General features: G+C 38.2%; 1 pseudogene; it reads left to right on the top strand.

The window, feature by feature from the left end:
* The first annotated feature begins 23,857 nt into the window (after positions 1 to 23,857).
* On the top strand, positions 23,858 to 25,995 carry LOC138144325 (ubiquilin-4 pseudogene; annotated as a pseudogene).
* Positions 25,996 to 63,408: the final 37,413 nt, after the last annotated feature.

The raw sequence follows: 63,408 nt of genomic DNA, 5'->3' as shown, positions 1-63,408 counted from the left end.
AGAAGAAGAAGAAGAAGAAGAAGAAGAAGAAGAAGAAGAAGAAGAAGGAAAGTATCTCAGAGGACTTTTTAAAAGAACAGATGAATGGTAGGTAGAAAAAGAAAAAGTTTGAGAAATGAATATAAATAAAATTATAGAGCTCCTAATGGCAAAGATGTTTCAGAAGTCACTAGAGGAGAGGGAGAATTCAAGAAGGAAAAATAATAAATTATAAAAACCAGAGTATTTGTGTTAGAAGACATCCTCTAATCCAACCTGCTTCATTTGACAACAAGGAAATTGAGTTCCCCAGAGGTTGAGATTTGTTCAAAGTCATATAGCTAGCTTATGATAGACCCCAAGTTAAGAACCCTGCCTCCACATTCAGTATTCCTTCTGCTAACATTGACTAACACAGGCATAACCCAAATACATAAATTTAATAATTAGGTCAAACACTTCAGGAATTATTCTGAATATACCTAACATCTAAAACTGCTTCATAATACCCTTCCTCTTAGGGCAAATACTTGTATTTATATGAAGATGGTTCATTACTAAATCTACACATTCTTTATAAAGCATAATTCAATCCAATTCAACATTTATAAAGAGGCTACTATATCTTTTTTCATTTTCACTTTATTTAGATCTAAACATACATCAAAAAATAGTGGAGGTGACTCAAGCACACACCTGGGTGTGAGTGCTTTGAAAGAAACTATGGATAACCTCAATGCATTTGTGAATTTTGTGAAATGAAGTCAGATTGCTGTGTTCTCAGACTATTTTACAATTATGGAATTGTAGCATTTACTTAGCCCATTGAAACAAAAATGCTACCATTCTGTGAACTGGGTCATTTGAGTATTATTTAATACTACTGATAAACAAGTCAATTTTTCAAGTAGAATCTGACCAACATCCCCAGGACTCAAAGACAATGTGCTCCAGACTCAGTCCTTGCTTCTACCTCTATTAGAAAACCATATTGAGATTTCTGGAACTCATAGCAATCAATCTGCTTGATTAATGAAGAAAGGGAAGGGGGGGGAGCTTTTATTTTCCTGGCACCGACTCTCAAAAAATTAGACACACAACACTCTGGGTGACATTAATTCCCTTCATCATTTGTGGTTGCTAGGAAAAAGAGAGATTTGGTGATAAATATTTATTATCTTCCAATTCTAGCCTCCCTTATGGTGGGGTTATTGCTTTATTCAGTTCCAGGGCTGAGGAAAAGGTCTGCTGTGTCACTGATGATAAACAAAGCAGTAGGGTGTGGGCAGCCATAAATCAGAGTTGTCCCCATCCATCTGGTAAGCCAACCAAAGTCATCTTATCAAGGGAAGGTCCTATAGAAAACACAGGGTATGAGTCTTCTCATTACAAAGATAATTTTTAGTGTTTTTAATGCAAAAAAATTTATGTAAAGTGAGCAATTGCTTTTTAAAGAAGGTCTCTCTTGATGAAAGCTGTGCTATTGCCACAGTAAAGGCTCATTGGAACTTGCCTGGAGTTAGAAAACATATAATCAAGGGTAAAAACAAACACCAAATAACTCCAGACCTCTCCTGATCTCACATGTTTTCCCCAAATGCCTTGTTGCATCATTGAATATCCCCCCAGTGGAATTTAGACATCTGGAGAGGGATGAACCCTCAATAAGTTTTATTTACTTTTCCCATTACCCTGACAAATTCAGAACCATTCCCCAAAATATGTCAGTCTGCCTTTTCCAGCTGTCATTTAAAAGATTTCAGTAATTCTTTGCCTCACTTCTGTGATCATTCTCCATCAAGCACAGTCAGGACATGTGATGGTTTCTGAGTAGAGAGAAGCCTCAGAGCCAGGAAGACCTTGGTTCAATTTCAGCCTCTGACAAATACTGGTTGTGTGACTATGGACAAATCACTTAAACTCTCACTAACCAATGAAAAGATAAATCCAGTCTCTATCCCCCAAATAATGCTGAAAGGAGCTGTTTTTTATGGCAATGAGACTAGGCCCCTATCTAGGCAATTCATTACCAGTTTCCTGGACATTCAGTGGATGTCCAAAACATTTTCACTCCTATCTTGATGCTTTGAGTTGAAATTCTGCCTCAGCTATTTACCATCTGTGTAACCCTGGGCTTAACCGTTAACACTTAACCATTCTCAATCTCATTTTCAATGGAAATAATAATAGTACCTTCCTCATAAGAATTTTGTCAGGATCAGATGATACTGATATGAAGCACTTTGTAAACATTTATTAAAGAGCTATGGACACATTAAATCCTAGTAATTCAGATGATCAAGTAAAAAAATCAGAACGAAAGGAATATAAATAGAAGAGATGGTCTTATTTGGGAATATAAGTACAACTGATCGTATCCCTACAGCTATCGTCCTATGTGTTATTTCTGTCTGAGTTGGAATATGTTCCCCAGTCTCTATGTCCCAGAAATGGAGATCCATAAAATGAAGAGACAAAGACAGTGTTACGTAGACACATCACTATGCAAATGTATTCTCTTATTTTGTCCACCTATTCATTTCCCCAAGTCAAGTGTTTAGCCCTTAAAACACAGATTACATCTTATCTTTCTTTTGATTCCTCTAGCATGGGGTCCAGGGCTGTGCACATAGCAGATAGTCAATAAATGAATGCTGCCTAATTAAACACTGCCTATGAAAATCTTCCCTGAATCACTTAAATACAGTAGGGTAGGGTTCATATCAAGCAATGGATAAAAAAGATAAACTGCTCTTCATAGACAGAAAGCTCAACAATTCTATCTACCAAATTTAGTATTTCATATCCATACCTTATATCACCACATCTATATGCATATAACTTCTTCCAATTCCTCCAAAATCATCTGTAGATTAATTTAAACAATTAATTCAATACTTGTGATGCTTTGTGTGTTCCAAATGCTTCAGATGGCAATGACACACTGCATAACACCTAATAAAATGCTGAAGATGGAGGTGGAAGGAACAGCATTTACACAGAAGAAAAGAGGTGTGGGAATGACTGGGTGCTTTCAGTATATGGTGAGCCTCCATAGTTCAAACATTCATGAATGAGAATTTCAAAAAAATCTCACAAATAAAATCTGTTTTGTTCTACCCATTACTTACCAGACCCCTCTCCAGGTTCAGATTTCATTTCCATATTCCTTATCTAATGTGAATGATCATTAAGGCTCCTCTCTAACCTCAATGGTAAGAAGAGAAGCAGATGTGCAAACATCTGCCCTGCTTCTGAACCAAGAACAGTATCTCAGTAATAGGACATATGGCTTTGAGAAAAACCTAATAGGTCTCCAACCTCAACATGAATACATGTTACTGGATTTTGCAATTATGAGAACAGACAATGATGTGGACTAAATATTTTAATTACCTGCCTGTAGGTCTATCTATTGGACTTCTCAGTTTCTTCTCTCAGTATTATAAATTGTCATCTCCAAATTAAGTTTCTGCATGCCTTTGGGGGGGGACAGAAAAATGCTAGATTACTTCACATTTTGGTGCAGCAACAGTGACATCCAGTGGGTAGCAAGATTAACCCCAAGATACTGTCTAAACTCAGTGAGTCTTTGGATATCCCAAAATATTCCAGCTCTTCTCAGCTCTTTGGTCTAAGAAGCATTTATTTTAAACTTCCAGAGGAATCCTTAACAATTTGATGACCACTAATGTATCAAAGGTAAGTCATACCATATCTGACTGACAACCTGAGTGTAAAAGATCCTTTAAAAGCCACTGCCACTGCTACTCCAGAAGTTATCAAGAAACAGAATCTAGTTGACTGACAGCTACACAATAATCCCCCTTCCCAAAACATCTTCATAGATCTTTAGGAGAAAATGTAAGAAGCATTGCCAACCAGATTATTTTTTCCCTAAACCAAAAACTTATTTCCTGAAATGCTGTAGGAAAACTTTCTTAGCATAGTCTTTTTTAAATGTAGGTCAATTAACTTGCAGAAAAGACAGAGATTGGTGGGGGGGGAGGTATTTATATATATATATACATATATATATGAAATAGATGGTTAAAATATATGAAATAGATGGTTAAAATATAATGTAGTGTTATTGGGATTCATAGATACCAGAATAAATCTCAAAATTCTTTTATGACAGGGATTCTTAAACTGTTTGTGTCATGGACCTTTTTGATAGTCTGGTAGAGTCTATGGATGCTTTCTCAAAACAAAATTTTTTAATGTACAAAAAGCACAAAATTACAAAGGAAACCAATTGTACTGAAAAATGCCGTTATCAATGGGATATCAATAGGATCCAAATAAATCTCCAAATAAAGGACTCTGTTGAGGTCAGGGACTATCATTTGTCCCTTTTTGTATATCCAGTGCTTAGCATAGTGTCTGATGCATAGTAGGTACTTAAAAATGTTTATTGAATTGTTTTATAGCAGATAAGACCCTCTTCAATCTGCTACTACTTTACCTTTCCAACCCAACCTTATATTACTCCTTTCCATGCATACTATCTCTCACCAAATTGAACTATTCTCAATCCCTTGAGCATACTCTGTTTTCTCACCCCTTTGACTTTGCTAATACAGTATCTATTCATACAAAGTTCTTACTCACTCTTTAAAATTCAACAAAAATGTTACCTCTTCCATTAAACCTTTACCTTATCACATCCCCCACCTCTATTGCTATACCTATGGTGCTCAGTAGCCTTTGTTTTTTTCCTTCTCTAATGTGCTTATTGTGTGTTATCATATATTATCACCAACTGGGTTTGGGGATGGTAAAAGAGACTGTCTCCCTCAACCTGTATCCCTCAACCAGTCCAAGTCATCAGATTCGATGAGCTATAACCCAGGGTACTGAAAGAACTGGCAAAATCACAAAGACTCAGAGAGGTTTCACAGGACTGGAACAGGGCAAATGTTGCCATGATTTAATTTTTTTTTAAATAATTGACAAGCACAATATGAGTCAACAGTATGACATGACAGTCAAAAAATGCTAACGCTCTCTTAAGTCACATTTATAAAAATCAATGTCCATAACAGAGGAGGTGAATACTCTGCTATATGCTGACCTGGTCAGACACCATTTAGAATATTGGCTCTATCCTGGGCACATATTTTAAGTAAGACTTTGGCACATCCAAAAGAAGGTCACCAGGATGGTAAAAGGTCTCAAAACATGTCATACAAGGATTGGGCGATGGTGCTAAAGATGAGTCTGAAGAAGAAATGATTGAAAGGGATATAACTGATGTCATCAGGCTTCATAGGGCTCTCAGAAGAAAGAGGGATCAGATTCATTTTGCTTGACCCCAGAGGTCAGAAGTAGGAGCAATGGGTAGAAATTGGAGAGAGTCAGCTTTAGCCTGGATAGAAGGGGAAACTTTCCAACCATTACAACTGTGCAAAAGTAAAAGCATCTGCTTCAAAGGTGGAGAGTTCTGCATCTTAGAGATCTTCAAATAGAACTAGATGACCACCTGTCAGGTAAGCTGGGAGAGGGGAGAAATTCTTCCTGAGCAAAAAGTTGGAATGCATGACCTTCCAACTCTGAAAGTCTGTGACTCTGTGAGACTAAATTGTAAAACCAGTGAGAAGTAAGAACTTCAGTACCTAGCACAAGGTTTTGCACAGAATAGACACTTAAATATTTATTGATTTGAATTCAATCAAATAGTATGCACTATAGTTGTCAAATAGTTCTATAGAAGTGAACTCTTCTTAGACCTGTTAATGGATGGGGAAGATCTTAAATCTCATTAACATTACAAAGTCTTCACAAACTGACCCCAACATATCTTTCCATCCTTCTTACACATTCCACCACTATACACACACTGCAGTCTTGTAGAACTGACTTATTTCCTGTCCCTTATATACTGTATAGTATTCCTTTTCCCTCTTCCATACCTCTGTAATGACTTTGCTTCTGCAGCCTCTCTTCCTTTACTCTATTCACCCTCATGACCCTATCCAATGTTGATTTGGAGTTATAGCCATTTCATGGCCTGGTATGTCAGAATAGACCCAAATGGACCAAGTCAGATACTTTAATTTGCAGGAATGGTTGTGTTTTCAGTCTTTAGGGTTACTGTAATATACTCTCCATTTATAGGACTCATTTTGATAGATTTGGATTGTGCTGAGTGAGAAATTCCCCCAAAGATCCATATGTTTGGTAGTCTGCATTAAATAACCGCTCTTCTCAATTCAATAAATGTCAAATTTTATTAAGTACCTCAAGAAAAATTACCTGTTTATTCACTAGGGTTCAGCCCAGCCAGCATGTTATTATCAACTGATTTAAAAGATTTGATGCTAAAAAACAAAAAAAAAGGAGTGTTGGCCTCTAACCAATTTGCTGGAAGAATTCAGCAGTAGAATTTTCAAGAGAAAAAGATCCTTTTATAAATTTGATAAAGAACATGAACAATGTCTATGACACTCCTAGCAACCAGACTACCATTGCTCCCTTGTTAACTCTCTCCATTCACCCTCCTTACATGACCAAATGATGTAGTAAATGTGAACATTCTTTGCAAAGTATAAAGCACTATACAAAATAAAAATCCAGATGATCAATTTTCTGCACTAAAGTAAAAAAATGAAATTTGGCGATCTAAATAGAAACATCTTAGAACTTCAGAGGGGAAAAATCACTTTAGGACTATGTAGAAGCATAGAAAATTTCAGCTCCCCAAAAACATGTTTTAAAATTTTGGATATCATGAAAACAATTATGCTAAAATCCTAAATTATAACTCAGTTCTTCTCCCTTCCTAGTATACCCTTTTTCCCCTCATACCAATCAGCTCCTAAAATACACACACATACACACACACATGTGCACACTCATGCACATTCACATGCATTCAGTTGATTTCAACCAAAGCCAAAAGACACAACTTTCATAAATGACAACGATATGGTCATATATGTGTATCAGCAATGCCATATTCACAATGCCTATGGAAATTACAGATATGCTGATATAATTATCCATCACAAAATACATCAGGCTTGCCATATGGGAGAATAAGCTAGAAAATTTATTAAAATACCAAAAGACTGAGTCCCAAAACCAGAAAGTGAAAGCCATCAGGGTAGTTATGAAATTGGCACTGGTAGATAAAGTAGAAAGCACCCACATTCTCAAGCCTTTAAAACAGAACAGGCTACCTCAGGCAAAGGTCCTCCTCTCCCCACTCACAGCAACCACCCAGCATCCAGGAAGCGTGCTCCCAGCAGCTCCGGCCCCTGGCAGTCCTCAGCAAGAGTCCTTAGCAGAAATTCTGGCTGACTCAAAAAGGGCTTTGTGCTGCCGCCGCCGCTGCCTCTGCTGCTGCTGTTGCTGCCGTCGCCGCCACTGCTAGCCACCGCAGGAACTCTAGTTTGGCTTCCGCTTCCTCTTGCTCCGCCCCTTCCTGCTACGTCAGCAAGTCCAATGGGGCATGGAAGATCTTTAAATCCCATAACCCTTACAATATGTTCTAATATATCATTTCTGTTTTCAGGTTCTCTTCTTACTTCACTGTGAAGTCCCTGGTCTTAAAAATGAGAGTAATAGAGGCTGTAAAAGGAAACTGAAAACCTTCTTTTTAAGGTTCATGTCCCCTTGCCATCTGATTCTGCAATGTCTCACAAGATGCAGTGTCCAGCTTTATAAAGGGCCGGGTTAAAAAAGAACTAGTTGAATCCAATCTAGTCCAAGTTTTACTGAATAAATCCTTTTATTAAGAGGATTTGTTCTGTGAAGTCTGGATTCAGTCAAATAGCTATTTTTGAGGATCTAGAGGGCCACATATGGCCTCAAGGTTGCTGATTCCCCACCCCTGATAGACTATTGTAATAGCTTCCTCATCATCTTTATCAAGACCTTCCCCCTACTATCATTTCTCTCCAACCCATCTTTGCAAAAATGCCAGGCCAGTCTGTCAAATGTACTTGTCTGAACCAGACAGTTCTACAGAGAATGCAAAAAATCTCACTCTCTGGTGAGTGGTCAAAGGGTAGCTGACACAGCTCATGCTTAACTCACTCATTCAGGAGGGTCAATCATGAAGTAAAGATGCAGGAACTCTTCTTACACCAGGGGGCATGGATTCAAGACCTGGGGCAAATGGGAAGTCTTGATAGGCAACACTTTTCCATTCAATGTCACTAGTCAGAAACCTCCCATTGCTTCTCCTTATGATTCCTTCATTCTCATCAAGCAGAGTCTCAATAAGAATAAGCCAAAGAGAGACAAACTTTCCCCATGACACTCCCCTTTTTTAATTCCATTGCCTCCCCTCTGTTAACTATTTCCAATTTACCCTGCAAATAAATTATTTGCATGTAATCATTTGTATGTTGTCTCCTCCATTCAATTGTGAGTTCCATGAGAGCAAGGACTGTCTTTTACCTTACCCAGAGCTTAGCACAGTGCCTGGAATGTAGTAGGTGCTTAATAAATGTTTATTGACTGACTGACTATCTTGTCTCTTTTTTTTGTCCCTGTCTCTGACCTTGACCATGGCCCTTCCTTCTGCAATTCTGTCTGGATAGTTTCTGTTGGATTCTTCCTTTGTCTATCCCAACTAGCTTTTCAACTTTATGGACAAGGTTGACTTAAAGCACAAAGTGAGGTCATCAGAAGAACATAGAAATTTAGCTTCGCAGTTACATACCTAAAGAATATTATGAAAGATGTTAATGACCAGAAAAAAATGATGAGCCGTCTATGTAGCTGATGTGCTCCATTGGTATCCAGGCGATGTTAAAGACACCTAGAAGAACAGCATGCTGGGACAAGCTGTCCCCCAACCCCAGCAGGACTTACAAGTGGAGATGACCAAGAATCTTTCAGGATAACCAGACATGGATGGCTTAAGGAAGAGGATGAAGAAGGAAGAGGAGGAGTAGCAGGAGAAGGAGAGTTAGCATTTATACAGCACCTACTCTGTGCCAGGAAGTGCACTAAGCATTTTAAAATATCTTTATTTGATCCTCCCAACAACCCTTGGAGGTAGATCCTATTATCATCCCATTTCAAAGTTGAGGAAACTGAGGGAAACAGATATAAAGTGACTTGCCCAGGACCACACAACTATTATATATCTAAGAACTGATATTAATTCAGGGCTTCCTGACTCCAGGCCCAGTGCTCTGTCAACTGTGCCACTTAAATGCCTCACTATGATATGCATTTTGAGAAGCAGGAATCACATCAAGAGATTACAGACTCTTATAAAAAAGTAACACATTGGCAGGGGGGGTGAGGGGCGGGGTTAGTGGGGTAGAAGCCAAGATGGCAGAGTAAAAGCAGGAACTTGCTTGAGCTCATCCCCCAATCACCTCCAACACCTGTAAAAAATGACTATAAACAAATTTTAGAGCTACAGAATACATAAAATGACAGAGTGAAATACATCTCCAGCTGAAGACAGCTTGGCAAGCCAAAAGGAAGAGTCTATCACACCAGGCTGGGAGGGGAACATAGTCCCATATGGGTCATGCCAGCACAGACCACTTTCACAGACCGTGTTGGAGCAGACCTCAGGGGATTGAATCACTGGCAGTGGTGGCAGTTTCCAGACTTTTCAACCCACAAACACCAAAAAGAAAGTAAAAGGTCAGTAGGAAAATTCCACTGGACCTGGGTGAAAAAAGACCGTGGTCCAACCCCTGCTCCCCCCCAGTGGCAGAGGTGGTGGTGGCTGTGGTGGCAGCAATATCAACAGCAGCATCAGCAGAATCAGCAGTAGGTGCTTCTGGAGTTCCTGGCCCACAGATGGGGGGAGGGGGAGTGGATGATCAGAGGGCAATTGCAGGAATCTCTTGGCTGGTGCCGAGGCAGGATTCTCTTGCTTTGCCCTATTTGGATCTGGGTCACAGTCTGAGGTGGCGGTCCTGAGGTAAGGAGGAATGCTGGTGTGGTAAGCTTTTTGAGGCTGTGGAGAGGCAGTCATCCTCACAATTCTGATACAGGTGTCTAGAAGTAACTCTGACAACAGCTGCATAAAACCCCAGAAATTTGGGACACAGCACTCTCCACTCTGGAAGCAGAGTTCTACTTTGGCAAAGAGCTCAAATGTCAAGCAATTGACTGGGAAAATAAGCAAACAGGAAAAGAAATCAGACTATAGAATCTTTCTTTGGTAACAAAGAAGATCAAAACATAGAACCAGAAGAAAGCAACAAAGTCAAAACTCCTGCATCAAAAACCTCCAAAAAAAATATGAATTGGTCACAGGCCATGGAGGAACTCAAAAAGGATTTTGAAAATCAAGTAAGTGAAGTAGAGGAAAAACTGGGAAGAGAAATGAGAGTGATGCAAGAAAATCATTTAAAATGAGGCAATGGTTTGCTAAAGGAGACCCCCCAAAAAAATACTGAAGAAAATAACACCTTAAAAATAGACTAACTCAAATGGTAAAAGAGATCCAAAAAGCCAATGAGGAGAAGAATGCCTTAAAAAGTAGAATTGGTCAAATGGAAAAGGAAGTCCAAAAACTCACTGAAGAAAATAATTCCTTCAAAATTAGAATGGAGCAAATATAAGTTAATGGTTTTGGGAAAATCAAGATATTATAAAACAAATTTGAAATTTTGAAAATAGAAGACAGTGTAAAATATCTCATTGGAAAAACCACTAACCTGGAGAATAGATTTAGTAGAGATAATTTTAAAATTATTGGACTACTTGAAAGCCATGATTAAAAAAAAGAGCCTAGACATCATCTTTCAAGAAATTATCACAGAAAACTGTCCTGATATTCTAGAACAAGAGGGTAAAATAGAAATGGAAAGAATCCACTGATTGCCTTTTGAAAATGACCCCCAAAAGAAAACTCCTAGGAATATTATAGTCAAATTCCAGAGTTCTTAGGTCAAGGAGAAAATATTACAAACAGTCAGGAATAAACAAATTCAAGTATTGTGGAAACACAATCAGGATAACACAAGAGCTAGAAGCTTCTACATTAAGGGATAGAAGGACTTGGAATACAACATTCCAGAGGTCAAAAGAGCTAGGATTAAAACAAAGGATCACCTACCGAGCAAAACTGAGTATAATACTTCAGGGGAAAATATAGATATGCAATGAAATTGAGGAGTTTCAAGCATTCTTGATGAAAAGACCAGAGAGGAACAGAAAATTTGACTTTTAAATACAAGAAACAAGAGAAACATGAAAAGGTAAACAGGAAAGAGAAATCATAAGGAACTTATTAAAGCTGAACTGTTTACATTCCTACATGGAAAGATGATATTTGTAACTCATAAGACTTTTCTCAGTATTAGGATATTTGAAGGGAATAGATATTATATGTGTGTGTAGGAATATGTGTGTATATATGTATATGTGTGTGTATATATATATATATATATATATATATGTTTGTATGTATGTGTGTATATGAATACATAAACAGAGGGCACAGGGTGAGTTGAATATGAAGGAATGATATCTAAAAAATAAAATTAAGAGGTGAGAGAGGAAGCTATTAAGAGAAGGAGAAAGAGAGAGACAGAATACAGTAAATTATCTCACATAAAAGAGGCAAGAGAAAGCTGTTACAATTGAGGTAAAGAGCAGGGAGGTAAAAGGGAATGAGTCAACCTTACTCTCATTGGATTTGGCTTAAGGAGGGAATAACATACACACTCCATTGGGTATCTCACCCTACAGGAAAGTAGGGGGGAAGGGGAAAAGAGGGGGGATGATAGAAAGGAGGGCAGATTGAGGGAGGGTGTAGTCAGAGGCAAACACTTTTGAAAAGGGACAAGTACAAAGGAGAAAATAGAATAAATAGGGGATGGGATAGGATAGAGGGAAATATAATTAGTCTTTCACAATAGTCTACTATGGAAATGCTTTGCAAAACTACACGTGCATAACCTATATTGAATTGCTTGTCCTCTCAAAGGGGGTGGGTGAGGAGGGAAGAAAGGAGAGAATCTGGAACTCAAAGTTTTAAAAACAAATGTTTAAAAAATTGTTTTTAACATGCAACCAGGAAATAAGATATATAGGAGGGGCGGCTAGGTGGTACAATGAGTAAAGCACCAGCCCCGGAGTCAGGAGGACCCAAGTTCGGTTCCGGCCTCAGACACTTAACCCCTAAGCACTTACACCTAGCTAAGTACTGAGCTAAATGTTGGGTATACAAAAAGAGGCAAAAGACAGTCCCTGCATTAAACATGGTAGGGGCTTAATAAATGTTTGTTGAATACAAAACAAGATTTTATGATATTTTTGGTTGCTTTTGCAGTTTCATGCATTCAATTGAATTTATGAACTTTGTGCCTGCACCCTAAGGCACTCATCAAAAAGGGTACAATTTTTTAGTCTAAACACTGAACAAACAAGGTGAGTCATTCGCCTGAGTATTTTCAGGATAAATTCACTCCTGCTAGGGAAACTATGTATTTGGCATTTTTAATAGCTCCAGGAAGATGCCATGCTTTTCAAAAATTGAAAAAGCAAAAGTAACTGTGGCATCACTTAAATGTACATGAACTTGGTATTCTACCATTTAGGAGTTGTGCATGCTATAGACTAATTTAGGGAATGTACTTAATGAAACGTAGTTGAAAGCATGGATGGTTATGAACCATTTCAGATATCACTAGTGACCCATGGGAAAACAGGGGATGGTCACTCAATCACTTTGGGAGTACTGATCATTTTTTTTCACATTGTAGCCTCTTGTTTCTTTGTACCAGATAGAACATATATAAACTCCATAGGGGAACATACCATTTTGTTTTTGTATCTCCAGTGCCTGGTACAATAAACGTTTGTTGAATTGAATTAATAAAATTTTTCTCTCTTGGATCAGACTTGGAATTTGTTGTTCAAGATGCATTATGGAAACATGATGGGGCAGAATTTGGTGATTGCTTTTTTCCCCCTTCTTTTATTTCATAGCTCTATTCAGAAGCAGTTCCTTGCAGAGGGAAAATGGAGAGGTATAACCCTCAAGTAATCAAGATGAGCTCTTGAGAGGCAAAAGCTGTGGAAGTCTGAGAAAGGGTGGCTCTTTGAGCAATCTTTCCAAAAAGCAATCTGATGATGATAACTGGCCTCCCTCCCCCAAAATGTGAAACCTCTCTTGAAGGGATACCATTCAAAAATATATAAAAATGAGGAGGCAAAATGTATTATTTCAGAAGACAAGGCTACCTACCATTCACTTCCTTGAAAGATATAGAAGATCATTTTCCTGAGAACAGTTATTTCACACAACTGAACATATTACTTGTAGGCCAGGTCTTCTCTAATGGAGCTTCTTGAGAGCATTGAATTACATTTGATTGAGAAATAGAATCACAAGGCTATGATCTTATGTTTGAGAAACTTAGACACTTCTTCAGTACAGTATACAATATATACATCTTTCAACGGGTCAGGGTAGTGTAGATATGGCCTTTAAGAGGGTCTCATTTACTTGGCTTACCATGGGAATAAACCCTTTGCAAATATACTTCTCCTTAACTGAGACTCAAGTTGGCCATTTCTCCTAAGATTGCTTACAATATAGCATCCAATATGCTGCTCCTTTGAATCACCCCAGGTCAGTGTGAACTTTTTGTTCTCCCATCTTCAAAAGAAAGTAGGGAGGATGTGCCAAAGAGCATATCTGGTATTTACATACTGCAGTGGATAGAGAGCTGGACTTGGAATCAGGAACTTGGAGTTCAAATCCAATCTCAGACACTTACTAGCTGTGTGACCCTGGGTAAAGTCACTTAACCTATTTCTCCCTCAGTTTCCTCATCTGCAAAATGAGCATAATAGTAGCACCTATATTACAGGGTTGCTTTAAGGATCGAATTAGATAATATAGATAAATCACTTTGAAAACATAAAGCACTATCTAAGGGCTACCTATATAGCCTTAGTCCTCCCCTGTTCCAAACCTTGGAATCAGACAAAAGCAATGTAAAGAAGTTCCACAATAAGCATCATCCACACAAACTCCACTCTTGACCTTTGTCATTAGCACCAAAGGACACACATCCTCTAAAACAATAAATAGGCACATATTTAGCTTTGTTAGTTAAAGATAGGAAAACAGATCCATAAGAACAGTGAGATATCAGTTCCCAAGAAGTGTATGTTAACAATTGGAGTTTGTTTTTATGTTTGCCACTTAATTAGTTACAGTATTTTCAATACTTAACACTTCAAGAATGCAGGCTGGTAAACAGCAGGTAATTTTCACATTTTCTGCCACCAAATCTTCCTAACCATCTGTTAGCAATAACAGGTTGTCCTTTTCAGAGCACAGGGCTTCCTTCAACAGGAGAAGAAAGGAACTTTCAAAGTGATCCTAGAGTTCAAGTGAAAATTCAGGAAGAAGCACGATTCCAAAAATAGTTCTCCTAAGTGCCAACATGTAGCAAATTTACGCAGACACTAGGGCAGTGATGATAGTGTCTATCCACCCAAATTTCACAGCAGTTTCCAGACTAATGAGGCATGGATAATCCATATAATTATCCATCCTCCATACATTATCTGTTTCCAATACTAATAAAAATATGACTTAGACTTCTATATTTCCAGGGTCTATAATTTTGTCCAGGTAGGCACTCCCTCTGCCAAAAGATTACAACTTCTCTGTAACTAAGTACATGGTTTTCAAGAGTTGCTGTTCCTGAGAATCCCTCAGCCTGTAGCCAGCTTCTGATGAGCCCCTGCAAAGCTGGTAGCCTTTGACAATGAAGCATGCTACCCACATCCTAACAGATGTCTGCTTTCATCTTAAATCTTTTCCTTTCCTATACCTACCATCAATCAATAAAAATTTATTAAGCTCCTACTATGTGCCAGGCACTGAGCTAAGCAGTAGGGTTAAAAAAAAGAGGCAAAAGACAGTCCTTGACCTCACCATCTTCTGGGTCTCACCAAGACCTGGCTTCCTCCAGATTACACAGCCACCTGGCCTCCCTTTCAAGTCCTAGCTTCATTTTCTCTCATTCCCCCTCCCCAACTCACTGGTTGAGGGAGGAATTTGGAATACTCCTTGTTCCCCATTGCCACTCCAGGATCCTCCAACTACTGTCACTCAGTAATCTCTCCTTCTTTGAGGTTCATTCAATCCATATAAACCACATAGAGAAAATCTTGTTAGCTATTGTCCTACCAATCTTCATACCAATCCCCTTCTTTCTTGAGTGAGGTCAGTGCTTGGCTCACAATCTTTCTCTTCTCAACTCCTGCCCTCATACTAGGGGACTTCAACATATATTTTGATACTCCTTCAAACACTCTAAGCTTACAGTTCCTCACTTTACTCATTAACTGTGACATTTGCCTCTACCCCACCTCAGCCACACACAAAGATGGTCACACTCTTGATCTTGCCATCACCCACAAAGGCACCATTTCCATGTTCATTAACTCTGAAATTCTCTTATTTGTTCAAGAATTATTGAGATTCAATACCTTTTTTTCTTGCAACCTCAAACCCTATTCTTCATCCACACTATAATATCCAACTCCCCAACTCTTCAGGTCTCTCCCAGGCCATCCCATCATCTCCCCATATAGCCATATGCACTAGCTATATTCTCTTTCCCCATTTTGTTGAACCAATTCAACTCTATACTGTCCTCTTTGCTTGACTCCCTTGTTCCCTTAACATTGCCAAATTTGCCCTGCAAAGGCTAAACTTTGGATCACTCCCACTGCCTGCTGACTTTGCTCTTACACACATGCTTGTGAACAGAATTGGGGAAAACCATGAAACTGTGCTGACTGGATCCACTACAACTTTGTGTTATGTAACCTCAACTGACCTTTCTCTGCTGCAAGGCACAAGAACCTCCCTAACTGCTTTTTTAAAAAAAAAACTTCTACATAAGAAGAAATTAAGGCATTTAAAAAGTTCAGTGGCTTGCCCAGTATCACATGACTAAATATAATAAGCAGCATCATAAATTTAGAGCTAGAAGGGACCTTAGCAGCCATCTAGTGTAGGTTAACCTATGTAGCAGATAAGAAAACTGAGACCCTAAGAGGTTAATAGTTTTCCAGAGTCACAGAGGTAGTAAGTGGTAGAGAAGGTATTTTAACTAAGGTCTTCTGACTCCAAATCCAGCATTTGTTCCACTGTTCCACCCTCCCAGAACTTGAACATGGGTCTTGTGACTGCTTTTTTTATGCCAAGTTGTATCAGATACATGTCAATATTTTGGAAATCTGTGATTTTATCAATGTGGATGCTTCTGCCACCAAAGAAATCAGTTTTATTAGTTAATGTGAATAGAAAAAAGCCATCACCTGGTAGCCACCCTTTTGGTCATAGCTGAGTTAGTCTACAGGTGATGGACAGCCACAAAGTTCATTTCTGGGTGTGTACTCAAGGTCTTTCCAGCTTAGTAGCACCTGCTGGAGCTGATACTTTAAATATGCATTAGACATAACTTGAAAAATATGTAACTGTAATTTTCTCAACATATTAAGCAGAAGGGCAAAATGACATGTACAGTGGGTAAAGGCAAGATTTGACAGGTTATGGTTGAGAGACAGAAGAATGAGAAACACAAAACCAAGTTTCCAGGCTGATGGCCTTGTGTTTTTGTGATGCTGACTCTGGGAGTAGCAAAAGCATGCCATCCCATTCCCTCCATACCTACTCAAATGCTGCTGACTTCACTGAAAATCCACCCTATGAAATCATATCTTAGTATTCACAGCTGAGGGATGTTTGCTTCGAAATTATGGGCCAGATTCATTTCCCCCCAGTCTCTACAGCTTGCATGGTATCTTAGCTGAATGTTAAATGGTAGTATTAGCTGAAACGGCATTTAGCAGTTCAACACATGGCTGAGTAAAGCCAAGGGGAGAATTCGATGATAACATTTCAAGGAGAAATTGCCAATGGACAAAAATAGCAAGGAGGCAGGGGAGCACAGTGTTTAGCAGTAGAATTTTAAAAAGAAATGCTATGCTGTTGTGTTCTTTTCGGAATGCATCCTCCTTTGAGGCCTTGCTAAAAGAAGCTGCTCTTTACTGCCAATCAGAGACATAACCATTAAGGTACTTGCTTGGCCTCTGAAAGCAAAGACACTTGCGAGGGGACAGACCTAAGCTTACTAACTTTTTATTAAACTTTTGCCGTTTCATTTCCCCAGACTTTGTAAGACAAACACCATCAAATGCCAGAATCAAGGCTTACACCCAGGCTATTTCTGTAGTTATAATGTTCATAACCACAAGAGATGCCACAAAACACAAAAACATCCATACCTTGGATGAGATTTCAAGAATAAGATGTAACTAATAAGTCCAATTAAGATTCTAATCACTGGAGACGTTCCCTAAAATCTTAGCCCACTGGTGATGATCTGCCACATTAGGAGAAATGGGGGAGAAAGCATGCAACAAAGAATTGTGTAACACCAGATGTTATATGGGAGCAGCCAAGTTTTCTGGTGGTATTGCTTCAGAGAACTCTATTAAAAATCAGGAAAAGCTAAAGTGAAAACATCGGGCTGTCACAAATTCAAGCTGATTTCACACAATACAAATTTAATTCATCTGGATCCTTGTTCTCCACAAGGTGAGAAGACACCAAGCCACAATCAGCTATTGCCCAGAGCCAGTTGCAAACTGTGAGTAATCAGACTAGGTGAGATTCATTACTTTTCCCACCCTCTGTCCCAACATCTTCCTTTATGACTGATGAACAGCATAAGACTCCTCCAAATTCTATGAGCCATAGAATTAGTGAGGAATTTCTAATCACAGAAGAGTAAGCAGGAAAAAATGGTAAAAATAGCTAGATTAATGGGAATAGGAAAGTGAAATTGTCTTTCACTTTAATGTATAGTAGAATTTTAGAGATCTTTGTCTTAATCACTTGAGCACAGAGGTGAAAGAATAGAGAATGAATTGTGTCCATAGTGGGGGTAGAGCCAAGATACTTGTATCAAATACTATTTTAAATATTTTTATTCTCTACATTAGAACATAGGAAGCAGTAGTACACAAAGGAGATAAATGCCACTTGAGGCAAAGGTGGGGTTTGGGAAGGGGGACATTTGGCTACATTAAAATGTTCTTATAGAACTCCACATGGAGGCTGACTTGAAAACATACTCTGAGTTACTTCAAACCCCTTGATTAGATTTTAATCCATGCAACAGCTATCTCTCTGTGTTTAAAGGGAATAATGTAAGCTAAACTAAAAAAAATTAATGGGGACATAGGCAAAAAAAAAGCAGTCAAAGTTGTGCTCAAAAAATCGATATCATATGTGTGACAGAGAGAAATGACTAGATGGCGGCAGCAAAATAGGTGTCAGTTCACCTCAAAAAGATTTGGGAGCCACAGTGAGCAAAATGCTTATTGGGTGTAAGTCAAGAATCTGTTATTAAACAGCATGTTCAGGTACTGTACTATGGGAATACAAATGCCAGCAAAAAGAAAGAGTCCCTGCTCTCAAGGAGCTTATATTTTAATGAGAAGGGAGTGGTAGTTAATGTCAGAGCAATGGTGAGAAATGAAGAGATGACTGGTCTGGATACTCCTTAAATGAAGGTTCTGGGAAAACCATCTAGTTGAGGGAAGAGACCCAAGGGCAAAGGGTACTTCAGAGATGTGCATTCTAGGTCTGAAATGATCTTCCAAAATGAAGAGGTTTCTACAGGCTCGGTGACGAATTCCAGAGTATAGCCTGATGAGAAATGAAGGGAGTGACATGATATAACCTAAAAAGGACAAGTGTCATGTTGGATTGCATTACACTCTAACCCTTGGTGTCCCTTAAGGTTCCATCCTGGGTCTTCTTCTCCCTCTATTCTGCTTTACTCGGTGATCTTATCAGCTCCCATGGATTTAATTACTATCTAGGCTGATGATTCTCAAATCTATCTATTCTTCCCCAGCCTCTCTGCTGACATCCAATCTCACATCTCCAACTGCCTTTCAGATATCTCAAACTGGGTGTCCAATAGATATCTTAAACTAAACATGTCTAAAACAAAGCTCATTTTCTGCCCCTTCAAATTCTCTCCCATTCTATGTTCCCTACTATTGTAGAAGGCAACACCATCCTCCCCTCCCTCAGGCTCACAACCTAGGGGTCATCCTTGACTCCTCACTACCTCTTACCATCCACCATATCTATCTGCTGCAAAGGCCTGTAGATCTCACTCTTTGCAACATCTCCAACAAACCCCCTTCTTTCCTCTGATAGGCCTAAAACAGGCCCTCATCACTTCACTCTTGGATTATTGCAATAGCCTGCTAGTAGATCTGCCTGTCTCAAATCTCTCTCCACTCTAATCCATCCTCAATTAAGCCACCAAAGTGATTTCCTAAAGTGGAGGTCTGACTATGTCACACATACCACCCCCTGCCTCCACTCAATAAATTCCAGTGGCTACCTATTACCTGCAGGAACATCAAGTACAAAATGTTCTGTTTGGCTTTCAAAGCCCTTCCTAACCCAGCTCCCTCCTAGCTTCCCACTTTTCTTATTCCTTACTCCCTGCCATCTACTTTTTGTTCTAGTGACATTGGCTTCCTGGTGTTCCACAAACAAGATACTCCATGTCTTAGCTCCAGGTATTTTCTCTGTCTACCCACCATGCCTGAACCACTCTCCCTCCTCAATTCTCCTACAGACTTTTCTGGTTTCTTTTAAGTCTGAATTAAAATCCCATCTTATATAGGAAGCCTTTAATCTGCTAATTAATTCCTATTTAGCCTGCACATAGTTCATTTGTTTGTTGTCTCCCCCATTAGAGTATAAACAACTCAAGAGCAGGGACTATCTTTTGCCCCTTTTTGCAACCCCAGGGCATAGCACAGAGTCTGGTGCAAAATATTGATTGATTGGGAAAAGAACGGTGTCCTACATGCAGTGGCTATGATAGGATCATAAATCTAGAGCTAGTACTGCTGTACTCTTCCCTGGGGCAATTGACTAGAGATATGGAATTTTAAGAAATGACCAGTTGTTGTTTTGTTTTGCTTAATTAGTTTTTGTTACATGGGAGAGGTTTATGTAAAAATTTGGAGTTTCTAGAAAGTGTTAGTGATGGGTGTTTTTAAGCAACAACACAATATTTATTTCTAAAAAAAAATGTCCCAGAAGTTACTAAACTATGTATACTCTTTAACCCAGAGATACTACTACTAGATCTATATTCCTAAATAATAGTTAGCATCAAAGTTAACATAGTGGAGGCCTTCCAAAGTCTCATTCTCCTGACACTGTGTCAATATCAATGAAACATGCCAATTGTTCATCTATTATCCTTCACTCTCACTGTGATCATCCCCTCATCTTTTGCAGACATACATTCCTTTAATGACAAACTTTATTACCCACACAATTCCTAGTCTGTAAGGTTTCTCCATTACCTTTGGCTGATCCTCAACACCAATTCTTTAGAGACAACAGTATTCCATGACTCAAAGCTATAAAACCCTGATGGAAGAATATTGATTTTTAAAATGGATCTTTATTTCAGGGAGAAGGCTTAAGCCATTAAAAGAATTACATGATATCCCAGCCTGCTCTCCTCCTGCCATTCAGTTCTACACCCAGCTCATATGCCAAATGTCTATCCAAGATGTAGGTACTCAAGGTTGAGGTGCAAGGGTTGCTCATACAATTGCTGTAGTCTGGGCAACAGATATTCTTCATTCACTCAGTATTCCCTGTATGGAGAATTTAGCCAAACTCTTTTGAGTTAAAATATTTTATATATTAAATATATGTAACATATGATATTATATATTAAATATATATTATAATATATAACATATATATAATTTATTCATTTCTGTAGTGTTCAAAGATTCAGAAAAGTCTGTATGATATCGTCCAAAAATTCGAGTATCTAGAGGATATCATCCTCCATAGGAACTGTCTTTTTGATTTGGACTCATTGTCAAACTTCCTGCATAATGATAGGAAATACCTTTAATTAGTTTTTAGCACTCTGCTTTATGACTTGATTGATACTAATAATAAGAAGGTAATTAACAAAATATGTTGTTACATCTTTCAAGGAATTTTGTATGATTTTTCCGCATGAATAGAAGACACCACATTGGAGAAGAAACTTTAAGGCAATGTTTTACCTTACTTAAGAAAATGTTTTAGGGGCAGCTAGGTGGCTCAGTGAGTAAGAGCACCGGCTCCAGTGTCGGGATGACCTGGGGATCAAATCTGGGCTGATACTTAGCACTACACCCAGAAATAACTGGCCGTGTAACCTAGAGCAAGTTACTTAACTCCGATTGCTTTAAAAAAAGAAAAAAAAGTTTTTAAAACCCCAACAAAAAATAAGCAGAGTGTGAGTCTTATTTGCTTTGTCTTTCAGTCAGTTGTGTGATGATAAAGATGAAATTGACTATTGAGTCTTTTTTTTCAAGCTTTATTTTTATTTTCAATCACAAATTCTGTCCCTTCTTTACCCCCTCCCCACTCATTCAGATGGCAATAAATATAATACCCATTATACACACAAAAGTCATGAAAAGCATATTTCTGCATTAGCTGTGTTCTGAAAAAAAAAGCAAAAAAAAAAATAAAGGTAAAAATGCTTTGATTTGCACTCTGAGTCTGTCAATTCTCTATCAGCATGCAGATAGCATTTTTCATCATGAGTCCTTTATAGTTGTGATGGATCATTTTATTGATCAGCTACTAAGTCTTTCACAGTTGATCATCATTATAATATTGCTATTATCATGTACATTGTTCTCTTGGTTCTGTTCATTTCACTTTTCATCAACTCATGTAAGTCCTACCAAGTTTTTTGGAACCATCCCCTTCATCAATTCTTTTTTTTTTTTGTCTTTATTAATTTGTTTGTTTACTTTTAGTTTACAATATTCAGTTCAATGATCCCTTGAGTTTCAAATTTTCTTCCCCTCTCTCTCCTTTCCCCCTCCCCCATGGCAGCATGCAATGGAGTACAGGATCTGCAAATACTTTCACATTAGACACTAGACAGGTTGTAAAGAAGGATTATAACCAACGGAATGAACAACGGGAAAGAGGAAACAAAACCAAATAAGAAAAGAAAGACAGAAGGTAGTTTGCTTCAATCTGCATTCAAACTCTGTAGTTCTGTCTCTGAATGTAGACATCTCTTTCCATCATGAGTCTTTTGGAGTTGTCTTATAATCTTACATTGCTGAGAAGAGCCCAGTCTATCAAAGTTGGTCATCACACATATGTTGTGTCTGTAATTGTGTACAAATTTTTCCTGGTTCTGCTCTTCTCACTCAACATCAGTTTGTATAAGACTCTCTAGGTAAATACCCTTCATCAATTCTTATAGTACAATGACATTTCATCACATTCTTATATCATAACTTATTCATCCATTTCCCAATTAATAGATACCCCCTTAGTTTTCAGTTCTTTGCCACACAAAAAGAGATGCTTATTAATATTTTATGTATATATGGATCCTTTTCTTTTTCCTTTGATCTTCTTGGAAAAATAGACCAAATACTAGTATTGCTTGTTCAAAGGATATGCAAAGTTTTATAGCCCTTTTGGCATACTTCCAAATTGTTCTTCACATTTGTTGGACTAGTCCACAACTCCATCAATAATGCATTAGTCTATCTACTTCCCCACATTCCCATCAGCATTTGTTATTGTCTTTTTCTATTACCTCAGCCAGCCTCATGGGTATGAATGAGGTAGTACCTTGGAGTCATTTTCATTTGCATTTCTCTAATTATTAGTGATTAAGACCACTTTTTCATATGACTATTAATAACTTGGATTTCCTCTTCTGAAAAATGCTTGTTGGTATTCTTTGACCCATTTATCAGCTTGGGAATATATACATTTGGCTCAAATTTCTACATATTTGAGAAATAAGATCTGCATCTAAGAAAGTTTACTAAAATAATTTTTTTCTTAGTTTGCTAATGTTCTCCTAAATTTGGCTGCATTTGGTTTTGTTTATAGAAAAGCTTTTAAATTTTTATGTGATCAAAATTACCCATTTTATCTCCTGTGAATCTCCATCTCTTGTTTGGTCATGGGTTCTTCCTCCCTCCATATATCTAACAGGTTATTCCTTCCAAGGTCCGCTAATTGCTTATGATTATCACTGGTTATCTAAATCACCTACCATTTAAAGCTTTTCTTTGTATACAGCATAAAGATGTTGGTCAATGCCCATTTCTGCCAGACTACTTTCCAGCTTTTTTTTTTTTTTTGCTTTCTGGCAGGCAATTGGGGTTAAGTGACTTGCCCAAGGTCACACGGCTAGTTTTTGTGTCTGAGGCCAGATTTGAACTCAGGTCCTTCTGACTCCAGGACCAGTGTTCTACTCACTTTGCCACCAAGCCACCCCGACTTTCCAGCTTTCTAAATAGTTTTCATCAAATACTGGGTTCTTTCCCCAATAGCTGAGATCTTTGGGTTTATCAAACACTGTTAGTGTGCTCTCTTGCTTCTATATAATGTGCACTTGATTTATTCCATTGATCAACCTTTTTTTTCTTATCTAGTACCAAATTGTTTTGATAATTATGACTCTGTAGTATAATTTGAGTTACTAGTACTGCTAGGCCTCTTACCTTCATTTTTTTTAAGTCCCTCCTTCTTTTTGTTGATCTTTTGTTCCTCCAGATGAATTTTATTTTTCTAGCTCCAAAAATTCATTGGTAGTTTGGTTAGTATAGCACTAAGTAAATTAATTTAGATTGTATCATCATTTTTATTAAACTGACCCAGGCTACCCATGAGCAATCAATATTTCTTCAATTCTTGAGATCTGTCTTTATTTGTGTGAAGATTGTTTTGTGATTGTGTTCATGGAGTTCCTGTGTTTTTCTTAGCAGATAGACTCCCAAGTATTTTATACTGTCTGCAGTTATTTTAAATGGAATGACTGCAGATCTTTTAAGTAGCCTCTACTCTTCTAATATCTTCTTTATGAAGACCCTCAGTGGTCGGGGGGGGGGGGGCGCGGGTTGGGCTGGCGACGCAGTGGTCAGGCCAGCCTGGAAGGAGGAGCCGGGGCCCTGCTGGAGGGCGGGCCGCGGCAGCGGCGGCAGCGGCGGCGTGGCGGTGCCCAGCGGGGCCGGAGCCGGGGCCAGGGCCAGCCGGGGCCAGGGCCCCTGATCTGGGTCACCGTCAAGACCCCCAAGGCCAAGGAGGAGATCGTGATCTGCGATCGCGCCTCGGTTAAAGAGTTAAAAGAGAATATCTCCCGGAGGTTTAAGGTCCAGCAAGACCAGCTTGTCCTGATCTTCGCTGGCAAGATTCTCAAAGATGGAGACACGTTAAATCAGCATGGGATCAAGGATGGGCTCACTGTCCATTTAGTGATCAAGACCCCACAGAAGGCTCAAGATCCTGCCGCTGCTGCTGCCACCACTGCTATTGCTGCTTCCTCTGCCCCAGATGCTGCTTCTGCTCCAGCCCCCACGACAGCTTCACCTGCTGCCCCTGCTCAGCCATCCACCTCAAGCAGCTCTGTCCCTGATGCTGCTAGTGGAAACCAGAGGAACAGTGGAGGTGGCCCAAGCCCAGGAGGTGGGGATGGGCCTTCTAGTGGGCCTGCATCCATACTCTCTGGCTTTGGGGGCATCCTAGGGCTGGGCAACCTAGGCCTTGGCTCAGCTAATTTCATGGAGCTACAACAGCAGATGCAGAGACAGCTGATGTCCAACCCTGAGATGCTGTCCCAGATCATGGAGAACCCCCTCGTCCAAGATATGATGTCCAACCCTGACCTGATGTGCCATATGATCATGGCCAACCCACAGAAGCAGCAACTCATGGAGAGGAATCCGGAGATCAGCAATATGCTCAATAACCCAGAGTTAATGAGGCAGACCATGGAACTGGCTCAAAACCCTGCCATGATGCAAGAGATGATGCGCAACCAGGACGGGGCCCTGAGCAACCTAGAGAGTATCCCTGGGGGATAATATGCCTTGAGATGCATGTACACAGACATCCAGGAGCCCATGTTCAGTGCTGCTCAGGAACAGTTTGTCCACAATCCCTTCTCCTCAATGGCAGGGAATTCTGACAGCTCCTCCTCTCAACCTCTCTGGACTGAGAGCCAGGAGCCCCTCCCTAACCCCTGGAGCCCCTCAGGCCCCACCTCCCAGGCCACAGGGCCCGCTGGGGAAGGCACCAGAAGTTCAGGGACCAGCCAGGTGCACCCAACAGTCTCCAACCCCTTTGGGATCAATGTAGCTAGCCTGGGGTCAGGGATGTTTAACAGCCCTGAGATACAAGATCTTCTCCAGCAAACTTCAGAGAATCCTCAGCTAATACAAAACATGGTCTCTGCCCCATACATGCAAAGTATGATGCAGATGCTTGCCCAGAACCCCGACTTCGCTGCTCAGATGATGGTGAATGTCCCATTGTTTGCTGGAAACCCCCAGCTGCAGGAGCAGCTCAGGCTCCAGCTCCCTGTCTTTCTACAGCAGATGCAGAACCCAGACTTGCTGTCCATTCTCACCAATCCCTGGGCCATGCAGGCCCTGCTGCAGATTCAACAGGGGCTGCAGACACTGCAGACGGAGGCCCCAGGGCTGGTGCCCAGCCTTGGCAACTTTGGGGCACCCTGGATCCCACCTCCCCCTGCAGGAAGTATCAGTGGCCCACAGCCCCCCATCACTTCCCCATCCATGCCATCTAGTGCCTCTCCTGGAGGGGGCACCACCAGCCCCCAGCAGCAGCTGATGCAACAAATGATTCAGCTTTTGGCTGGAGGAGGGAATTCCCAGGTTCAGATACCAGAGATTCGATTTCAGCAACAGCTGGAGCAACTCAATGCCATGGGCTTCATCGACCATGGAACTTCATCATGGGCTAACCTGCAGGCCCTGATTGCTACGGGTGGGGATGTTAATGCAGCCATTGAGAGACTGCTGGGCTCTCAGTCCTCCTAATCCCTGAGTCCATCCCTTCCACCCTACCCCTCACCCACATCTGCACACCTAAACACTGACCTTCCCTACATCATTTGGTTCCTTTGACAGCTCCCCAAACTTTCCAAATCCATAGCCTCATCTCCTATGACTCTTCACCCCATCTCTCAGTCTTCAAGCCTCTTCAGACAGTAAGGGGAGAGGCATTTGGGGCATGGCAACCTAACCCTATAGCCCTGTCTTGAGTCTCTTGGTTCTAATTGAACATCTTTCCTCCATTCTGCCCCTGCCTGACTTTTGGCAAGAGATATTTAAGCAATTTTTACTTTTTGGGGGGATTTCCCAACTACATCCCTGACTGCCCCCCATATTCTCCATAATTTATTATTAATGGAACTGAGTCATAGGATGTCCTGATTGATCGGCTTAGTCTTTTAGGGGATATTGGGCTGTCCCTCCTAGTTGATTATGGAATCTTTTTGTGTCTAATTCTGGCCATACCCCAGCTTTCTTATTAAAGCCTTCCCACAATTCTTCCCACCAGTCCTATCTCCAACCTCAACCGTGCCCCCCCCTCCAATGAAGGGTTGTGAGTTTTGCTTCCAAATGGGAAAGGGCAGGTAGAGCAGGCAGTTAATTTAAGACACACCCCCTTTCCATTCCCCCACTATATATTCCTATTCTGAACACCATTTATGTACACAGCTCTTTTGTGGGTTCTTCTGTGAAAGAGGAAAGGAGAAATTGTTTCCCTATTGGGGAAGGAGATGGATCACTCTTTCAGGATATAGAAACAAGGTGGGAAGATCCTGCCGGCTAGGGATCTTGACATCAGTGCTGCAGATATGGAGTGGGGTGCAACAAAGCTTCCTGGAGGAAAGAGTGGATGTCCCAGTTGTTGGAGTAGGTCAGAATGGGTAGAGAGTCAGAAACTAGAAAAAGCCAGCAACCCTAAGGGAAAATTGTGGTTTGCTAGACTGGGGGTGGAGAATGAATCTAGGAGAAGGGATTTATAAATCCTAATTAGGGACTGGAATTAGAAGGGAGAGGGGGGTGATTCTCAATACCCACAATGGTCCCTGTTGACTACATAACCCCCAAGCACAGAATGTTGTTCAACCCTTCCCTTTCACCTTCCCCCCCCAACACAGACACAAACACATTCTCCATGTGCTCAAGACCACCAGGGTCTTGTCCAGGTCTGAAGTGACCAGTGCTTTTGGCGCTCCCCTGGGAAATAGGGTTTGTCACAGAAGAGGCTGAGATTTTTTTCCCTGCCCCTCAGGGATGTTGCAGGAGGAAGGGTCCTATGTTCTAGTTTTAGAACCATCTCCCCCAAAGAGAAATGGGGTTTGCCAGTCTGGGGGTGGGATGGGAATAGCTGGTATGCAGAAGTCTTGATGCTGAATAAAGGATGAGCATGCCCCTTTGAAAAGGGGTAGGGATATCACCCAACCATCCCCTCCCCCTCCACACACACACACACACACACATGCACATATGCACATATACACACACATGTACATAGTCACCCCAACCTCTGAATACTGGTAAGTGCTTTAAGATCATAGGATAGAAGAGGGATGGGGGCCCTCAAGTCTCTGTATCCTGAGCCTATGCCTTTCTTACCTCTGTGTTCATTCCCCCCTCCAAGTCCTTCCTTTAGTCTTCTATTCAGGAAAACCCTATTTGAAGGAGGAAGTGGTGATGAAGTCATTTTTTTTTTGATCTAGGGTTGGAGATCAAGATAGTAGAGAATAGATACCTCATCCCTACCCTGTTCTCCCAATCCCGTGTAAATAAATGGCGTGATCTTTGTTGTGAAAAAAAAGACCCTTAATGAATGTATAGATTATTCTTATAAAGTATTTTATATGTGTGTAATTATAACAATGAAAATGATAATAGCTAATACTTATATAGTACTTACTAAATGGCAGAGACTGTGCTAAGAGCTTTGTGATTATTATCTCCTCTGAGCTACAACCCTGGAAGGTAGAAGCTTTTATTATCTTCTTTTTATAGATGAAGCAACTAAAGCAAATAAAGGTTAAATGATTTCCTTGAGGTCACAGAGCTAGTAAGTGTCTAACGCAGGATTTAAACTCAGGTCTTCCTGACTCTAGGCCTAGCACTCTATCCACTGTGCTACGTAGTTATAGATGTTCTTGATCACCTTCTCTTGGTAATAAGGTTCAAAAAAGCTTTCCCCATACCTTTAGTATCTATCCCTTAATGCTGTCAGAACTGTGTTAAATCAGCAGGCCACCAAGTATTTATTAAGCTCTTACTTCTAGTATAAGGTCCTGTGTTAGTCACCAGAAATACAAAGAAAGGCAAAAACAAAGAGCTCACAATCTGTTGAAGGAAACAACATGCAAGCAAATATGTAAAAAAAGACATACTCAAAATAAATTGGAGGTAATTTCAAAGGGAAAGTACTATCAGTAAGTAGGCCCAGGAAGGGCTCCAACATGAGTTTCTGTGAATACTTGGTTTAGCCCAGGTAATTTGTTTATCTTTGTTTTCTTCAATGCCATTTATACTTCCTCAGGCATCATGTCAATAACCAGAATGTAAAAGTATAAATGTTTGGGCCAAAATGTCCTCAATGATGAAAGGAATTTATCATAAGAATATTTACAAATATTTTCCTCCACCTATTGTCTACCTCTAAATTCATCTTTACATATCCTTCATGTGATTTTGCTTAGGTGCATATCTCACTAACCTTTCTTTAAATTTGATTTTCTAATTCTCACTGTTTTATCATCCTTCTTTGAAAGATTTTACAAATGAATTTTCATTGTAAACCTGTATTGCCAGTGGCTTCCATGTCACATTACTTTTGGCAGGATATCAATCTTTATATCAAGTAGTTTCTAAGCTCTTTTTTTTTTAAGCAATCAGGGTTAAGTAACTTGCTCAAGGTTACACGGCCAATTATTTCTGGGTGTGGTGCTGAGTATCTGAGCCTGGATTTGATCCAGGTCATCCCGACACTGGAGCCAGTGCTCTTACTCGCTGAGCCACCTGGCTGCCCCTAAGCAATTGGGGTTAAGTAACTTGCTCAAGGTTACACGGCCAGGTGTTTCTGGGTGGGTGCTAAGTGTCTGAGCCCAGGATTCGATCTCCAGGTCATCCCAACACTGGAGCCGGTGCTCCCACTCGTTGTGCTACCCGGCCACCCCTTCTAAGCTCTTCTTATCTCATTATGACAGTCAATTCATATCAGTAAAGCTTCTGTAGGAAATGGTAACAGTCTGTGTCCCATGTTCATTTCTCCATCCATTTCCAAATTTTCAGATCAATTGCTCATTTAAATAGGTCAGGCTACAGGTTTTTTTATTGAATGCTATATGCTTTTTCCTCATTTTTAGTCTCCTAGTTTGGTATCTGTAAAAGCAAGGCACCCTAGTATACCCAGGATAGCTGTTAGCACAGGTTCTTTGATCTGCTTTTCTAAAGGAAAGCAACTCAAAAGGGGTTAGCAATCTTAGTTTAATCAAACATATATCATTTACCAAGTTCAGTGGGAAAAGTCATCACCCTGAACTTCTGAGAAAATATAAACAGAAGTTACAAGCAAACAAAAAAATACAGACAGAGAAAATAGCACAATTCAACAGACCAACAGACAGGGCTTCTAGTTGTCTGACTATCTCATACTTACATAGTTACCAGAGAGACAAGCACCAACATTTGGGTTTTCAAAGCCAAGGTGCTCAACGGCTGCCCAGAGTCTCATCTGATCAAATCATACAACCCTTCCCATAAGTGAGCCCCAAAGCAAAATCTTATCTCAGAAGTATATATAACCTTCTCCAAGGTCATAGAACATCACAACCTTCATGACCCACTGCCTAATTAAAAAGTAACAAAAGGTGGGCCTTCTTGAAAAACAAGCCTCCCCTAAGCAAGCTTCTCTTGTACTCCAAGTGAGGCTTATTAAGGATCAGGAAAGATCTTCAAATTCCCTTAACATTACAATAGCATTTTTTACCTTTGCTATAATAAACCAATGGTCTCAGTATACATAAAAAGCTGATTCAGAAGTGATTCCCACAATAGTAATGAAACATTGCCTAGTTGTTGAATTACTATAAGCTTTATTTTTAATATTATAATTTGCCATGTCCAGGGCTTCCTATTTCTTTTCTCAAAGATATTATCCATGATGTACAATTGTAAGACTTCTGTGTGATCTTTAAGTCTTTGACTCCCATTTTTTACACCTGAGCCATATTTACTATCATATTTCCTTGTCTTCCTTTATGTCCACTTTTGCATTGAGCTCTATTAATATCAGAATTCACATTAATTTATTTTAGAGTATATTATTGAGTTCTTTCTAGAACTTTTCTACCTCTTCATCCTCTGCAACTGAAGTTGATGCACAAGCTGCATTGATTTTCATGGTGATCTTTTTGCAAAAACTTATCATGACCACTGCACTACAAAATGACAAAATGACCCATGAAATGATATCTCTTACTGCCTTTGGAAGCACTATAAACTCAGCCAACTCCTCTATTTTCCTCTCCAAGTAAGAACCTGTGAGCCATTCTTTCATTTAACTGCAATTTGTTTTTATCTTCTGGCTTCATTTATAGCAAGAATGTCAAAGTTGATATGCGACCCTATTCACTTTCTTGAGTAGATTGTATATTTTTCAGTCGTTGGACAAAGATCTCACATTTAAAGTACCATGGACTAAATTAATGTTTACACGTTGCCTAAAAACTGTGATTCTTAACACCTTCTACCTCCTTTTCCACCACTCTGCCACCATCATTGCAGAAGCAAAAAAAAAAAAAAAAGATGTTGCACAGGACCAAAGGTCAATTTGTATTTTGGGTTGCCATAGACAAGTAATTCATTATCAAGTGTCCAGCCTACTGGTGATGAACCTATCTGGAAGTCAGGGAAATCCAGTTTGACTAGTTCAGCCTCAGCTCCCAGGACAATTCATACACATGTATCTAAGACTTAACCAGCTGAGAGTCTGCTGCTGCCCCCATCTGTTTCCTGCTGTGATACAACTTTATCTTATTTTATCATTCTGTGTCCTGTAGCTCAGTTAGAAATAAGCTTCTTGATTCCTTGCTTCTCATTCTTTATCATGCATTTCAGAGAATATCCTCAATGTATTGATCTAAGTCATACCATTGCCTCCACCCCACTGATGACAATGAAATCAGTTCTTTCTCTCAGACTTCTAGATGTTTGCGCCATGAGGGACTCTGGGCCCTCAATCAAAGTATACATCCCTCTACCCACATGAGTCACCACCTGTGTGCTGCCTGTATGTCTGTGGAGCAAGATGGGCCTCACATCCATATTATTCCCCAACATCTGTCCCATCATCTTTCCGTGAGTTGCAACAAAGCTTTGTTAACCATTTGGTGGCTGCTTAACATTTATGGGAACTAGTCCTTTGCATTGCTTTACACTGTCTGTACTTAGGAAGGTCCTTAAAAAGCAGACATAATCTATTGCCAGGGCTATACTTGAAGCCTTTCCAGCATGGTAGAATCTCCCAAGTTTGCGCTTTGATAATATAACCTTCAAGAAATGAAGATCACTTCCATGCCCTGACAAAGGTGCAGAATAAGAGTTTTGTGAAAGAATGAATTTTCCACACATATGCCAAAAACAGTTTTCCTACATCAAAGTTTGATTGTATCACTCCCCTTCCCCCAAGTCTTCATTGGCTCCCCATAGCATCTCAGATAAAATATAAACCCTTTAACATAACATTCAAGGCCTTCATGATCTGGATACAACCCACCTTTTCAGCCTTATTTCACACTGATTTCTTTTACAGATTCTACAATTCATCCAAACTGAACTACAACTATTCCCTAAACTCAACATTCCATCAGCCTCTCCAATGCACTGGCTCAAGCTAGTTCCTGACTTCACTTGTGATATATTTATCTTCTCTTATTGGCCAGAATGCTATATAGACCTAACACAGTTTGAATTACCTCCTTTCGTCAGAACAATTGACCTGAAACCCAGATGTAAGCTTTAGGGGTGAAACATACATAAAGACCACCTATCCCTTGGCCTAACACAGTAGCTTTTAATAGCACATTTATTAAGTACCTACTACGTGCCAGGCATTATACTTAGCACTGAGGCTACATGAAAAAGATAGTTCCTGTCCTCAAGAAATTAATAATCTGATGGAAAAAGACAGCACAAAGGGAAACTTAAAAGTGGCATGGAAGCCAGAGAAGGCACCTGACTCAGGGGCATGATGGGGAAACCCAGGTGGGTTTCCCCAAAGGAAGCACTGGGTGGGAAATGAGGAGATGGCTAGCCTGGGTGTCCTCTTATATGGAGGTTTTGGAAGGAGTTCTTCACTCTGCCTTACAGTCAGAGGGGCAGAGGGTACTTATAAGTACCAAAGTTGATGCAATCTTGCAGGATGATAAAGTTGCTGATAATGAAGTTCTTAGGGCATGATAGAGAAGAACAAGGAGCACAACTGGGCAAGAAAATTAACAACTCTTTATAGAATTTAATTATTATTTCATATTGGGCATTATTGGTATCTCATCCCTCTATTAGATTGTTTGGTGCTTCAGAGCAAGAACCCTGGTCAATTGAAATTTTCTGTCACTCTTAGTGCCTAGCATAATTCTTTGCCCACAAAAGGATCATAAAATGAGAACTGGGAATTGAAAGGGATCTGAGAAGTCATGTAGACTAGAGTGTCAAACACCCAACCCAAGTGCCAATTAACCAAATTAAAATGTAGTTGGTAAATATTTAATAAAAATGAAAACACACTAAAAAACAGGTGACATATTTAAAAACTAAGGCAATGTATAGTTGCAGGGATACTTATGCATAGATTGCATATGGATTAGTGGCTTCATTTTTATTTGTTTGATACCCCCAATCTAAGCCATCTCCCTTATTTTGCAGATGGTAAAACTAAAGGTTAAAAAAAAAGCCATTTGTCCAAGGTCACACAGGTAGTAAATGGTAGAGATGGGATTTGAACCATGTTTTCTGACACAAGTCCAGGGCTCTTTGCAGGACCACTGAAATGTTCTATGAATGAGTAAATGAAATTTAAAAAAAAAATACCTTTCTCAAAGAAATATTAGTTTGCATAAACTGTACTTGTTTGTATAATATTCATTTATAAAAGGTTTAAGAACCTATTTTGGATTTATCCATAATGCATAAAGATGGAAATACCAGATACAGAATTTCTTCCAACTTACTGAAGTTTTTTCAAAATGAATCTGCATTAAAAAGCATGAGTCTAAGGTACAATCCATAAGAAACATTTTAGTCAAAGCACTATGGTAAAATGCCATTAACTCATGTCTAACATATTAGAACAAAATGCTCATGACTTAAGAGGACTCTGGAGAATATGCAACTTCCTTAATATATTGGAGAAGGGGGGCTCATCTTGAACAGTTCTATTATACTCTACCTCCAACAAAGAATTCTTATTTAAATAAAGCCATTATGAAATTATCAACTATTCCATTATCTCAGGTTCCACAATCTTTGGAGAATGTTTGCTGTTTCCCAACATGATTTTGAAATACACAAACTTATTCCTGGTTTGCTTCTGGCTTTTGAAACCAGCAAAGGAATCAAGAATATCAAGGTATCAAGATGAAAAGTTAAAAAAAAAGATTGGTAAGCATATAGAATTTAGGAGAGCAGAAAACCCAGGAGATGTGAGCTAAAGGAAATATAACCTGAAAGGCAAGTCTTGAACTGGTATTATAAAATAAAAAAAACAAGATTTTCATCCACTGGAGACATTATTAACTGTATGAATCATTCTTGATTGGTGATGATTCACTGTATTAGGCAAGTTTTGGAGGGATGATCATATGAGACTGTAGGAAGAATTTAGAAAACATCATTAAAGTCTAGGACTGAGATGAAAAGAATAGAAAAGCTGGAGGAGGGAAAACTTCTTACTCCTACCTCCACTTATTCAATATTGAAGCTCCTCCCTCTCCTCCCTGGGGAGGAGATAATCCAATCAACACCATTATACATTGGAGCCAGGACATTGGCTCTGGTAGGTAGAGGGAGAGGGAATCTACTTCCTTTTTGCTATCAAATGAAGATGATCCAGGCCCTAGGTGCGGAGACTTGATGCTGTTCCTCCTCAGTCCTAATCTGGAGAGACAATCAAACCAACATCCTAAGATTTGTGGCATAGCTACTTTTGCATATGAAGAGTGTGTAGCTTCTCTTCCCCTTCCTCCTCCTCCTCTTTCTCCTCCTTCTCCACTTTTTTCTCCTTCTCGCAGAATCAGTGTGCTTCAAGAATCCAAGACTGCCTAAAGAAATATACCCTTGCCCTTCTATCACTCTTTCCTTATTTTATTCCCATCCAATTTCATACTACTCCTTACTGTGTCCCTATTCCATCCTGCTGCTACACAATCTATAGATTACTAGGCTTGATGTTAGGGAGACCTGAGTTCAAATCTTGCTTCAGACGCTTATTAGCTTTGTGACCCTGGACAAACCACTTGTCCTCTCCTTCCTTATCTCAGTTTCCTCATCTGAAAATAGTGTTGGATTCAACAACTTCTAAGGTCTCTTTCCAACTCTAAATCTGTGACCTTCTGTCCTCTGGTACTCAACTGTTAACATTAAAGCTAGCCCTCATTTAGACCTCTTCTTCTTACATTCCTTCTATGTTCTTGCAATCATGGAAACTCCTAAATCTAGTTAACCCTCATCTCTTTCCTGAACTTATTGCCAAGTGCCAATTGGATATATAGGCACTTCAAATTCAACATGTCCAAAACAAAGCTCATTTTCTTTCAGCCCAAATCTCACTATTTTTTTTTTTACTTTTTGGAGGGCAGAGCAATTGGGGTAAGTGACTTGCCCAAGGTCACATGGCTAGTAAATTAAGCGTCTGAGCCCAGATTTGAACTCAGGTCCTCTTGACTCCAGGGCCGGTGCTCTTTTCACTGCACCACCTAGCTGCCCCAAAATCTCAATATTTTCCTAACTTCCTTATTTTAAAGGGCATCATCATCCACCCTTTCAGTCGTTCTAATTTGCATTCACTCTTCACCCTCTCCCATCCCACCCCATCCAAGAACTTGTCATATCTTGTCATTTCTATAGTACTTTCAAAACAACTTTAATCTTTACCCTTTTCCCCCACAGCACAATCACACAGCACAAACTAATTGTCCTCCCTGCCTAAGAGCTTTCTCCTCTCCAATCCATCGTTTACAAAACTAGCAAATGATATTCCTAAAGCAGAGGGTATGATCATGTCACGCCCCTGATCAAGAATTTTCAGTGGTACCCTATTGTCTCTAGGACTAAATGCAAACTCCATCATCTGACATCTAAAACCTTTCATAATCTGGATCCAATCTTTCTTTCCAGAAGAAATTAATTACTCCCCATCATGTACTCTACATTCCAGGCAAACTGGACTATTTATTTGATGTTCCCCACCCATGATGTTTCCACTGTGCCTTTGCAAAGGCTGTCCCCCATGCCTATCATTTTCTCTCTTTCACCTCTGGCTTAGAGACCCCCTAGATTCCATCAAGCCCTAGCTCATATATTACTTCCTATAAGAGGCTTTTTCTAATCCTGTCCAATTAGTACTTTTTCCATACACCCACCCCCAAAATTACTTTGTATTTACTCCATATTTATTTCATATATACTATGATAATGTATACATGTTGTTTTCCCCCAGGAGAATGTAAACTCATTGAGGGCAAGAACCATTCCATTTTTATCTTTGTAATTCAATTACTAGCATATAGTAGGTGCTTAGTAAATGCTTGATGAATCAAATTCAATTTAGGAGTGGTTATGTACAATAATCATTATTAGACAATCTTCCCATTGAATCTGTTTGCTGTTCTAAAAATGAGAAAGGTGTCTAGAAGAGATAATAGAATACAAAGAGGGTCTGGCTGCATGCCCTAGTCTAAGAGAGTTTGTAGACTCTGCTTATACATTACCTCACCCCCAGGCTATGAAAGGGATTCAAAACCTTCTCCTGTTACTGCAAAACTATGGAGTAAAACACACCCCTCCACTGGGAAACCAACCTCTGGGTCGTGAAGTCAGAATATGGAACAATTAACAGGAATAGAATATTAGTGAGAGAACAAGAGATAATGAATAGTAGTAGGAGCTTATTATAAGAAACGATCAGATAATGACATAAAATAACATGACTGAGTTGAAGATGAGAGTGAAGTGAAACTACAACTCAGCAGAAGTGGTTTGTGGGTACACCTTAGGGTGGATCTCCATAATTTTGTAGGCACCTCTAGGTATAGCTTTGTCCCTGGAGTGAACTTTGGCTTTGGGTACATGGAAAAGGGATGAGCTAGGGTATGGAATGATGTCACCTTCCCCACCTCTACTTAACTTCACTCAGTTAACTGGTGAATTTGGTATATGCTGAAATCTAAAACCCTCCTTATTAAATAATTCAAGTATCCTTCCCCCAGTGGCCCCCCAAAAATCCCTGCCCACTAAGATATGCTTCCCAATAGTCAGGAGAACAAGATAGGCATAATTACCCACACCCTTTGATTAGCAGAGAACCAGCAATTACTATCCTTTTCATATGATAGACCACATTACTTACTCTCTTCCCTTCAACTATGCACTCTAGACCTCTCTCCCCACCCTAGGCATTGCATTTTTCCCTGCCTATTAGTACTATGGACCCCTAAGTTTTGCCATCAACCCTGTATATGCACTCAAGAGTCATGAGAACTTTCCATCTTTCCTATAATTGAGCTCATCTGTATGTGTTATCTCCCTCAAATAAAACATGAGCTGTTTAAAACCAACTTTCTCAATTTTTTATTTGTATTCCCAGTATTTAGTAAAGTTCTTGGCCCATCACAAGCACTTAACAAAAGGTTTCCTTTCCATTTCATTCACTAAGCAGTGAGGACATAATTGTAAATAAGGCTATACTTAAATAGCACTTTCTAAGCTCCCTAAGAGACCATGTGAGGAGTAATACTTAGACCTAGAGCTGAGAGAATGACTGAGATTGAGTGTAAATGTGAAAGTAACTTCATCCACAATAAAAGAAGCAAAACCATAAAGTGGAGGTGGGGAGAAACAATGGGGAGAAGGGAGGAGGGTAGAGGAAAGTAAGAGGGGGCCACCATGAGGCAAAACTATATCCATATATTGAATATGCTGAAGATTATAGCACACCACTAAGAACCTCCCTACAGATTGATCAGGTAAATCAAGAATTAATCAATAAGCATTTATTGAGCATTAACAATGTGTCATGGCACTGGAGATGCCAAGAGAAAAAAAAGAAACCATCTCTGTTCTCTAGGAACTTATATTCTGTTGGTAGAAGAAAAAATGGTGAAGAAAAACAAAACTAGTAGGAAATAAAAGAAAAAGGGAGAGATGAGTAGAAGAGGAGTAATGAGATAAAAAGAGGAAGGAAAAGGACAAAGAATAGTTTTATAGTGAAGCCTAGTAGATTGCCACCAATTCTGGCCTCAAGTGATCTTCACTGGTATCCCTACTCTAGTTCCTATTACATCATACCTTTTAAATGTAGGTCTCATTCCTCAGATGAATGCCAGCTAGCTTTCACTTCTATCATCCATCCTGTGTCATGTGGCTTTGTCAAATTCTACACAGATCAGTTCAAGTTGCCAGAATTTGATAAACCTCAATCTAAAGTGTTGAAAGGGTATCGGGTATTGTCACTAAACCATGGTCTTGGAGAATGGGAGAGGTGCCAGAGGCCTAGAGGAAGACAAATTTTGCCATTTTCAAAAAAGGAAAGAGAGTGGAATCTGTAAACTAAGGACCAATGAGCTTGACTTCCATTCCTGAAAAAAAATCCTATAATATATTTTTAAGGAATGGTTTGTGAGCACTAAGAAAGGAAATCAGACGTAATAAAAAGCCGGCATGGTTTCATCAAGAACAGGTCATGCCTAACTAATTTCATTTCTTTTCTTCTTTTTGGACAGTAACTATACTGGTAGATCAGGAGAATGCTACAGAGAGTATATATACACATTTCAGCAAAGCATTTTTTTAATGTGTTTATTTACTTTTAGTTTACAACATTCAATTCCACAATCCCTTGAGTTCCAAATTTTCTCCCCCCTGTCCTCACCCATGGCGGCATGCAATCCAATATAGGTTCTACAAATAGCTTCACATTAAACATTAGTCAAGTTTTAAAGAAGAGTTATAACCAATGGAATCAATGAGAAAGAAGGAACAAAACAAAACACCAAAGAGAGAGAGCAAGTAGTTTGCTTCAGTCTGCATTCAGACTCTGTAGTTCTTTCTCTAGATGTGGATATCCCTTTCCATCATGAGTCTTTTGGAGTTGTCTTACAGCCTTTCAGCAAAGTATTTAACAAAGTCTCTCAAGTTATGCTTGTGGAGAAAATAAAGAGATGCAGGCCAGATGACAATATAATTATGCATATTTGGAACTGATTCAATGACTGGACCCAAAAAATAGTCATTAATTGACTACCTTGGGGGGACATCTCAAGTTAAATGTCCCACAAGGATCTATCCATGACTCTAGGCAATTTCAACATTTTGAATGTGGAAATTCAAACTCCAAGATAAAGGCAAAGATGGCATGCTTGTCAAATTTGCAAATGACATGGAGTGAAGGGATAGCTAATGCAGGGTATGAGAGAAGGTGGACCTAAAAAACCTCCTTTGAGTGGAAGATTGATACAAATCAAGTAAGTTGTGAAAATTAATAGGATAAATGTAAAATTCTATACTTGTCTTCAAGGAACCAGATTTACAAATACAGGATGGAGGAAGCCTAACTAGATAATCTCACTGAAAAAAAAAAAGTGAGGATCAATTTGTGTTAACAGTGTGAAACAGAAGTTTCATGAAACAACAGTATGAAATAGCAATGGATAAAAACATGATGCTATTCCAGGGATAGTAGCCAGAATAAAGGATGTGATTTTTTTTCTATCATATTCTCCTTGATCAGATCATATTTGGAGTATTCTGTTCAATTCTGGAAACCACATTTTAGGAAAGACAAATTCTAACATGTCAAAAAAAAAGGGTGACGACAATGATGGAAGGACTAGAGAATGTGTTATACAAGAATTAATGAAAGAAACTGAGAATTTTTAACCTAAAGATAAGACTTTTGGGAAAGGATACAAAAATTATCTTCAAGTATTTGAAGGGATATATGGAAAGGGGATTTGAATTGTTTTGCTTGGCTCCAGAGAGCAGGACTAGAAGCACTTGGTGGAAATTACAGAGAAGTGAATTTTGGCTTGGAGTAAGGAAGACCTTGCTAAAAAATTAGAACCACATTTGGTGTATTGCATCTAGAGGTAGCAAGTTACCTCTCATCAGAGATCTTTTAACAAATTCTGAGATGCTATAGAGGAAATTTTAGGTAAGATAAGGGTCACACTAGAAGGCTTGTGGAGTCCCTTCCATCTATAATTAGATACAATGGCTCGGATTCCCACTGGAATCAGTCTTCCATTCAACCACCTCAAGATATAAATTGTTTACCTGGAGAGAAATTGATACCTGATGGCCAAAGCTGGCATGTTGCTTAATTTCTTCTAGTTCTCAGAATACATTTTTTGGGGTTTTTTTAAATATATAAATATATTTTAAAAAACATATAGCAATAGTACATTTAACTTGTTCCAATGACATCTTCAACATATGCTATTTTCACTGTCATATATTTCAGCATATTAATGGTGAAATGCATGATTGCCAAATATTTGCAATTTTTTTATCTTAAGTCTTGTCCTCCCTTATTGTTTTTTCCTTTTGTTTGATTCATGACCAACATTCCCTTGTGACTCATGTCCCAATTTCTAAACTGGTCTGCTTAAGCCAAGTATAAAAAAGGAAGAAAGGAAGGAAGGAAAGAAGACAGAGAGAGCAAGAAAGAGAGAAAATCATCTCTTTTTCCTATGAAGGACCAATGACTTACAGGAAAATAACAGTCAGAAGGGCATTCAAAAAAATTAGAAAGAATATAGAATCGCAGAAGAGTCATCTGATTCAACTACCTAATAGATGATTCACAGAGAAGTGATCATCCAGCTTCTTTTTGAAGTAATAAGGAACTCCATAATCCCCAAGGAATCCCATTACATTCTCAAAAAACTGCTGTTTATGAAATTCTTCCTTATTTGGAGCTAAAAATCTGTCTCCTTGTAACTTTTGTCAGATCCAGTTATGCCCTCTAGAGACAAGAATAACATCTAACCCATCTTCCAAATGATAACCTTACAAATACTCAAAGACAATTTTCCATGCCCCATCTCCCAAGACTTCCTTTCCCCTCCCTAAATATCCCTAATTCATTCAAATGTTCATCATAAGCATGGTTTCCATCATCACTATCCATTTTATCAATGGCTCACCAACAGTGTGGCATCCAGAGCTCAATACCATAATCCAGATGTGATTTAACCAAGATAGAGTTAATTGAGACTATCACCTCCCCAGTTCTGAATACCATAATTTATTACTAACATAGCTTAGGGTTCTTTGACAACAACATAATACTGTTGACTTACACTCAATTTTCCATATACCAAAATCCCCAAGTTTTTTTTTTCCACATGAACTGCTGACTTTCTATACCTACCCCATCCTGTACTTGTACAGTCTTTTCTTTATTGTTTTTCAAGTACAGGACTTTCATCATGATTACTTTTCACCATATTAGATCCAGCCTTTCAAGGTCTTTTGGGGTCTCTTCTTTCACCCACAATTTTTGCTTTCCCTCCCACTTGCATGCTGGAAATTTGGCCAGTGAGCCAACTGTGCCTTCATCCAAGTTTCTAGGAAAATCCTGAACAGCACTTGAACAGATCCATTCTACTATGTAACCATTGATAGAAAAAAAGGTTGAAAACAGTGACAGAAACTGCACTGGGATATTATCTATGGATATCAGATTAGTCCCTTTCTTGAGCTTTTCTTTGCCTCTCCTGCCCCTGATTTCTCAACAGTCACTGATATCACCAAAGTTTTTCTTTGGATGCCACTTGATTTCTATTGTTGAGTCTGTCAGTCAAGTCTGACTCTTAATAACCCAGAGGACTATACTATTCATGGGGTTTTCTTGGTAAACATAGTGGGCTAGTTTGCCATTTCCTTTTTCAATGGATTAAGACAAACAAAGGTCAAATGACTTTCCCAGGATCACACAGCTAGTAAGTGTATGAAGCTGGATTTGAATTCAGCTCTTATTAACTACAGAACTGGCACTCTATCCACTGAGTCACCTACCTGTTTCCTAGGCAGAGATTAAATCACACAGTTAATAAGTCCTAAGTTTAAATTTGAACTCAAATCTTCTTGACTTCAGGCTTAGCTCTCTATCAACTGCCCCTATGATCATAATATTGCCCTCCTAAAGTTGTAACTAAAATATCTTTGTGAACTGGCACTTATTCAGTTGAGGTGTCATAAGGAGATGTAGCCTGCCCCTGGGGAGAATAATGAAGCAGGAATGATTGCCTTCAGCAATCCCTTCAGTATAGTTTATTTTTAGGGTCCCCATACTGTGCCTTCCCTTTTCCTGGTAGCCAGGACCTCTTCCTCATGCCCTTTATAGTTTAAGTGATATGTGTATTATTCCCTCTGTAGGTCAGGGTCTCTGGTCCTTACGAGGTGACAACTGGGCAATTTAACAAATTAATCTATGGCTTTGTACCACCAAAAGAAGCCTAGAAGATATTCTCTTCCTATGTGAAACATGTACATTTTGAAAATGAAATTTAGGAAGAAATGATGTCATTGTCCTTGCTGTTTAACCTAAAGGAATAAGAGGTAGGGACTCAGCCTGTGATTTCAGTAATGTAGGGGAATTTCAGGTGAGAAAACTCCCTCTACTTCTGTCTGTCAGTACCTTCTCTATAACCTAAAGACTTCAAAATGCCTACAGCATCGAGAGATTAAGTGACTTGGGTCATATAACCGGTATATGTCAGAGCTGGAGCTTAAACCCTGGTCTTCCACATTTAAATATAGTTGTCACACTGATCAATGCAATGACCATCCACAATTCCAGAGGACTGATAATGAAACAGGCTACTCACCTCCTGACAGAGAGGTAGTGACTCAGAGGGTAGATTGAAACATAAACATTTCTGGTAGTGGTCAATGCTGGGGTTGGTTTTGCTTTATTGCTCAGTTTTGTTACAAGAGTTTTGTTTTTCTTTCTTTTCAATGAGGGGAGGAGGATGAGAAGGCAAATCTTTGTTAGTTGAAAAAATATTTTTTTAAAAGCCGGCTATCTAACCACTATACCAAAGGTGTCAAACATTCAGTCTCATGATACCAACAACACTCCCAATTATGTATGGGGTCTGAGCCAAATTAAAACATAAATAAGAAATATTTAACAAATAAATATAAATATAATGGCTAGGTGGAGCAGTGGATAGAGCACTAGGTTTGGAATTAGGAAGACTAGAGTTTGAATTTGCCCTCAGACACTTACTAGCTGTGTGACCCTAAGCAAGTCATTTAACCCCTATTTGATTCAGTTCCTCAAATGTAAAATGGGGACACATTAGAGAAGGGAATGGCAAATCACTCCAGCATCTTTTCCAAGAAAACCCCATGAACAGTATTGGCATTCTATGGTCCATATGGTCACAAAGAGTCAGACACAACTGAATGATTGAACAACAAGAATGCTTGACTTCATAGAAGGGGAGGCCAGCACCAGAACAAGATGTGAGGAAGAGAGCTGCAGCAGCAACCCTGAAATTATCTCCTTCTCCTACCCTCATCACAAAGGCTGGGATCACCAATGATCTCTGGGTATTATGACCCTTTCATTTGCTTTGAAAGCCTGCCAGTCTAAACCGTTTCTAATATTTATCATGTTTCAGGGATTGAAATTGTAGGCTAGGTATTAAGAGAGGCCTTCTGCCTCCAAGTGTGGCATAGTAGATTAGGTGCCAGCTGTAGAGTTAGGAAGATTTCTGACATATATTAGCTGGAATACCATTGGAAATTGCACAATCTTTCAGATCCCTTTCTAAGAAAAGTAACAGAGGAGTTGCCCATCTTCATCAGTGGAGGGAATTTCCACATTGAAATTCCCCAAATTCATGTAATAGCAGGTCTAGATCTCTACAAAAAGTAATTGTGATGATGACACCACCAAGTAATTATGAGAGTAAAGCAAGTAAAATTTTTTTGAGCATGGTGTGCATAAGCAAAATACAAATATAATGCATACTCATGTGTTTTTTACAATCTTTTGTAACACAGATTTTTAGTATTTATACTAAAAAATAGCAGGAAGAACAAGTGGGAGCAGACCAATAAGAATGGTCAAGTTCTAACCAAATCCCTTGTTTACCCACTTCCTGTCTGGAGGCTGTCTCAGGATAATCCACAGTTTAGGTAGGTCCTATCCAAACTTACTGTCAGTTGTGAAATAATTAAAGTTCAATTGTTAAATAATACAATAATACCCCCTTACTACTTACCTAGGAGCAAAAATGTCTGAAATGTTTCCCAAGTTCTCCAGGGCTGAGGCTCATCTTTTCCTGACTCCTATGTCTACTGGGTCTTGCATAGGTCTTAATGTGCTTTGCTTCTTGAAATACCACTCTTCCCTCTTTTCCAACTGAGCTCTGCTTTGGTTCTAGTATATGGTATAAAAGTATGCTGGAAGCAACAATTATCATTATCTGCGCCTCTCTCTCTCTCTCTCTCTCTCTCTCTCTCTTTCTCTCTTTCTTACACACATACACACACACACACACAAGCAAACACACACAACTTTGACAAATATATGTAATTCTATCTTTAAATATACATTTTAATATATTTATTTATATACTTATAAATATTTTAGTATATACCGTGTTTCCCCGATAATAAGACACTGTCTTATTAATTTTTTTTGGAAAGAAAAACACCAGAGGGCTTATTTTCAGGGGAGGGCTTATGTTGTCCTGCCTCAGCTCTCCTCCCCGGCACTGCTCTCAATGGCGCCAGCAAGCAAATCACTGGGGAAGAACAGGATGACGCACTCACTGCTGCAGCTCTGATTGGATGCAGCTCGGGGGGGGGGGACGGTGCATACAGAGGGTACCGTACAGTAGCAATCTTAATAGGGCTTATTTTCGGGGGAGGGCTTATTTTCGGGATAGGTCTTATTATCGGGGAAACACGGTATTATAATAATATAATCATATTATATAGATATGTTCTATATAATTATATATTATTATTTTAAATATATATATATATTTAACAATCAAATCATAATACCAAAATTTTAAGTTAGACAAATCATATCCCTTAGTAATAATAAAAGCTAGCACTTATATAGTGCTTTAAGGTTTGCAAAGCAATTGAAATACTTCATTTGATCTTTACAACCTTGTGAGGTAGGTGCTATTATTATCCCTATTTTACAGATGACAAAACTAAGTCTGAGAGGTTGACTTGCTCAGTATTATATAGTTAGTAAGTAAATGAAGCAGAATTTGAACTCTAGTTTTCCTGACTCCATGTTCAACATTATTCCTTCCACCACCTAGCCTCCATTGATATATACATAAGTTTGTATTTCTTGTAAACTGAGGCAGACACCCTCTTTAAGGAATTTAGATCTCCCTTTTCTCCAAAGGGGAAAGACACCTGGAGAATGCAAAGGCCAGTTCTTGAGATCCAAATTCCTCTTTTCCCTAAAGAGAAATAACCAGAGGAAGATGATGCTTGTGAAATTAAAGAAAGGGTTTTATTAAGCAGGGAAGCAAAACATGCACATGAGGAGTGTTAGCCTATATTGACAGCCCTTCAGGTAATGGATAGGGACCATAAATATACTTTTCAAACAAAGGAAGGCAGGGAAATGGGGGTGGGGGGAAAGGTGGGAAACCCTAGAAAGAAATGTTTCAGGGTGCCATTTCCAAGGGGGGGGGGAGATCCAGGAAGAATTCCAAGTATCTAAGCTGTGGTCCTTTGACACACAAATCAGAATGCATTCTTGGTGATAAGCAGTCCACAATTCAAGGCTTGAGTACAAGCAATAAGAGGATGTGAAACACGATGTGTCCAAGGACCCCATAACCAACAATTAGGGGGATCTCTGGAGACAAACATATGCCTTGAAGGTCCATAAACTACAAATGGGTCAGGATCTGCTTCAAAGTTGATATGAGCTTCCAGGTGGGTTTACTCTTGGTCACCACAAAGGATTGTTGGTATGTCAAGTCACTCTTTATCTTAGCTAATACAACCAACCTCATGCAGCCTTTCTTGGTTACCTGGATAGTTAGAGAGCTCAAGCACAAATTCACTTCTCTTCTGAAGAGAGCCAAGTTTTAAGGAAATTATCCCATATTTATCTCCCCAGGTAAACCCAACCCAAGTCTCTAGTGGTTATAGAGCCACTTTCTGCCCTAAATCTTTTACTGTACTTTTTAAAGTAATATATACCATTGTCACTTCCCTACCATCTACCACAGAACCATCCTTTATAACACATAGAGCTAGTACAGAGAAGATGAATTAGTCATGGGGACATGACTAATGTGGGGATTTGTTTTGCCAGACTCTGTAGATATATGCATTTGGTTTATTGTTTGTTTGTTTTTTAATTTTATCAGTGGAACAAGGGGTCATAAGAAGCATAGATAAATAAGAAAATACTTATTACTTGAAAAAATAATGAACTACTATTTTTTAAGAAAATAAGTAGAATAAGATAAAAGGAAACACCACATTGCCCATGTGAGAAAAGATATGCCATAACTAGAGTCCAACCCCTTGTTAACATGTTAGAGGCATACTTTACCATCATTCTCCTGAAGCCATGATTGATTATTCCATTGATAAGAGTTCTAAAGTCTTTCAATGCTACTTTCCTTCATGTTTTTATGGTCTGTATGAATTGTTTTCTTGGGTCTTCTGTTGCTCTGTATCCAGTCATATAAATCTTTCCTAAATTCTTAGAATTTTTCATATTCTCTTACAATAATATTCTACCATAATATATTCAGTCATTCTCCATTTGATGGATATCCACTTTGTTACCAGTTCTTTGCTATGATAAAAAAAAATGCTGCTATCATTATTTTTATAACTATGAGACCTTGCTCTCCCCTTTATGCCTTCTCCAAGGTAGTAGATGACATTCGAACCCCCTAATTGACTATTTTGTATATCTGAACCTTCAGCCTTGATTTCAGATATTTCACGGATTTTTGTAAATATCCTCACTGTGGTTGTGTTGTCCTTAATTACACTGTGACCATGGGAATAAGATGCACAGCAGCAACAACCAACAAACTTAAAAGTAACCACTTGATTTCCTAACAAAATGACAGACAGCAGCCAGAATCTAGAAAGGAAAGAACTGACAGTCATGATTCAGTCTTTGCAGCCACACTTTTACACATGGGAAAGTTGTACCATCAACAGTGTCATCTTCTAATAGAAAGGACAACTATATATAATGCATAATTGCCGGTCTAAATGACTTGTTATTTTGACTGCCTATACTAAAATGTCTATAATTGCTTCCGATGAGAGTGTGAATAAATGAAAAGTCAGCACAGACAATCACTGGAGGAGACATAGCTTTGCTTTGGAAAACCTAGCAGAAATTATTTTATTATATGTCAATTTCCACCAATGCCTGATTGCCATCAGAAAGTCTTTATAATGCATTGCATGTTATTCCTCCCAACTGTGTCTCGTTTAAGGAATAGGCATTCCTTCCACATGTAGGTAGGTATATGAAAGACAAGGCAGTCTATTTTCAAGGGCAACGTGCTGAAGCCAGCTGAGCTTGATAAATGAGTTTTTATAGATTTTTTTAAGCTCATGCCAAATCCTGACCCTTTCTGTAAAACAAACAAGAGTAAGCTAGCAGCCACCTTCTCACCTGGAATTATTGCCCCTCCCCCCCATGAACCTTTTCTTTAGTGTGTTTGTTTGCCAAGGTTTTAAAATAACAAATCACTTCTTTATAACAAAATTGTCACTCTGGAATAATAGGCTTAGGCGGGATTTCCGATAGAGCAATAGCTCCTCTAAATGACAGCAACAGCTTGCAGCAAGACTTGGAGGCACATTTATCCTCCTGCTTCTCATTAGACAGAAAAGCATTGCAGGAAGAAATGAAGTCATTTCTGAACTCATTGGGATCTTGCATTCAAGTCACATTTTGGTGCCTGATGACACAGAGGTGGGAGAAGTAGCTAAGACAAAGATAACTCACTTCTTAAGAGTTCAGTAAACTGTCTTTTAAAGTGACTGGTGTAGCCACTAGCACATAGTATTGTGGAGCACAACTCCACCCTTCCCTCCCCCAACTGATCCATGAGCAGGAATTTCAGCCTAGAGTAAAATCCCTATCAGGTATTTCTCCATTCTCCCCCTGTTGGATATTTCTCTATTCTTGCCCATCCCCTGCCCCCACCACCACCACCACCACCGGATCTTCCCCATCTCTGCCCTCAGCCTTGGGTAAACTTCGGGCACAGGGGAAATTCAAAAATACACTGTCAAATCACTGATTGTAGTCTCTGCTTACATAACCTGACTCACTTTAAAAACCGGTACATTGTCCGTGCCAACTCACTGTCTGATCTGGGTATGTGACCCTGGCAGTCCCACGGCAATAAAATCCACTTCCAAATTTTACTTTTGGGGATCTTTTGTCTCGCTCCTTTTGACTCAACCATATGTGGTGGGAGAGAAGGAGGCAGTGACTCAGAACTGAAGCTATATTTCCATTACCTCTTCATATTTAAAGAAAAGCTCCAAAAAACTGGTTTAAACTTGCTGTCTGAATGATTACAAGGGGCTACCTTACATTGGAAAATGCCCACAATAGCTACTGGTCATTTTCTGAAAGTTATAAATGTCCAATACTCCAACTGATCTGTGATTACATTAATATGGATATCCCTTATTTTGATGTAGATAGCAACCCACTCATGACTTCCCATCCTTTGAAACTATAGTCTATAAGTCTGCCACAGAGGCTCTATCTAACATACTAGGGGCTTTTCTCTCCATCTGACATTGTGCAGATACCACTGAAGTATGGGGAGTGTGCATTAGTTAACCCTCCATCTCTTTTCTCTAGTCATATATTTCTCTAATGGCATCCTTCACAATCCTATATAATTCCCTATTTGTAACATGCTGCAGCCTGCTCATACACACCCTATACCTCCCAATCTTAAGTGATCCTCAGTTTCAGTTTTCCAAAAACCATAGTATTCCACAGCTCAAAGCTATGCCACATCACCAGAAGAATATTGGTGTTAAAATAAATTAATCTTTGTTTCCATGTGGGATCATTAAAAGAACTATGCAATTTCTCAAAGACAATCCAGCCCACCCTCCTCCTCCTCCTCAAAATGTCAAATGACTAAAGTGAACTTGCTTCCAGGTTTTATGGTGATGGTGTCATCCAGGAAATTCAAGCTCAGATAAAGAAGTGTGCAAGTGGTGGTTTTAGAGCAATTATACTAAATGTATAGCTAAAATGTTATATTGGAACCCAGAAAATGTAAAAAGACCTGGAAGAAGATATATTGAATAAATTCTCTGTGGTGAATTTATGCAGGACCATGGACAAGAATCACAGAATATGAGAGAATAAGTTATGAGCTTCACTGATAGAAGGAATACCCACTTTAATGAGATCATGAATCCTTTGAAGTACTAAAGCATTACAAAGAAGATGAAAGCCCAAAGTTGAATGGTGTTTCTTTTTTAATGGTCTAAAACATGTATGAAAGAACAGATCCAAAGATCATTTACTATCAATGTTCCAAAGTTACATGAATCATTATAAACCATTCCCCACTCACCATTCTCTACCCTCTGCAAGTCTTGGTGAATATTGAAACCTGAAAAGAATTAGACATGAATAAAATTTTTCATGCAGTACCATTCCAGAATGATCAGAAAAGAGCTTTGCTCAAGTTACAACAGCTTATTTTCAATGTCAATTATATTTATCCATCAGTAGACCTTGTGAACATTTGAAGGACAACTGTTATTTTTGTGTTCAGCATGGGAATATGGTGTTTGTGCATAGATATCTTAAGAAGTAGACTGGCATCTTGAACATTGTCTCTTTGAGAAGCCAGCAAATGTTTCATAATTAGCTTAAAATGAACCTTCCAAGCATTTACTTTTAGTTTTTTAATACTCTATATATCCTATAATGCTCTATATTACTATACTATATTATATTATATTCTAATATTATTATATAGTATATAGTATAATATGTATTTTAGTGTTATTAGTAGTATATATTATATACTAACATACATATTATATACTACATGCTAGTACATAGCTTATAGTATATATTATGCCATGTAATCTATAAATGTTAGCCATTATCATACTTTCTCAGCTATCTTTTTAAAGAGATGAATGATGTAATTTGTGTAGGAAACTTAAGGAAACTCCCTTTACCAATATAATTTGGGCAACTGATCTGCAACTTGTAGTCTTAGAGAATTATCCAGCATATAGACTTAGCCAGGGTGATGAAACCAGTATTTGTCAGAGGAAGGACTTAAACACAAGCCTTTGTGACTTCTAGTCTAGCCCTTTATACACTATGCCACACTATTATCTATTTAAAAGTGTTAAATTGTATCTTTGTGTTTTTCTGTGATTTTAATCATTCTACTAAACCTGTATGCTAAGATGATTTCTAACATCACTTTCCCTTGACTACATCAAAGGGTCTCTGTTCTCTTCCTTCCTTAAATTTTAATAATATTTGCTGTTTACCATCTCACCAAGCAAAAACACTCTTCCAGGGCCAACAATTTCCTATATGTGTTATCTAAGGACTAGGTAGTATCTAGGTTTCATATTCGGAAACCCAGCATTTAGCCTAACATGTAATAAGTTTAATAAATACTTTCTAATATTGTATCATTCATCTCCTACTAAGATAAAATCTATTTGAAATTCCTACAAAATATCTGGACCTTAAGACACATACAACATGTATATAATTGTAAATATAAAATGTAAAACAGAGGGATGGCCAGGTGGTGCAGTAAGTAAGAGCGCCAGCCTGTAATGTAATGCCAAGGAAAGGCAACTTCCCAAGGTTCAAAATACCAGCATAGGTGCTCTCCATTTTATTCAGTGACAAACCAAGAACAGAGAAGATCAAAACATGACATCATTCAAAATACAGCATTCACTAAGTGTGATTAAATAATCTCCAAGTACTACCCCATCCCAGGACCTTCCAATCATTCAATCAATTACAAAGTCCCTGTACTAAATACTACTCCACCCCTAGGCTGTACCTTCATTTAGTCCACCACAAAACCCCTCTGCTCAAATGGAGATTAGTTTCCAAACATAAGTAAAGTACCTTCATTTGTTCAATCACAGAACACAAAAAGGTCAAAAGTTCCCCACCCCTGGATCACAATTAAATCTACCCCAGAGTTACATCAAGTTTAAGCACAGCACTTAATACCCAAATGGAGGTCTTTTATTCATCTTGACACTCGAGGCAAGTTCTCAGCAATCTTAGTTCCTGGGGAGACAAGGCTTAGCAAGGCCACAAGATACATTGCCAGTCCCTTCATTAATCCATCCTCTGTCTATAGAACAGTCCTAGAACCCCTGAAAATATTAGCAAAACCCTCTCCCAGGATTTCTGTAAACATACAACAAGAAAATCCTTCTTCAGGGCTTCTGAACCAGCAGAAAGGTTCCCAGACCCCTGCAACAACAGCACTGTCCTTCACCAGTGGACAGTATTCACTCTCTGTCTGCAGGACAGTCTCAGGAGCTCTTATCCAACAGCCAGGTTCCAGGACTTCTTCAACAAAAGGACTGTCTTTCACCAGTGGACAAATCTGGCAAAACAACATCAAAACAGACAGACAAAGTACCAGCAAAACAGCCATGTCTCCTCAGTCCTTGGCAGCTCAGGGGGCAGGTCTCAAAAGTCCAGTGGCCCCCAGCAATTCTCTCAGTCTCTCTCTGCCTCCACGAGGTGCTGCTTCCAAAAAATTCTTGTGTCTCTCCAAATCTACGTCACCAGCTCCTCCCAGTTCAGGATTTTCTTTTCACATCAACAAGTCCATCCCACAGGTGGGATTAACAAGCTCTGGGTTTTAACACAATCAATTTGAAAACCAAGCCAATACAGGGGACTCTTTATATTCCATTACTATCACACGGCCCCAGAGTCAGGAGACCTGGGATTGGTCCTGGCCTCAGATACTTAACACCCACAGGAAATAACTGGCTGTGTAACCTTGAACAAGTTACTTTAAAAATTGCTTTAAAAAATAATTGTGCAACAGAAATAAAAGAAGACAAATATTTGGACACCTATTCACTGATCATGGTTGGGCCATGTCACTATAATGAAAACGACAATAGTATCTAAATTAATTTACTTATTTAGTGTGATACTGATCAGATTAATGAATGAATGCTTTCTTAGATCTAGACAAAATAAATTTAAATTATTTGGAAGAAAAAAGGGTCTAAAATTTCAAGGTAAATATGAGGGAAAAGTGCAAAGGAAGGAGCTATAATGTTACCAAACTTTAACTGATAATGTTTTCATAACTCATTTATCATCCAGTAATCATGAGATTATTTCCTTTCATTTTTTTCCATTCATTATTTCCTTTCAAGTTTCATGTAATTCACCTCAGACACTTAACAATTACTAGCTGTATGACCTTGGGCAAGTCACTTAACCCCAATTGCCCTGTCCCCCTCCAGAAAAAAAAAGCAAAAAAAAAATAGAAAAAGTAAGATAGCAAAATGGACCAGATAAGCAAAAAACTGAAGCAAGTGGAAACTTTAGATTAGTGTCTCATAAATTCAATAGCATAAATTTGACAAGAACTGATGGGAAAACTGGAAGGTAGTTTGGGTGAAATTAGAGTTAGATCATTGTTTTATATCAAATTCTACAATAAACTTAAAATGGATATGCAACCAGACTATGAAAATCACACCATTAAAAGAGAGACAGAGACAGACAGAGAGAATAAGGTTGAGTACCTTCCACAGAAATGGTTGGAGAGAAAATTTTTTTTACCAAACAAAGTATAGAGTAGTTCATAAAAAATAAAATAGTCAATTTTGATTAAGTGACATTAAAAATCTTGTGTACAAATAAAAACAAAATTAGAAAAAATGGTAGGATAGCAAATTTTTTAACAAAATAGTATGAACAAAAATCTGATATCCACAATATATAAGTTGTTGGCATATTTTGTAATACCAAGAGCCATTCCTTAATATATGTACGAAGTGCATGAAAGATAATAAGTTTGCACAATAAGATTTTCAAAGTATATAAGACCACATGAAAACATATTCCAAACCACTCATAGAGAAATGTACATTTAAATAACTCTGAAGTTTCACCTCAATCTATGAAAATTGACAAATATGAAAAAGGATGGGACAGTAGGGTTATGGATAAAGCATTAGACTTGAAGCTAAGTAAGACCCAGCTTCAAAGGACACCTCAATTGCATACTAGCTTTGTGACCCTGAGCAAGACATTTAACATCTCTATGCCTCAGTTTCATCATCTATAAAAAAATGTTTGATTTAATAGCTTATAAGGTCCCTTGCAGCTCTAAATCTCTAGGCATATGATCCTATATTAGAAGGTCAATGGTAAAAAAGGCACACTGATGTACCATTGGTGGGGCTGTAAAGTGATTCAATTTATGTGGATTTCAATTTGGAATTATGCAAGAAAAATGAGCAAGTTGTCCATGTTCTTTGACCCAGAATCCCATTACTGGGCATGTACCCCAAAGAAGTCACATATGGGGGGAAAGGTCCAATATGTGCCAAAAATATTCATAATAGAGCTCTTTATAAGAACACTGGAAATAAAATGGATACCTATCAATTGGTAAATAGAAAAAACATACAGTGTGCAAATGTAATTGAATGTTATTTTGCAGTAAAAATGATAATTATAGAGAATTCAGATAAATCAACCAGACAATCATGGGAAAACTAGTGTGAACTAATGAAGAATGAAATAAGCAGAACAAGAGAAGAACAGGCTCACCTCCAACAATGTAAATGGTAAGGTCACCAAAAGGAAGTTGAGCATTGAGTAATGGAAAAACCTGTTAAGATCCTGGAGAAGAGTTAACAAAACATGACTCTTCCCTCATAGCAGAGAAGTCAGGGACTATTAGGACATTGCATACTTTACTAAGAAAATTTTATGAAGCAAATATTTTTGCTTAATTGTGTTTGTCATAATGAAGGATTCAATCTGGGTAATGAGTGTGATATAAAGACAAAACAGATATTTCCAAATTTGCTTTGGATTACACGGCTCTCCTGCTTTTATTTTCTCCAACTACTTCTTTTCAATCTCTTTTGTTTCTTTTCTTCCTTTTAACTATGGGTGTTCCTCAAGGCTGAATCTTTATCTCTTTGCCTTGGTTCTTTTACACACTCCTTTGAATAATTCATTCCTTTTTATGGTTTCAGCTATCACTTCTATTTGAATGGTTCCCAAGTTTACATAACCACCTGTAGCCTTTTATTCCTCTAGATATGTGCTTCTAGTTTTCTACTGAACATGTACAATTTGATAACCCACCATGTCTAGAAGATTAAGCTATCATTAACGGACAAGGTTACCAGGATGGAATTGGAAACATAAAGTTAAGGATAAGTAAACAAAATTGACTGGAAACTAGGCAAGGATCAAACCAAGGTGGACTATAGAGGGTCTCAAATACACATGGTTTTTAAGACCACAAATTAAAACTAGGTAAAGCCTAAAATGGACATCACCAAAAGAGAAAGGGACACTTGGGGTGCTCTATTTCTTGCCCCTCCTAAACATACTCCTTTCTAGATTCTCCATAATCCCCAATGTCACCATCATTTCCCTGGTTTACAAAGTTGAAATCATGTTTATTATTTCCTCTCATTCACTAGACCAAACCCAATCAATTCTCCAACCCAGACAATTCTTCTTTTCCTATACATTCCCTTTTTCTCCATTTCCAAGCTACTAACTTCCACTGGCATTATTATAACAGGCTCCTACTTGAACTTCATGATCTAAGTCTCTCAAAAAATCAGTCCTTGCTACACACTGGTGACAGAATCATCTTCTTTAAATGCTATATCACTTTCCTTCTCAAAAACCTATAGTCATTCTTAATTGTAGTCTAATGAATTAAACTTCTTAGACTGGCATTAAAGAAATCCTATCAAGTCCACCACTTCCTAACTTCCTGTGACTTTTCTAACCTCAAGTCTCATTTCTGATCTCTTCTCAATAAGATTTTTCTTTTAAACCAACCTAATCTCTTTCACTGCTCCCCACCACACACTATATATGCTCCTTCCTATGTGATTTTTCTCATTTCATTTCCTTGCCCAGGAGTGCTCCCTCCTCTCTAACAAACCTAGTTCATTATTTCCTCTAAGGCTCAGCTCAAAATTTGCCTCCTATAAGAAGTCACTCTCACTTACTCTACTACTCTGGTCATTCCTTTATCTAGTCAACATTTATATAACTAGCCTGCTTCAAAGGCAACTGGGCACAGCCTCAAAATTAGCAGATTAGGGCCTATCTAATTTGGGACCTCTAATCTATAGTATTGGGATAGATGCCAGAATGCAAATTAGAAGAGTCAACATTTGCTTTGAGGTTATTTTCTTCTGAATTACAAAATATTTATTGATTAATTAAGAGAGTTTAAGAAAGAAATAGGAATAATGAGAGGGCAAGGCAAGAGAAGGAAAAGGAACAATGTAGACCACTTCCAAAAAGAATAGCCCAATAAACTAGCAAATAAACAAAACCTACCTAAGAAATCACTAAGAAACATTTGAGGATTTTTTTTTGATAGCATGAATAAAATTCAAGTAAAAAAACTAATGCATTTTTATCTCTTTCTATTCCTCCTGAAGGATACAAGCAAAATTATCACTTTCCATCTCCAAAGCACCTCACTGAAAATTGGGGGTGGGGAGAGTGATCCATCTCTAAAAAAAAAAAAACTATTTCTCTTCCACTCAATCAAATCAATCAAACAAGCCCAAAATACAGATATAAAAAAAAATGATTCAGATGTAGTCCATGTTTTTAAGTCACTTAACATCCCAAGTTACTCTGAAGCACTAACAGTTTTTCAAAACATTATTCATTTTCCTTCACTGATAAAAACTAAAATATTTCAATGCAATTGCCTGAATAGTTATAATTTGAAGATTTATAATGCCTGTTCAAATTTTACATTAGGACAACTCCTTAGCACAAACTTTAAGTAACTATAATGACCTGAAATAAACTGTCTTTGATCCATTAATTTCCTTCTAGCTCATTTTTTTCTAAAACTAATTTGTAATAGGAGGAAATCTTCAATGGAGCTGTCCTAAGGAAAACCTGGCATTATGAAAACTTGGAATACAGAGAGTCATTATTCAAAACCAAAAGCTACTTCCTTCCCTGACCTCTAGAATATTTTGTCCTTGAACTAAAAATTAAATACGGCTTAGGGCTTTGCTTAAGAAATAATTCCTCTTTGCCAATTTGATAAGCAGTAATATTTTCTACAGTGCTTGGTTTAGAGATCTATTAGAGTAGGACAGATTCCATCTGTCTGGGGGTCCTGACTTTAGGCAGAGATATAGCTTGGCCAAATTCAAAAGGCCAAATTCTGTTGGCTTTTATTTTGGCATTAAGAGAGAAAATTTAGGATTTTGTAATAATCATCCATTGCTCAGATTTGAGGAAGTTCAATCAATTAGCAATAAGCAATCGGTATATACAGCTAAGTCTTCCAAGAATTAGAATGGGCCTAATGGGTCAGACAGCCTTAAAAAGTATAACAGACTGTGCCTCCCTTTCTATGCACCTTTGGTTTGGCTTTGATGGAATTCAAATGAATCTGAGTGCATTTCTTACAAGCAGATGTTCCTGCTTAGCCCAGAAGTTTTCCATTCAAAATCAATGGTGTCAAACTCAAATAGAAATGGGGCCACTAAAATCCTAAATAAGGATCCCTACAAGCACATATTAATATTACTTATTTTTCATTGTATTTTTACTTGTTACTCTAAACATTTCCCAATTATATTTTAATATAATAATATAATTATATTTTAATCTGGTTCTGGAGACACTAAAAGCATGGTGGGACATGCAGACCCTTGAGCCCTTTGATATATTTTCTCTAAATATCTGATACATAAATCACTTTGAAAGTGTTCTTCAGAGCAAATGGTAATAACACAAAGGTTACCCATTTGCAATTCTCATCTTAATTCCTGAGCTCAAAAGATCTGCTTCATTTTATTCTACTAACACGAAGAATGATTCATATCATCAAACCCAAAAACTATTCCTGACCTCCTACTATGTATGAAGTGCAATGAGGATGACAAAAATGGAGGTAAATAATAATCTAGCTGCTTGAGTATTGAATTTGGGGCACCACCAATTCATTTCTTAGGATACAATGCAATCAGACTGTCATAGAATTTGTGAACTAAAGGGAAACTTAGAGATAATGTAGAACAACAAATTCAGTATTAGCAATCTATTCCTTTGGATTTTGACTGTTATCTTCAAGTATATCCTATTAAAACTTAAATGCCCTGGATATGGACAACATTTTACAGCACTATCAACCAATACCCTCTAGCAGTTATTCCCCAGTTATTGACCACAGCTAGACTTCAAATTTTGACAAATAGATTTTGACAAGGAAGAGAGTTATGGTTAAAAACTGTCAATGTGAGCACATCTATGAGTAACCAAGTCTATCAGGCATGTTGATACTAAACCCTTTTCCCAGTATTAACACCTTTTACCTATGTCTTATTCTGGCAACACTCTCAATTTCTTCATCCACTTACACTGTCAGCCACACCTCTACAATGAATAGCTATGTGGAAATAGAACACATGATAATATATTGAGGTAGATCAGGAAGCAGGAGGGTAAAAGTGTGATGAAAGGCTATTGAGAGGGCCACAAAGACAAACCACCTCCTTTCCAATCTTGTTGAGAGCTTCTGTGTTATCAGGGGATGTGGAAAGTAAGATAAATTATGATTTGAATGGCCAAGGGAAAGCTGCAGCACCAATAAGACCTTGAATCAGCCCTCAAATAAAGTCAATGCCCATAAATGAAGACAGATGACAACAAATGAAAAATGTAAAATGACAAATACAGAAGAAAAGAGAGATAAATCATGTTGGAGGCCACATCCCAATATTGTCAGTACTGGTCCCAGAAAGGGAGATGGAAGAGTGAAAGCATAACACATGACTTGAAAAAGGAAGATAAATCTTGATTGGTTCTGTGGGGGATGGGAATACAAAAGTTTTGTGTGAGATATATTTTGGAAATAGTCTATAGAACAGGAAAACAGATCAAAGCAACATTCCTGAGCAGTTGCAACATTGAAAATTAGGGCTTCTCACTCTAGCTGTCATCAGAACGAAGTAAGGACCAATATTCAGAACCCTGGACAGAGGTGTGACCATAGCCATCTTTGAGCACTAGGAATTGCAGCCAAGACTACCTCACTATTTCCTTTGTTCATCTTAATTTCTTTCACAGCATTTACAAAATATTCTGGATTTGCCAGTTCATTGATAATGAAAATTATTCTATGTTTTGGTGTCTTACTGCATGTAATTGTATATATAACTCTAAGTTTTAAGCTCCCAATAAACAAAAATAACTTTTAATCCTTATTTTGCATATAGAAATCACACATTAAACAGATACATTCAGTTTTCTTAAAGCACTCAGACTGATCAAGATGCATAGCTTCTTTTTTTAATTTCCTTTTTGTTGTTATGAAACTGACAAAAATCCAGGGCTTAGCACATAGTCAGCACTTAATGTTTTTATTTGATATTGACTAACATGAACAAACATTCATTGTCATTTACAAATAGGTTTACAACTGATAATTAATTATGAATCTATAACTTTTAAATGAAACACTGAGGATTTTTAAGTATATATAAAATGTAAACAGCACTTACAACACTGTGTTGCTTATCTGTGTCATGCTTGTATGTGAACTCCCCTCTACTCTCTTATTCATATTTTTAAATGTTTTGTTGATGCAATACTCTTTGCCTTCTTTCCTTTTCTTTGCATTATTATCATCCACATTACTGTCTTCTACTGTCACCCTACACCCCACAAAAAATAAAAGTCCTCACTTGTTACAAAGAATTATAGTCTCAAAAAATCCATACATTGGCCATGTCTAAAAAATGTATGCCTCATTTTGTCTCATCTGGTCCATCATCTCTCTACCAAGATATGGGAAGGATAATTCATCATTAGTCTTCTAAAATCATGGCTGCTCTTTCAAATGATCAGAATTATTAAATATTTTCAGAGTTGTTTTCTTTACAGTGTTTTAATAATTACATAAATTCTCCTCATTCTGCTCACTTCAGTTGGTATTAGCTCTTAAAAGATTTCCCAGGTTTCTATAAATATAATAATATTCCATTGCTTTTATATACCATGGTTTTTCAATCTCTGTCTAAATGATGAAAACTTCTTTAGTTTGCAGTTCTTCACTACAGTAAAATATGTTTCTATGAAAAGCTTTGTTCATATGAGTATTTTCCTTCTTTCTCTGCTCTCTTTGAGGATATATGCCTAAAACTGGTATTACTAGTGCAAAGGAAATGTACAGTTAGTGACTTTGGGGAAATGCTTTCTAATTGCTTCCTAGAATTTTCTGACTTTTGTTGTTGTTTCCTCAGATAATTTTTATGGTAGTCAAAGGGATAATATGTATAAATTTGCAAACATCAAAGTGCTATACAATGTTAACATTTATTATTTTTATTATAAGGTTACTTAGAAGATCATGGATTCAGAGGGAGGTGGTGCCTGAGAAAACATCTAATTCAAAAACCTCATTTTAGGGGTGGCTAGGTGACATAGAATAGGGTGAATAGAGCACTGGCCCTGGAGTCAGGAGGACCTGAGTTCAAATCTGGTCTCAGACACTTAACACACTAGCCGTGTGACCTTGGGCAAGTCACTTAATCCCAATTGCCCTACTTCTTCCTGCCAAAAAGCAAAAAAAAAAAACTCATTTTACATATAAGGAAAGCAAGGTCCAAAGAAGAAAAACAATGAAAAAAATAGTATACTTTGATCTGAATTCAGACTCCATCAGTTCTTTCTTTGGATGTGGATAGAATTTTGCATCATGAGTCCTTTGGAATTGTCTTAGATCATTATATAGCTGGGAAGAGCTAAGCCATGTGTAGTTCATCATCACACAATGTTGCTGATACTGGGTACAATGTTGTCCTGGTTCTGCTCATGTCATTTTGCATCATTTCCTATAAACTTTTCCAGGTTTTCCTGAAATCTGCCTATTTGTCATTTCTTGCAGAATAATGGTATTCCATTACCTTCATATGCTACAACTTGTTCAGCCATTCTCCAATTGATAGGTATGCCCTCAATTTCCAATTCTTTGCCACTGCTAAAAGAACTGCTATAAATATTTGTGCACAAATAGGTCCTTTTCCCCTTTTTATTATCACTTTGGGATGCAGACCTAGTAGTAGTATTTGGTTTTCTTATTTCCTTTTTTTTAATCAAATTAACCAATGGCTTATCCATTTTATTATTTTTTTTCTTCAAACTAGCTCCTGGTTTTATTTATTAACTCAATAGTTCTCTTGCTTTCAATTTTATTAATCTCAACTTTGGTTTTCAGGATTTCCAATTTGGTGTTTAATTGGGGGGTTTTAATTTGTTCTCTTTCCAGTTTTTTTTTTAAAGTTGCATGCCCAATTCATTGTTCTGCTCTTTATTTTACTGATGTGAGAATTTGGAGAAATAAATTTTCCCTTAAGTATGGCTTTGGGTGTATCCCGTAAATTTTGATATATTGAGTCTTTCTTGTCATTCTCTTTAATGAAATTGTTTATTATTTCTATGATTTGTTCTTTGACCCACTTATATTTAGGATTAGATTTTTTGTTTCCAATTACCTTTTTTTAATCTATCTTTCTACTGCCCTTTATTGAATATAATTTTTATTGCATTATGATCCAAAAAGGATGCATTTGATATTTCCACCTTTCTATGTTGATTATGAGGATTTTATGCCCTAAAACACAGTCAATTTTTGTGTAGGTGCCATGTACCACTGAGGAAAAAAATATATTATTTTCTGTTCCTATTCAATTTTCTCTGGAGATGTGTCATATCTAGTTTTTCTCAAATTCTATTCACCTCCTTTCTTATTTACTTTGAGATTAGCTTTCTTTAGTCCTGAGAGGGAAAAATTGAGGTCTCCCACTAGCAGTTTTGCTGTCTATTTTGCTTAACTTCTCCTTTAAGGATGTGGATACTATACCATATGGTGCATTATGTTTAGTATTGGCATTACTTCATTGTGCCTTTTAGAAATATTAGTGCCATAAGCTTCCACTTGTCCAATTCTAACTTTTAAAAAGTTGCTTTCATCAGTTAGCTTTTTTGCTCCTTTCCCATTTGACTGATTCTACTTTTTTGGTGTTATTTTCTTCAGTAATTGTTTCTTTATCATTTAATTAGATTTCTTTTTGCTTTTGCTTTTCTGAAATGACTGATACTGCTGCTTTTTTTCACTTCATCTGAAGCACAGTAGATTCTGCTCCAGCCCCTTACCTTTACTCTGTGTGTGTTTCTTGTAAACAATATGTTGTGGGATTCTGGGTTTTAATCTACCTTGATATTTGCTTCCATTTTATGGGAGAGTTCATCCTGTTCACATTCACAGTTATTATTGCTAAGCTGTGTATTTCCCTCCAACCTATTTTTCCTCTTATTTATCCTTCACTCTCTCTCCTTTCACCCTTTTCCTCCTGACAAGTGTTTTACTTCTGACCACCACCTCCCCCAATCTGTCCTACCTTCTGTTAGTTCCTCCCCTTTACTTAACCCTCTCCTCTCCTACTTCCTTGTAGGATAAAATAGATTTCTATTCCCAACTGATTGTATATTATTCTCTCTTTGAGCCAACTCTGATAAGTTTCAAGTGACATCTTCCACTCACTGTCCCACTTTCCCTTTCATGATAATAGGTCTTTCTCACCTCTTCATGTGAGATAATGTACCCCATTCTACCTCTTCCTTCCTTTTGCTCCCAATGTAATCCTCTTTCTCATCTCTTAATTTTATTCTGTCATCCCCTCAAAATCACCTTATATAAGCACCCCCTATCTATATGCCTTCAAACTATACTAACAGTGATATAGTTCTTCAGAATTACAAGTATCATCTTCTCATGTGGGTATGTAAACAGTTTAGCCTTATTGAGTCTCCTTTGTTCTCTCTTTCCTTTATACCTTTTTATGATTCTCTTGAGTCTTATAATTGAAAATTGAAATTTTTGTTCATTTCTGGTCTTTTCATCAGGGAATCTTGAAAACCTTCTATTTTATTGACTGACCATTTTTCTTCCTGAATAGTTATGCTCAGTTTTATCAGGTAGGTGATCGTTGACTGTAGTCCTAGCACCTTTGCTTTCCAAAATGTTATATTCCATGTTCTCAGATCCTTTAATGTTGAAGCTGCTAAATCCTGTGTAATCCTACCTGTGACTCCTTGATATTTGAGTCATTTCTTTCTGGTTGCTTGCAAAATTTTCTCCATGACCTGGGAGTTCTGGAATTTGGCAATAATGTTCCTGGGAGTTTTCACTTTGGGGTCTCTTTCTGGAGGAGACTGGTGGATTTTTTCCAATGTCTACATTACCCTCTGGTATCATTATCTAGAGTTCCAAAATAGATGAATTTTGAGAAATAATTTGTCCTTTCAAGTCACATGAGCAGCACAAAGGTGAACTGAATTGTAACCCCTGCAGGCTTTTGCTTCTGAAGGGTTGCAGGACTTTCTTCAATTACCACTACCTCTCAAACCTCTATACACATTCACTCACTCACACACACACACACACACACACACACAAATATTATGTGCCAAGGATAAAGAAATTTCAGCTGTTTCCATGGTCTAGGACACCTAGAATCCAAAATAAGTTTTTAAAAATCACCAAAACCCAGGAACTGATGATCACTTATGCTGAGCTCACTCAGCACCCCTCCCCCAACTCCCACAATGCTGCAGCAAATAAAGCCATGACACAGGTTTACATAAAAATTCATTTCTACACCATTACCCCTCTGTCTTTCCAGTATTGTGGAGACTCTGCCTCCAGCTTGTGAAAGTTTGCTTAGTCCTCACAGTTAGCTAAACCACAGCCCTTCAGAAGTAAAAGCCTGCTAGGTTGCTACAATCTGGAAGCAGCAGTACTGGAAAGTTCTTAACTACTGGTGCTATAAAAATAGACTTTGAACTGTCAGGCCCAAAACAGAAAAATAAGGAACAGAGGGAGTGGAACAAAACACCAGGACAGGACACCAAAAAAGGACAGCAAGAGAGGGTATAGATCAATGGTGGGGGAGGGTCCTTACCATAAGGAAGTGTTCTTTCTGACACCTGTAATAATTGCCATTATTCTGTGAGTGAAGCACAATGGAAAAGGAGAAACCATAGGGTAAAACCTACAAGATAGTAAATCAAATCAATAAAATAGAAAATGAACAAGGTAAGATCACTGCAAAATCAGAAGAAATAAAAAGAATAATCACAACATATTATGCACAATAATATACTAACAAAACTGAGAGCACAAAAGAAATGGAGGAATGTCTTCAAGAAAAGAAGATCAGATAGATATCTTAAATAATCCAATCTCAAAAAATAGACATGACTAGATGAACTACAAAAAAAACCCTCTTGGTTCTAATGGATTGACAGGATAATTCTATCACACTTTTAAAGAATAGTTAGTACCCATATTTCACAATTATTCACAAAAATAGTGAAGGAACCCTACCAGAATCCTCTGATGAGACAAATATACCCCTAATACCTCAACCAGGGAAAGACAAAGTATCAAAATAAAACTATAGGCCAATATCATTAATAAACATTGAGTAAAAATTTTTAAACAAAATCCTATCAAACAAACTACAGTGATTTATTCAAGAAATCATTCAATATGATCAAGTCAGACTTATACTGGGAAGTCAATATAAACAATCATATTAAAAACTAAAACATCCAAAACTACATGATCATCTTGACAAATGTAGAAAAGCCTTTGACAAAATACAAAATTATTTTATGCTCAAAACCCTAAAACGTATAGGCCACAAAATACTTGTAAAGATTTGATTACAGGGGCTGCCAGGTAGCACAGCAAGTAGGAGCACCAGCTCCAGTATCAGGATCACCTGGGGATCGAATCCGGGCTCAGACACTTAGCACCCACCCAGAAATAACTGGCCATGTAACCTTGAGCAAGTTACTTAATCCTGATTGCTTTTAAAAAAAGATTAGATGACAAAACTCACTAAAGAAATAAATAACAATATAATATATATAGCTGAAGGAATATTCAGTAT

The sequence above is a fragment of the Petaurus breviceps genome, unplaced genomic scaffold (assembly GCF_028583685.1).
Source record: "Petaurus breviceps papuanus isolate PSGF00001 unplaced genomic scaffold, PetGlider_PUasm1.0 90696, whole genome shotgun sequence".
Classification (NCBI taxonomy): domain Eukaryota; kingdom Metazoa; phylum Chordata; class Mammalia; order Diprotodontia; family Petauridae; genus Petaurus; species Petaurus breviceps.
The sequence above is the reverse complement of the archived record's forward strand: the minus strand, read 5'-3'. Positions and strand labels throughout refer to the sequence as shown.